The sequence below is a fragment of the Macrobrachium rosenbergii genome, chromosome 57 (genome assembly GCF_040412425.1).
Source record: "Macrobrachium rosenbergii isolate ZJJX-2024 chromosome 57, ASM4041242v1, whole genome shotgun sequence".
Classification (NCBI taxonomy): domain Eukaryota; kingdom Metazoa; phylum Arthropoda; class Malacostraca; order Decapoda; family Palaemonidae; genus Macrobrachium; species Macrobrachium rosenbergii.
In genome coordinates this window covers 14,135,088-14,207,176 of record NC_089797.1, presented here as the reverse complement: position 1 = coordinate 14,207,176, position 72,089 = coordinate 14,135,088, and the positions used below count along the sequence as shown (strand labels likewise).

Sequence of the window (72,089 nt, the reverse complement as noted above, 5' to 3'; positions counted from 1 at the left end):
AAGCAAATGAACCATGGGCTACTTGCAGACTGGTCTGGATCGTTTCATATGTAACTTTTTCAACTATCATTTATTTTTTTCTTATTTTGTTAAGTATCTTATGATGCCTTCCTACCACAGCCTTCATTTTCATGGAAATGCTACAGCAGCCTTATATTTACTCATCACAATAATATAATTTGTTATCCCTTTTGTAAATATATTTTCAATATAATTCACTGCAAGCAGTTTGATAGTTGTATGTAAGGCTGAGACAGCCCTATGATTGGTCTGTGTGTGCCATCAGCTATATGTCCACAAATTTTATTTTTATTCTCTGTGGTATAAGTGGCTTTACATTTACTATGGCCATCAACGCAAGTACACATGTACAGTGTATGCACATGCTTATACATGTACATTTCACATCATGGGTCATATGCATTATAGGCTATATCATGGGGTCTTTGCAATAAGAAACAGACACTATATATACATTGATTAAAATTTGACTTGTAGGCTATGTCCTGTCATCTATATGTTTTATAGAGGGTTTTAAACATCTGACATGCAGGATTATGATGAATTAATAGCTATTTCAATTAGCATAATGGGTCTATGTGGAATCACTGGGACCAACATCAATTTAAAAGAAAAAAGCAAGATGCTTGTCCCCACAAAATAAAAATATGGATAGGTTCAGATATTATATAACTAAACTTGCATAATTCACAATTCCTGGAACTCAAATCTGTGGTGTCATCGTTCATGCACGGAGCTAAACATGACCAAACAGGGTCAAATCTATACTGGCAATCATTTCGACCGTTAACTGGTGTGACGTCATTCCACTTTCGAGAGCTAATCAATCACTGGCATGCAGTGGGCGGGGATTAGCTGCAAAGGGCCATAGTTTCCTCATAATCAAGTCCACCAACAATAGAGCTATCTCTCAGTGGTCTCGGTATAATGCTGTATGAACCACGGCCCGTGAAACTTTAACCACAGGCCAGTGGTGGCCTATCCTATATGACTGCCAGAAGCACAATTATGACTAATTTTAACCTTAAATAAAATGAAAACTACTGAGGCTAGAGGGGTGAAATTTACTATGTTTGATGACTGGAGGGTGGACGATCAACATAACAATTTGCAGCCCTCTAGCCTGAGTAGTTTATAGGACCTGAGAGTAAACAGAAAAAGTGTGGACAGAAAAAAGTGCGGACAGACAGACAAAGCTGGCGCAACATTTTTCTTTTCAGAAAACTAAAAGCTGCCAGTACTTAAAACCAGCAGCGAAATAAGGATTTTTTTTATAGTATTTGAATAACTGTGACTTTGCTTTTGGTCAGAAATACTTTATCTCATTATTCGTCCTACATTTCTAAATGTCTATTTGTAACATGGCAAATTCTCTGTTATAATGTTCTATTATATTCAAGGGGGGCTATCCTAGCATATACTACTACCATATAGGTTATTTCATGGTGCTCTAGGTCTCAACATGCAGGTAGGTAGAATCAAAAATCTTATGATAGATAAAGTTAGGGAAGGTTAGGTTTGGACACATCCTTTTACTTCATTCTATTATTCAAGGCACTCTGAGATTGGGTTGGGTGAGGGGGAGGGCACTTGTCAAGCAAGACCTAATGTCCTAGGTTATGTTGCATTTGGCTGTGCTCATATGATAATCATTTCTACATTTCATTTACTTTCCATTTTTCCCGTAAAAAAAAAAAAGTTTCACACTGAGGTCTCCCAAACAGAACTGGGGAGGGGGAGACAAGTTGGGGAAGTATGGTATTTCCATAAAAATATCAGATAATTTAAGAAACATGGGAAAACCATCAGAAAACCTGATGTCAAGTCTGAATTCAATTATGGGAATAAAACTACTGTATGTATATATTTTTGCACAGCCTATATTGCATATAAGCAATTTTAAATTGGTTTCCCATTTCCTCAGCTAAGCTAAAGGCCAATTCATTTTTAAATAGCAACAAACACTAACAAAAAAAAAAAAAAAAAAAAAAGTTGTCAATAAAACACAGAGTGGCTCATGACTATTTTGATAATCAACATCATTACATTTCCCTGAAACCTTACATACAGTAATCATAAATAAACCCAAAATTCCAAACTGACCTGAGATAGGATCATTAATTGTCCCTGAAATATCTAGTTGAGGTTTCCCTTTGGCGTCCAATGTTAGGCACTTTCCTTACAGCATCCTGTCTGCCACTTACAGGACTTTATCAATGGGCGAACAGAGTGTTCAAATGCTACTCGTACTGTGGGATATTAGTGCACAGCTATGCAGGACTAAGAATGCCGACTGACACTGGCATGAAATATTATCTATACCATACCCTATGGCAGTGGTGTCTAATTTACCATGTCGGAATACTCTGAAGGGAAAAATCAATGTTAAAAAAAGTTCTTACATAACGTAACCTGATAGGCTAACGAGATCCAGAATAGTTCCTGCGGTAATCTATAAGATACCCTACGGCAGTGATGTACACCTTATCCTACAGGAATACTCAGAAGGGAAAAATTAATGTTAAAAACTGTTCTTACATTATATAGCCTGATAAGGAGAGCCAGAATAGTTCGGGCAGTAGGTTAGACCACGGGTTATCTTACAGGTAGCCCAGGAGGCACATGAGCAAGGTAAAGTCACACTCGGCTAAGTCACTGTGTATTTGATACTGAGGTAAGCAGAGGAGGAGAAGAAGGAGGATGAACAGTGTAGACAGTCTAGTCAAGAGGAGGAGGAGGGGTAAGAATACGAGGGAGTAATGGAGGGGGGAGGGGAGAATACGAGGGTGTAATGGACAGGGAGGGGGGTTCCTGAAGAAGCCCTGTGAAGCTAAAAGATCGCCACCACCCCACAATAAAGCCATGTCATAACCCCCCCGTTCACCTCCGCTGTCCTCCTCCCCTACACCTTCTTCGTGTAACCCGAGCCTTGGTGTGTAACGTGAGTCTGAGTGTGTATGTGTGTCAGACACATGCCACACGCTTCACAACCGCATCTACAAGCACGAAACACTCACATGAAACGACTACTTTGCTTTCACAACGGCGTTGGCCTCAACGAGCAACCTTTCACTGCTCACACTGTTTTGCTAGACGACATCGGTCGTGACTGAAGGGACCAAAGAAGAGGTTTGTTTTCCTATAGGCAGGTTTGCCAATCTCATTTCTCCCTTTCAAGGTACACTACACAAGGCTGCCAACACAATGACGCAGTCAACCTTTTTTTTGTCTTTTTTACACCTTTCCCATTCAAGATTTTCCTTCAGCTAAATACTGAATGCGAGTGTTCAATAATTTTTCAATCTTAGACGCTATCAACTCATTAATGATGATAAAGATCCATTCTCAAGATGATGAAACATGATTTGCCTTTTACGGTCTCATGTAAGGTCAACAAAGTATGAAATAAAAGGGGCGTGTCCATTTCATAACGACCGAAATAGGTGATGAACGGTTCATTGTGTTATGTTTAGAATTGTGGTTAATGTACCTCATTTTTTATTTCGTCTGAAATAGTTAATAAATCTATCATTCTCCCTTTACAATAAATATTAAGAAAAACGAAAAATCTTTGAAAGGCACCAAAAAATCAAATAAATAATGCAAAAATGCGGCACACAAACACACGCTATTTGCAAAGCTTTTTCATCCTTACACAGTTACATTAAATTCAAGCTCAATAGAACGTGCACTGAATATCTTTTTCCCAAAATATTTGAAAGATTCAACCACATGCATCCTTTCTCCTTCTAGTTTTGTTCCATACCTTTGTACACTGGTTCGACTCTTCTCCAAGGTAAATGGATTTATCATAAATAATTCTCCCTAGCGTAAGTGAATTCGATATTAATGGGTTATTTGTGGCTTAGAATCTGAAAACATAAATTGACACATTTCTTTATAGGAGTAAAAATACAATAATTCCATTCTTGTAAATAAAGGAAAAAGATAATTCCTGTCCCAGTAGTTCTTTTAAAACCAAACTGCTCATTTTCGGAATCTACAGCCAAATACGGTATTTACAGTATTTCCTTATAATTACAGTCATTTCTAAAATAGTTGACAGATAAAATGTCGCCTATTGAAAAGATATGAACTTGGCAACAAGTAACATGGAACTAATGAAACGAATAAAGGCATTTTGTTTACACTGTAATCTTTCCCATTGTGCTGTAATTCGGGCAGCTATGATTATAACAGGTATTTCCCCTATTGCTCCTTCAATGGCATGAATGTTTAAAAAGCCACACATTTAAAATATGGAGTTGTAGTATGTTAGAAATGTTGAAGAAATATGCTAAAATTAAAATTAAATTATTTAGATGAACCCTATTCATACGGAACAAACCTGCAGGGGCCAATGACTTGAAATTCAAGTTTTCAAAGACTATAGTGTCCATAAATTGAAAGGCAATGCCTAATGTAGCTATTTGCCATACACTGTACACTGCAGAAGAGTACATGAAAAGTTTTAGGGGTAGGTCAGTATCTACAGACCCTCGTCTTCAATAAGACTTCAACAAGGGGACGTACTTTAACGCTGAAAATTTCCCAGCCCGAGGTTGCCAAGAGCGTTGCCTGCGTTCAGCGTACAATAATCGGACGTGACATAACTGCAGAATTTCACGGTCGACTTGCATAAAAGGAAGTCTTACGAAGGTACTCAGTGCCTTTACGCTGCTCTTCGCCACTCTGGGTTTCCTTACGGTCTGCGATGATTGAATAAATGAGATTATTGTTATCTTTGATTGAGTGTTAACAAAGAAATCAGTGGAGGAAAAGACCGGGAAATTATGTGATTCAGTATATTTGCTGCAATATCGAGATTGGTGATACATACCACTTTAGTGCTGCTCTTATTGTTAAAGTATGCATGAATGTACACATATATATATATATATATATATATATATATATATATATATATATATATATATATATATATATATATATATATATATATGTGTGTGTGTGTGTGTGTGTGTGTGTGTGTGTGTGTGTGTGTGTGTGTGTGTGTGTGTGTGTGTGTGTACATTCATGAACAAAGTTACAGCCACGAGAAAGGGTGAAACAATGAGATGCATCTCACTGTTTCACTCTTTCCTTCGTGGCTGTAACTTTGTTCGTATAATTATCACGTTTTTACCTTTCCACGATTTAAAATCAAACATATATACGCTATACACACACATATGTGTGTATGTATGTATGTGTGCGTACATGTGTACGTGTAAAACTACCTCCATGTTCACTTATTTCGAACCCTAAGCACGTATTTGTACGTAAGAAAATTTCAGTGCAATTAGTGAAAATGAAGGCAAAAATACGCGAGTGAATGTATTTACATGTAGAGAATTTTTAATCGGAATGTGAAGAACCACCGGGAGGCAGTAAATCAATGTCTGTCACCCTTTCAGGTAGAGAGACGCATTTCGTTCTACTAAAACAAACCACCTCAGAAAAACTTAAGTAAATATAATATATATATATATATATATATATATATATATATATATATATATATATATATATATATATATATAATATAGTCTAAATCGTTCATAGAAAGTTACAGGAAAAGAACTGACGTTATAAACCCAGGCAAAGAGGCAACAGAAATAATAATGAAAATGCTCAGGAAGCAGGATCCTTCTTTCTAAACGGACTCTCACTTGTTTAGAGAAGGTTCTTGAATTATAAGTGGCAGGAAAAATATACAGAGACACGGAGTATACCAGCAGCCTCGGATTTGTTGGGGCGGGGGCGAGGGCGGGAAGGGGATGGGGTTGGAGGTGGGGGAACAGATGTGTGAAGTGTTTAGGAAGGAAACAGAATTGCCAAAATAGGACATGCTGGGTAATCCTAAAAGTGTAAAGAGGACCGCAGAAGCGAGACCTATATGAAAAGGGGTTTTACTAAAATCTTGGAGGATAGTACTTGGCAGGACGGGTGAGTTCAGTTAAAACATATATAATGATGTCTTTAGGAGTCGGGATTATTATTATTATTATTATTATTATTATTATTATTATTATTATTATTATTATTTTGTTTTCTCAAGGCTGAATTGTGTATGCCATTTTCTTGCGGCTACAGTTTATGAAACATAAATAAGTATTTCAGAGAAATGAAGATATAACAATGGGGAAATATGATCAAGGAATAGAAGACATAAATAGAAGGTAGTCAGAGAAGTATTGAAGAGAACTGGTAGCAGTCAGGCATTTAGTGATAAGGTAAAACCAAATCTCTTATAAGCGATTTAATAGTAAAAAAAAAAATATGATGGATGTATTACTCCTGAAATAGACTGACAACAAAAGTTGGTAATATTTGCATATCACAATTTGGGACGTTACTTCTGTAACTGTTGTCGACCATATAATGATATGGTGGCGATTATGATGATGAAGAAGACGACGAATGTAATGATAATAATGACGTTGATGATATCAACTACTGACTGTGCAGTAGTTTTCATTTTACCTCGTCTATGAATATTTATTCTTTTCCAGTTTATAAGCCTGGAACATCTTTGTACTGTGCTAATAGAATATCATATCAAACTGATGGCTTAGCTCCAGTGGAGAATGCTATTAATATGGTAAAACTTGCATGATATTTTGAAGATCTAGATAATAGATCAATTTAGCATCTTTAGCACGAAGTTATTATCGAAATAATAAGTATTCAACGAGTTAATATATACATTGTAATTACACTTTTAGCAAAGTAAATTGGAACACATTTTAGCAAAACGTAAAAAGAAGTATAGCATACACTGGTAGACTTGAATATTATCTCTGCAAAAATGCTAAAAGGATGTTTAAAGAGGCTTAATGAAGAATGTGCACACAGGAACTCACAAGACTTTTGCACAGGAATAAACATAAGTTTAAGAGCCATTGGTACAGAAATATTTCTTTAGACTTTAAATACAACTAAATCACACGAACAGGATACCTGATAAAGGTCGTTGGGTTAATTCTTATTTACCCAGAAACACGATCAGTTATATCCTATCCTTATCAGAATCCAAGGTTACCCAGTGAGGGTACGGACGAACTAAAACCTGCCTGGGCACGTGTTTTAGTTTACAAAATACTATCAAATGTATGCCTTCACCCAGGACACAAAGTGAGACTAAAGCATTCGAGCTGAGAAGAAACGGACCCAACTGACGGTGAAGTGACGCTTCACCTAATAACTGGGGTCGCTGGGGACTGTCAGCGTCAGGCTTGTCAGCAGCCTTTCGAAGCGTACGTCAAGAGTCAGCAGGAAGGTTCAAGCGCAACATACGAAGGAATACCAGTTTCTAACAAAGAAATCATGTTGTACCTCAGTTGTTTTCACAGTTATTTGTACGCTATACACCGAAAGATATGACATATCACCACAGATAATTAGTAATATTAGGATTCTTGAGGCTTGCTTTTGCACTTTTCGTATTTTGTAACTCCTTAAGGCCTCAAGCTGAAATTTATTTGTATGTTACTGATTTTATCATTGTTATCACTTTTCTTATTATTATTTCAAAATATCATAATTGTCATTACTGTTATTATGAATGATGTTATTACCATTGTTTCAGCAACTGTTTGGGTATAGTCGATTATTATTTTCATCTTTTTTTATTTCATGTATCTAAGTTATGTATTGGATTGTTTCTATTTTGTATAGCCTATTCCCTGTATACGACCCTGTGCTGAAATAAAAAAAAAATTATTATTATTATTGCATCCTTTTGACTGTCGTTACGTAACGCGAGTTACTATCACGGCAACTTTTGTTTCTTGAGGGTACTGTAACGGAAACCTTCTTGCTTCCACTCTTTCTTCCGCTTTTTCTTTCTCTCTAAAATGTTCCATAGGCGTCTCCCAAGCCCTCACTTTGCTTGCTTCGCTATTTTACCAGACAAACAAGTTTTTATTTCCAGTCGCTTGCTTACTCTTTATATCTGCTGAAGTTCATTCTCACTTTATCTGTTTCGTTGAACTCTCTTTTCTCCGAGATTGTGTATGTTGCGTAATTGCAAAATTACGATATGTTTTGAAATTTCGTAAATGATTAAATATCACTTGATATTAAAGTCATACGAACCAAGATATTCAGAGAATTCTACGTCATTTCTTTTTTATTGGGACTCTCGTCTCTGTCCCATCACGTGGTGAAATTATAATAGCGCATGCACCAGTGCAATTACCCCAGTATTTGCTCTGATGTCATCTCTGCAAACTGCGATATACATGCATACAATCATACTCACACGCGCACACAGACACACACATACACGCACACATATATATATGTGTGTATATATACATATATATATACATTTTATATACATAACTAATATACATATATATGTGTATATATATATATATATATATATATATATATATATATATATATATATATATATATATATATATATAGCTGTTATCTAAATCATTCGAACCCTGACCAGAAAATCTTAGCATTTCTTTTCGCTGGCATAAACTGTCAGCTTGCGGATACTCACTAGGGAACTGACTTCCATGCACAATACTACGCTCATTTCTCTCTCTCTCTCTATATATATGTATATATATATATATATATATATATATATATATATATATATATATATATATAGAGAGAGAGAGAGAGAGAGAGAGAGAGAGAGAGAGAGAGAGAGAGAGAGAGGGTATGAGTATAACAGTTGGCTTGGCAGTAGGTTCCCTAGCGAGCACCTGCAAGCTGACAGTTTATGCCAACAAAGAGAATTAATAGTATTTTTTACCTGGAAATCCTGACCAGGTTTCGAACTATTTACATGATAACAGTTAAATCTCTGACGCGCCTCTGTAAAGAGTAATAAACAAAACTGCATGTGGCAGAACACATTTTTGCAACGAATTCCTGTCACATCTTTATTATCAATGCTGATGTAATTTTTCTTAATTGATGTGTCAGATGAGCCTCCATATAGCAATCCATGAGGAGAAAAGAGCAGAGACATTATTTGCAGTAGAAAGGTAAGGTTGAGAAAACACTGAATTGGAATAAAAACAAGTAAAAAATGCGCCGAAGTTTCTACGGCACAATCGAGTTTTCTGTACAGCATATAATTATGTATGAAACTCTCAGCCACGGCCCATGATACTCTCAGCCGCGGCCCATGAAACTTTCAGCTACGACCCGGTGGTGGCCTGCGTTGTTGGCACCTACAGAGATGCCAGACGTACGATCACGGCTAACTTTCACCTTAAATAAAATAAAAGCTAACGAAGCTAGAGAGCTGGAATTTGGTATGCTTGATGATTGGAGGGTGGATGACCAACTTAGCAATTTGCAGCCCTCTAGCCTCGGTAGTTTTTAAGATCTGGGGAGGGACAGAGAAAGTGCGGACAGACAGACAATTAGCCATCTCAATAGTTTTCTTTTACAGAAAACTAAAAAAAAACAAGTAAAACATGCGTAGAAGTTTCTTCAGCACAATCGAGTTTTCTGTACGGCTTATAATGCTGTATGAAACTTTCAACCGTGACCCATGAAACTCAGCAACGGTTCGTTGGTGGCCTGTGTTGTTGGTACGTATAGCGTGCTAGAAGTACGATTATGGCTAACGGTCCGGTGGTGGCCTGCTGTGTTGTCAGTGCCTATTAGTGGTGCCAGAAGTATGACTATGGCTAACTTTAACCTTAAATCAAATAAAAAAGATACTGAGGCTAGAGGACTGCAATTTGGTATGTTTGATGATCAACACACCAATTTGCAGCCCTCTAGCCTCAGTAGTTTTTAAGATCTGAGGGTGGACAGAAAAAGTGTGGACAGACAGACAAAGCTGGCACATTAGTTTTCTTTTACAGAAAACTAAAAGAGGGGGTAGTAGACAGTATGAGGCTGCCTGAGGATGAATCTGGCACTCTTGTATAATCTGAGAAAGAAATCCTGTGATGTAATTCCGGAAACTACACGTCACAATGACTCGCAGTGGTCTGACCTCGATCACGAGTTCTAAAGGAATCAATTCATAAAAAAAAAAACGGCCTGTTGTCTTTGGCACCATAAGATGGTCATTGTAATAATCTACACGATTTCATCCTTGATCCTCAATGAGATGACTGCGAATTTCGAACGCAAGGACGGTGCTTAGTGACAGCCCGTGTCATCGAGGCTTGCAGATGGAAGTTGACATTCGCTTGTCCGCCAGTCTTCGAATTCCATCTTGTCTTCACCTTTGTTCCTTTCTGTGCTGAAGGAGATCATTACAAGGTACTGGCTTTGTAAGGATGAAATCTTCCTTTTCAATATGTGTAATAGTTTAGCTTTGCTTCCCTTAAAATGCAAGTTAAAATTATTTTTGCTCTAGTCATTTTGTTATACTTTGTAATAGCAGCTTGTCATTTTACGTAATTATCGTTTGAAAATTCCTCTCGTTTCTGATATTAATGGGTGTTCGTTAAGTAATGCTCAGTCTTTGGTTTAATCCATAGACAAATTGCCATCTCATCCATTAGTCTTTGCACCGAGAACCTTTTTGTGCCTTTCCTTTTCATAAAATGGCTTACATAATTTCTGAACTTGAAATCTCATTTTCAGTCATCAATGCCTGATATAATTTTTGTGTGGCTGTCAACGCAAATTCGCTCTTAATCAACATTACCTTACGTTTTCATTTCACTCAACCATTCAGATTTTATTCAATCTTAAGTTTCCACATTTCTGTCCACTGAGTCTGTAGATTATTTATCATACTAAAGACATAGACACCTTTGGCTTTAATAGAAGTTGGCCAATGTATTCTTTAGTCGTCATCACGATTTTTGGAATAAGTATGTTGACTTATGGCTTGGAGGCTTCACTAAATTTAGCCCTCTTATAAGATAAGTGGACTTCTTAACTTTTTTAATTGTGTTATTGCTTTAGCATAGTATCTAAACCTGCCAGTTCTTCGTTTTAACATGCTTTTTCCCATTTTTATATGGGGTAAGCGCGATGCCTTCTTTTTGAAGGACTTTGATTTGGCGTTGGGGTAGGCCGTAGCCTCGATCGGCTGCCCTGCCTGACATCGCTTAGACCCAAATAGTATTTTTTTTAGAATTCTTTTAATATCTAACTATTTCTCATATTTACAAATGTTTTGCTGGCAATCTCTTCTACTACATTATCATTTTTAGGGACTTCGCAAGATGTCAAATAATGTGGTGTTACTCATATACATATATATCAATTTTCAAAGGCTTTTGTCAGTTTACGACACAAGGTACTGCGAGCAAAGCGTCCCGGACAAACTTCCTCTTTGATACTTTTTTTTTTTATGCTGCTAACATACTTTCTCGATCAGATTTATATGATACTGATTCTGAGTAGTATCCCTACTCAGGTAATTGAAATGCAATATAGTAAAACGTTTTCATGGCAAATTTTACTAACTTCTGTGTTGAAGGTCCTCCAGATTTTCTTCATCTAACGAGATATCTAAATGAAATTAGTCTTCATCTCCATCATTATACGAGATATTAATTACGTATCAGTATCTCAGAAAGACAAAATTAGTCATAGAAAGCCTGCTTCTGAGAATTTCTCCGTTATATTCTCCTTTTGCACTAATACATTGCAATGTATAGTAGCCTTTCTGAGGCTGTCGCCACTGAAAGTCTTATACGCACCTGAGCTGTGACCTCAGTGCTTGTCTGCTTGAATTGCTTATTCCCTGTTGAAAAGTTGCCTCAGACAATATTTTCCTGTAGTACTCTTTAATATCACCTTCACACAGATGCATTAGTTTCTTTAGTTTGTAAATTTACTCAGAACACCTTCCACCTTTCGTCTTTCTAAGACCAGTAAACAAACGTCTCTCATCGGTCCTGGTCGTTTCGGCCTAAAGTCACTTAGGCCGTAACATCGAAAACAATGTAAGAAGTTATGTTTATGGTATTTACCGTTATGTTTATGGTATTTACCCTTATTATTTTATGTTTTACGTACATCCCCAAGGGGCTGGTACTAAACACGGCGCCCATTTTGCACGTAAACGTGCTTATGGCCTAAATGACTTAACGGCCGAAACGACCCGAATGCTCTCTCATGAAGCGATATGTGTTGACCAAACCAGATATATATTCTAACAAAAACATCTAATTCTAACCTAGCTCAGTCAATGCCTAACCTGACCTGGGAGGCATCGTCACCCCGGGGTCCGCCCTTGACATACATACCCTCTCCTACAAAGTCATGTACCACCACCTACTAATTGCATATGGCGTGGCCAGGTGCTCTTTGTGTGCATTCCGGCCGTTCGCCCCGACCAAGATTGAGGTTTGTACACCCGCCATTCCTTAAAAAAAAAAAGTAATTAAAGTATGCAGTAGTGTTTATATTATTGCCATTTGCTTTTTTAAGGATCCCTATAGTTGGACGTCTTATAAGTCGACTGAAAAGTGAGATAGACTGATAAATGCAGAGAGAGAGAGAGAGAGAGAGAGAGAGAGAGAGAGAGAGAGAGAGAGAGAGAGAGAGAGTCTCTTTAATAAATTAATATCTTCATAGATATTTTATTATCTAAATTTTACTAGCATTAGCAAACTTTGCAGGTGTCTTTATGTGTGTGTGTGTGAGAGAGAGAGAGAGAGAGAGAGAGAGAGAGAGAGAGAGAGAGAGAGAGAGAGAGAGAGAGAGATAACTTCACTGTAAAGTTAATTTCCTTCAGTGCATTACTATTATAATGATTAGTACTGTTGTTGCCTTCGCTTTTAATCAACATTAGGCCAAAACAAATATGTTTACTAGTACCCCTTCACACACCTACTAACGGCTCTAACCCTAATCCAGTCGTCTTAATTAGCACCTAAAAATAAACCACTCCCCCTAGAAACCTCTAATCTACGGCACACGTAGAGGGAGGTTGAAACCAGGTCCCGCAAAAAGAAGAAGTAGTTTCGTATTTCAAAACAAACCAGAGGACTTATGTCACGAGTGTCATAAGGGAGATAAGATTATATTTTTCTCTGACTTTTTATGTAATTTTTCTAGATGTTTCAGCGACAGAATTCTCGTCAAGTTTCACCTTTCTTGAAACATGATATGTATGTTCCGGAGTTGCTTCATATTTATTTATAGCGCTTCTGTAGTTCAAAAGAACGGAATTTATGATTATTTTGAAGAAAGTAATGCCAGCCTACGATTGTAAATCTTTGATGAACAATTTCAGTGCTTAAGTACCAAAATAGAATACCTTTATAATTCCTTGTGCTAAAAGTTATTTCACAAAATGATCCTGCTCAGTACCAAACTTTTATCTATCAAGCGCTGGAATCACCGTTAACACTCAGAATTCGTAGTTTCGCTCTTAGCCTGTGAGGTAATTAATTATCCGGCCATATCAGAACATAATAATGTCAGAATATAATAATATTTTCTTTTAAAGAAAGCAGTAGCACGACCGAAGAATGGGATGTTTTTAAAATTTTTGGAGTTATGAATAAATGGAACATGTAGCTAGCCTACGTATCCACCGTGCAGGCTCGATTATGGACTAAAACGGTTCCGTTACTTTTTGCAGTTTTCTGTTCCGTATTAAGGATTTGAATGTATTGTACAACGAGGTCCGTGAATTTGAAGTGAGTAGTATTATATTTCATCACGAATAATTTAGTTTTGGAAACCATTCAAGATGAAGGTAATCAATTTATTCTTCGCCTATCCAACGTGTGGATTTTGTCGCAATATTTACGTTAATTTGTACACTACAGGCCTACGCATACATAAGGAAAATTTACATAAGCTCACATATGATATGCAGACAATTATCTAATATCTAACAATTTGGTTTAGTGGTTAATAAATGTCACATAACACCAGGATTTAATTCTATCCGCAGGTGAAACGTGATCTTTTATTATAGGACAGGCCACACAGTCTACCACTATACCCTTGCGTATGAGACTTCCCATCTATAAACAAAGTGCATTTGTTCATTTTCTATCTGCGTTGAGGAAGTGGAAAAAAGGAATAGTTTTATCCTCGTTTTTATACTTATTTGCCCGGAGTAGTATATATATATATATATATATATATATATATATATATATATATATATATATGGATATATATATATATATATATATATATATATATATATATATATATATATATATATATATATATATATATTTATATATATATGCGTGTGTTCATAAAGTACTCACTAGTCTAAACGGGAATGTTTCTTGCGGATCAAACAATGGAAGTGTTGAATAAGATTTGAAAATCAAATGAAAATGCATGGGAAAGTAATATCAAATATGGACGTGGCTCATGGTATGATAATGAAACTATATCAAAGAAATATTGGAGCTACATTGGCTTACCTACGCGTCACCTACTCCGAGGTGCAAGTACTAAACATGGCGGAAGCTCCTTGAGACGCCGTGTTTTGTACTAGCCCCTCGGGGATCAAAGTATTATATACACCTATTTCTATATTGTGTGGTCGACAAATTATATTAATAAACAATATCTTCGTGCGTCCTGCATTTACCATACGGTGTTTAGTATTAGCACCTCGGAGTAGGTGACGCGTAGATAACGAGACAAAGCAGCACCGAAATTTTATTGATTTAAGGATAAAAGTTCTAAGAAAATATCATGGGCCATACGGTAAGATAGACAGAGAAACGATACCACAGGGGATATTAATGATAATGATGAAGGGAGACAGGTGACATGAGCATGCTCTTAGCACAATCCCTGGGAGAAAAATACGCAATATACCAGCTAGGCTCCTGTGTACACTAGAAGAGCTGAATTGCTGGAATTTCAAGAGTTCAAACTTGGTGCGAATGCTCTTTTTTCGTGAGCAGGCTCACACGAGTCTCACTTTATAATTAATTTGTTATCTGTTTGTTTGTTTTCAAGTGATCCTGCTTGCTTTTCTTTGTGATTTTTCTTTCATAGTTTATTCTTCTCACTTTCTGGACTGGGCTGCTTTCCCCTTTGAGGCACCTGAACTAGCAACATTCTGCTGTTCCACTGAGTGTTGTGGCTTGGATTGTAATAAAAATAATTCATGCATTTAAATGACTGTTGTGGTGTTCTTTCTTCCAGGATCTACTCGTATTAGGGAGTAAAAGCTTTTTGTGGAAGACAGCACGCATACAGACACCTGCACAGAAACCTAGAAAGTGATAGGCAGATGGAATTGGAGAGTTAGTGGAAGGGAGGAACCTCTGCATCCAGGAACAGATGGATAAATTGGTAGATGGGAAGTCTAGTGGAAGGTGTATGGAAAGCCCGGGGTTGTGAAAGCGTTCTGCACAGAGGGTTCATTCACGAGTAAACATTTTGAGTGTGAATGTGGCCATGCTCGATGTGTTTTCTTTTCTTGATGTCACAGTCTGTTAGGGAAGAGAGCTTTTTGGTGAAAAAATTAACATACACAGTATATATATATATGATGATTATTATCACTTTTGTATGATTCATTTATCACACATTACCACAGGTGAAAAATAAGGGAAGTCTGATTTCAAGCTTGACAAGGACTGACAGAGTGTGAGAGTCACAAATGAGCGTTCTGCGTAGGTGTATGGAAAGCCATTTGGGACTCTCAGTTGCTGATAAACAGTTCTGCCACAGAGGGTTCATTTTGGAAACTCATTAACATTACTACCCTCGTACTGTGTTTAAAATATTTTGAGATATTAAAGGATCAAGTTTATACATATGAATATCAGTCAAGGGATGTATAAACTTGATCCTGCAAAAGAAATCGATGTGTTTGAAAATTTTCTTGATGTCACAGTACGAGGGTAGTAGTCTGTTAGGTGAAGATGAGCTCAGCAATGTCCCCTGAGAGTCTATTGTGAAAAAATGAATTTTTAACACCGGCCTGAGTGGAGATATGGAGCCTCTAACGGTTGTGTATGTTCGTCAGTACTGTTCTTGTAGTATATATATTTGTGACTTCTCACACTCTGTATCAGTCCTTCGTCAATATAAATAAAGTAAACCGGTCAGACCTATATATTTTTCACCTGTATATATATATATATATATATATATATATATATATATATATATATATATATATAACGTTTCACAAAAGTCCTGGTGATACTACCCGAAATGACAGCGTTCTTCCGTTCTCCCTTTGTTTTATTTATATGAACCTTTCCTTCGTTGCCCTTACCTGTTTTACAGTTTTGAACGAAATAATATGTAACATGAAGATAAACTGCGTAAACTAATTGACTCGAAATCGCTTTAAGTAGCGATAGGAAACTTCCAAAGAACGCAAGTGAATAAACGATGACAATCCGCAAACGTGAGATAGAAACAAAATGCTCTTGATGTAAATTACGACAGCGTACGTCCCGTAGCACCTCGTGATTCCATTCCGTGCTTTGCCAGCGAAGAGCGGGTTTACTTGGATTAGCTAATAACGACTCCCCGGTTTCAAAGGCGATGACGTGACAAACCAGAGGTATCCACCGGCACCTCCCACTCGCTCTCAAAAGAACGCTGCGCAGATAACGATTACGGGTTTATTTAATGGATGGGCAAATAGATGTAATTATAAAGGCAAATGTGTTTTGTTAGTCATGCTTTCTGTTTTTGTCAGTGACATTTCAGCTGAAGTTGTTAGCTAGCTTCGCAGTGCGCTCTAATCCAGGATGCTGATGAAGTCGACTCGCTGTTGGAGGGCAAAGTGTACAAAAGATTTACATGAAAGCTATTTTTTTTTATTGTATTACTGATAACAACATTGTTCCATGAATAATTTAAATAAAACATGAAAATAAGGATTCAGATGAACTGAATGACATTATAATGAAAACATAACTTAGAAACATAAGAAAATATAATCATACGACTCCTTTTATAATAATTAAAGAAACAGGTGCCACAATAGGAAACAGACACATCCTGAAATATATTACCAGTGATAAATACATCATACTAGGTATGCGTCTAGATACAGGGGTTCCCAAACTGGGGTACATGTACCCCCAGGGGTACATTTGCACGTTTCAGCGGGTACATTTGGTCTGAAGAAAATAATTACTACTGTACAATACATGGTGCTGTAATCTGCACTCAGATTGCACTTTTCTCAATTTCCTCCTGAATACTAGAGTGCACCATGTTTTTTTTTTCCTGTTTCTGCCTTATCTGCAGGACTGAATGTGTGTTGAATTGATAGTGATCCATTTATGTTGAGTTACTGCGATGCATCAAAATAAGAATACCTGAGTTTTGTTTATTAATGCTTTGGTTAATAATAAAAAGGTATGTATTGTATGTGCTGGATCAAATTATAAATTACCTTAGTAATTGCTTTATTTCTGTTATCACCATTTAAGATACCTATGTAATCTACACATGCAGACTCCATAAATTTAAAATATCAAAATATTAAAATGTTCTTTCTTAATATTAACCTTAATTTTTAGTGTTAGGGGTACATGGGAACCTATAAAAAAGCCCAAGGGGTACGGATGAACAAAAAGTTTGGGAACCTCTGGTCTAGAATAACTAAGTTAAAAACGAGACAATCCTTGAAGTCAACTTTAGTTCTACTCCCAAAGACACTTGGTAAATTAACCTGGAACAAAAACTTGACACTACGCGTGTTTGTAAGTACTGAAGTAGCACGCTTTGATGAATGCACTGCCAGTAATTACACAAGAGCGTACCAAAGCATAACCGTATTATGTTTATAAAATCTATATGCTTATGCAACCTTGACTTCCTGAAGACCATCAAAAGGCACATTAGTCTTCTTGCCACGTGGGGCAAATTGCTGGCTGCCATAATAAGGCATTTTTCTTCTTCAGGAAACAGTCGTATATGGATTTAATAGAGTAGCATATTTAATACTATCTATTTCTCAATATATATACAGTATATATATATATATATATATATATATATATATATATATATATATATATATATATATATATATATATATATATATTATATTGTACGTGTTCAGTTCAAACCCACTCATGTAGTACTGTACACTGGTTAGCTTTGTGTGTATCTGATTAAATTACTGTGTAGCCTACTCGCCATAACTATACCAAAATATACACCTTTTAAAGCTGGCAATAACTGTTTTACACAAAAAACCTTTACGGAAAACATGATGCACATAATATATTATACAATATTAGTCCCCCAACACGCGAGCACACCTTCTGCCTTCTTGTTAAGAAGATCTGAACACCAGAGTTTACACAAAGCAACCATTCGTGTTCTTCATAACGAAGCCAAAGCTCGGCGCCTTTGTTCGCTCTGGAAGAAAACACAGAAGCCTGTCTAATACGTTCCGAACCGACTACAATATAATTCAGATAAACACAAGAGAAGCATGATTAACCAGTACTAGTGCAGTAATATTGTGTAATATATTCTAGGCACGAATTTTCATTTAACGACGTAAAAAGCTTGATTAATAGATTACATCACATAATTAGAGGTAGAACTAAAATAGATCTGATAAAAACAGAAGTAATGGGGACAAAGCGTGCACAAGCGGATGAAATAGCACTCTGTGAAGAAGGGATTGATGATGTTAAATCTTTCAAATGTTTAGGAACAATGATGTCTATGTGAGACTGTTGAGTTGCAATTTAGAAAAGACTAAAATAAGCAAATCAAACAATTGGCAGGCTAAATAAGATTTCAAATAAACTTAAATATCATACGTAGGCAAGATTATGCGCTGGTCTAGTACAATCTTTATTGTTATGCAAACATTAATTGTAGTTTGATAATGAAGCAATGCCTTAAAGGTTTAAGAAGAATATTAAGTCAGATGGTAGGTTGGTTACAAATGTTACCACATGGGAAATTACCGAAGGACGCGCATTTCGCACAAGCCTGGGAAGAAAAGTACATAGTAGTGTTAGCTAGGTTTCTGTGAGCACCAGAGGAGCTGGAAGGTCCAGACCAACTGAGATTGAAAGTATGAGTGGGGGGCGGCGGAGGGAGGAGGGCAGGAGATCAGTGGAGATTTGTAGAAGAGAAACACAAGAAATGTGATTGGCATAATTTCACACGACGTTGGAGATGATGATGGTGATGATGACTCTAGACCTTAATCAGGACGATGTACTTTGTTCTGAAACAGTAATTATTGCCATCGTCAAGAGACTTGGAGCAGTTTTGTATGTACTGCGCAATAATGCCTAGGCTACGTACCAACGGTAAATCGGGCGGTAAATGTAATTTATGACAGAAAGAGGATATGAAAGGAGGTACATAAAATGAATGAAAGGGGATTGCAGTTAGGGGCCGAAAGGATGCTGCAAAGAACCTGAATAATGCCTACAGTGCACCGTGTGTGGTGCACTGAAGTTACTAATTTTCGAGGGAAAGAATTATCCGAATATTTTCACGAACAGGTTGGTAAAGCAAAAGGGAAGCATAAATCGCATCAATTGATAGTAATAATGGGGTGATACGAAAGCAAAAGTGGATGAAGGAAGAACGTTGTAGTACCATATGACTTAAAGGGGAAGACATGAGAGGACACAACTTGACTTAGTGGCATATGGAAAATATGGAAAATGAGTAAATGAGTGCAACGCACAAGATAACGAACTCAATGACTTCAATTTTACTACGTAGGCCTACTTATACTGGTGACTGTGTAAACGTTGATAGTGGGATGACAGAAAATGTGTGGCAGCGTCTTTCATTGTGATAATCCTTACCACAAACAAAACGACCCTCGAAAAGTAAAGGCTAAACCCCATTTCCTTATGTTTTATTTTACGAAGGTAATAATGTCACATACAAACATATTAACTATATTTACACATAAATATATGACATTTGTGAATATTCCATGAGAATGACATCAACATCCACGTGCACTACGAGGAAAGAAAATTAATGACTTGAGCGTCTTAGCAGGAAAAAGCACTCCTAAATACCAAGCCCTTGGTTGAGCCAGCATTCAGTAAGACAACGGAGAGCTACTAATGCTGTAGAGTTATTTTAAAGAGCGATCCATGTCTCGACAATTCATTACAAAAGACAATGACTTTCAGAGATCACACGAACGTTCTGAAGGCTCTGCGGTCATCAAGAACGGCGTTTGGCGCTTTCATTATCCTCGGTACGGTAAGTACCGAACAGGCCTTAGGAGGGGTCACACGTCATATCTTGATAGTGTTCTTACTTTGATCATTATTATAATGATGAATGATTATTGATTGTCTCAAGAGGAGCTACGGCTCGTAGGAGCAGCTAAAATTAAGCTTTTAATATTCCTTCATTTATTCTGTACTTCTTTATGCATTATGCCCCGCTACAAATAGTGTGAACATATTCATGTGACAGAATGTTCATCTGGGAAAAGGAGATGAATAAGGTCAAAAGAGAAACAGTGTAAAATCTATAAGTGAATGAATAAATTGCAGTCAAGATATACGCCATGAACATAAATAACTTTGGAATTCATGTCAAATGTTTTCTGTAAGAAATTAAACATCACTTTTTACCTCCAATTTTCCAGCCTTGATAGAATCTCGCTAATAATTTGCTTTTAACCTCATAAATGTAATTAGGAAATCACACGTTAGAAAGCAACTGATATTTAATTAATGTTTTAATCAAAACTTCTTATAGCCATACTGACAGAACCGTTCGATATGTAATTCAACTTGCGCAAGGAAGTTTCGTATGCACGTTCTGTACATCTAGCTGTAAGGGAAAATTTGGCTAGCGAGTTGGCCAGCCACGCCACCCCTAAGGGAAGCTTCGTCTTGCATAAAAAATATCAGTGTTAAAGTTCTGTAAAAATGTTCCATCCCAAACTTTGAAGTAAGGCCCATCTATGATGCATTCTGCATTTGTATCTCATATTTCCATGTTACTGTATATACTGAATAAACGAAAAGTTAAATGGGGAACTTTTACCGTACATGAGGCAAAGGTACCAGTGCAGCGAGAGGACTTCTATCGGCTAAGATTCTCTAGACAGAATCAGCAAAGAAATTATTATTAAGTAGAAAAAATATCTCCTCGTCGTCAGAAAAGATATCCAGATTAAATGGCCCCAGACCTGTTGTTGAAACAATCAAGTCTTTTAATGGAAGTTTTTTAGGTGTTTTGCTGAACACAATTGCAAGATAAAAGAGATCTAGAAATAAAAGAAGAAAGGATCGAAAAATGAAACTGTGAAGAAACCCACAGTTGCACCAAGAATTAACAGTTATAGAGATTGGGCAACAAGATGGAAGGAAAGGCAGCGACGAAGTATAAGACCATGGTACAAGACTAAGGCCGGGTATTCACGATCAGGTTTACCTGTCAGTTCACCCGCGACCGTTCGACGGATGAGCGTCCACACGTAAAGGGTATAACTGTCAGTCGGACCGTCAACTCGAGGTCATCACCCTCAGTGCTTGCCTAGCCTTCGTCGTGGCAACGCTACATGGCAGCGATGGAAACTTAGCTGACTCATAAGGAGGTGGAGCTACAAAGACTAGCTGCTGCGGCAGTTCACTTAAAAACAGGAAAGAAGCAAAAAGGCGTAACAGAGGATGGTCTAAATATTGCTTATTAAAGAGAGATGTCTATTCTCACACAATATCAATGAATAAGGTCAAATTACACCTGGGGGTTGGTCCAGTAATTTATGAAATGGACCGTGAAGCCTTCTTTTATAATAACACCTTTCATAAAAAGGCAGGACGCTGGCTTAGGCCTATACCAAATTGTTTGTATTACATGGAAATATATATTTTTTTTATCATATGATTTGGACTCTCACAACGCAGGGTCTAACAATGAAAAGAATTAGGCCTATACAAAGTTTATTCATATTCAGGTCCGGGCGGCTGAGATCCTTCCCAGACGAAATCCAGCGGCGAACTGTCACAAAGTCGTTGCTTACCCGTCCACACGTGCGATCATTTGTCAGTCGGTCGGATGAACTTAGGTAATTCCATCAGTTCATCCGTTCTGGCGAGTGGACAGACTCCGCCCACAAACTGCCGTCCACACGTAGGTTTTAACGTTATTTCGATGAACTGACAGGTAAACCTAATCGTGAATACCCGGCCTAACAAGTCACAAATGCGCCGACGTTTCTTTGGCGCAATCGAGTTTTCTGTACCGCGTATAAGCAAGGCCACCGAAAATAGATTTATCTTTCGGCAGGGGCGTCATTTCAGATTTTTGATGGGGGGGGGGCGGCAAGGGCGGTTTGGCGAGCGAAGCTAGCCTAATCACCTGTTTTTTTTTTTTAGATTTTGAGCTATTTTATGGGCTTTTTGAAGCACATAAAATAGATAGATAGATAGAGAGGTATACTCGTAACTTAATTTGATGAAACATTTGAATTTCGGTAGGAATAATGGAAAACCAGCTGTTGTTACTTCTTGGGGTTTGGTGGGGTGAGGGGGCAAGTTGAGGCTTGGGGTGGGCGTCTTTAGTCTGGGGGGGTTCCGTTACCGCCCCCAGCAACCCCTAAATGACGCCCCTGTCTTTCGGTGGTCTCGGTATAATGCTGTATGAGCCACGGCCCATGAAACTTCCAGCCACGGTCCGGTGGTGGCCTGTCCTATAGCGGTGCCAGACGCACTGTCATGGATAAATGTAACCTTCAGGGCTGCACTTTGGTATTTTTGATGATTGGAGGTTGGATGATCAACATACCAATTTGCAGCCCTCTAGCCTCAGTAGTTTTTGAGATCTGAGGGCGGACAGAAAACAGCGGACAGAAATGTGCTGACGGACAGACAAAGCCATCACAATAGTTTTCTTTTACAGACTACTAAAATAAATGGTGCTGCTAGGGGCAGAAGGAACGCTACAAACACGATTTCAGTAATACATACGGTAAAACGCTTCTCGCCTTTTCACCGCCATTTCTTTCAACAGGTAATGGTCGCTACAAGGAGAGAAAAGCTGGATAGCAGCGGTGACTCGACGATGACACTTGACGATGACAACGACCCAGGGTTGTCGAAAACTGAGGCGCGTCTCAAAGGACCTCTAAGGTACGACGACCCACATCTCCTGGAAATCATAAGGAAGAAGTATCTGATTCCTCCTTCAGCCAAATCCTACGATCTGATGATAGATCGAAAAGACTACAAAGCGGGTGTTTACAACTTCTACTTCAAACTGGAGCCGTCATTTGTCACCTTGCGGGACATACTTTTCAAGGTAAAATGCATGAGTGAATAAGTGGACAACGAAAATTTACAGAAAACGTAAAGTTGCACACACACACACACACACACATATATACATATATATATATATATATATATATATATATATATATATATATATATATATATATGTACTGTATATTATTGCTTAAACATCCATGTATAGACATTCGTTATTCAGTCATAAGGCAGAGAAAGATTTGATTTAAACACTGTCAAGAAAGATGAACTGTAGAATTCGAGTACCAGTTTTCAATTCGCTACTGCTGAAGGTGGGTGGTAAACGTCGCTTCCCACAAGAAAAGAAGTGAACGGAAAAATAAGCCTAGGGAGGGAGCCAGCGTAATAAAAAATGAAATTACCTCATTTCAGGAACGATACTGTAAGTGTGTAAAAGAGTGAGAGAGATTATGTACGAGGTATGCATGTATGCTGATTATTACGCTTATATCCACTATCTATAGAATTTCCTTTTGATACAAAGACACTTTTAGAGATGTAGGTATTGGCTGTCATTGTAGGCCTATGCTTAACTGAAATATTCATTAGCAACAAAAGGGCATCCTACCTATGACCTGTGATTAAACTCTACTGATTCTTATCCCACGCAGATATTAAAGAGTGTAAGGGATGGATTCTTCGTAGAGGCAGGAGCTGTGGATGGAGAATTCCTTTCAAATTCTCTGATGATAGAACGCCGTCTGAAGTGGAAAGGTCTTTTAGTGGAGGCCGATGGTGACATGTTCAAAAAGCTGCTGAGCCGAAATCGAAAAGCATGGGCGAGTCACTCCTGCTTAGCCCTGCATCCTTACCCTCACCGGGAGGTCTTCATCAAATACAGCGCCAAAGTAGACCTCATCCCAGGGTCTTCTATGTTTTCAAGAGGCCATGGCGTCCTTGCACCAGTGGAGCACCTGTCTCCAATGAGGAAGATTGGTGCAAATCCTGAGAATTCAGATCCACTCTACGATTTTGTTCAGTGCTTTCCATTAGCTTCCCTTCTATTGGCCCTGAATGTTACTCATGTCCACTTCATTTCTCTTGACGTTGAGGGTGCTGAACCAGCCATCTTGGATTCATTTCCCTGGGATGTCATCACTGTTGATGCTTGGTTGGTGGAACACGTCAGTGAAAAAGAACACCCCGGAATCTATCAACACCTTCCAAAAGATATTAAGAGGAATGTAGCTTTTGCTGACGACTTCGTTCAAGCTTTCATGTCTAGAGGGTACACCTTGTACCCAACCAGCAAAGAGCGTCTAAAAGATAACTACATTTTCATCAGAAAGCACTCTGAAATTTACGAGAACCTAAATATGTTATAACTGTCTCTTCGAGGGCTAAAATTCATAAAACAACGGGAGCTAGTTTTATAACTGTATTTCTTTTCTGATGAACTACACACAATAATCCATGTACAACATACCTTGCAGAGAGGTCTTACCACATTCTATATCACCTATTTTCCGTAATGTAAGTCACTTGAATCGTGACGAGAAATTTATAATTACGAACATTTTTAATGTATTGCTTCCCTGCTTGCATTCAACATGCATCTCCAAGAACCTTTTTTTTTTTTTTTTACTATTATAATAAAGTGATTTTGTAGGTTTATAAGGTTTGCATGACGTTGGTTGTGCGAGACCTTTTTCATCAGATAAAATACACATTGTATACTTTCTAGTCAAAAATGTTTACTTCCGTTCTCGATGAGTTTTGTCGGCGTTACGTTGGCGATAAACCAGTCAGTCATTCTTCGAATTATATTATTCATGAATTATAATAGAATATTTACGCTGGGAGAAATTAGTCCAAATACGTACTGAGGGCACAAGAGGAAGTAATGTGCAGTTGCAACCTGATTTCTGGAACAATGATCAATGAACAACGCATTAAAAGTTTAAATTAAAACTGATAATTTACACAGATTCCGTACAATATATCAAGAAGCCTCTCCTTGAATTTGGAACTGTTTAATTAAAGAATTATGATTTTAATCATTTCTTCCCAAAATAGAGAAGGAAAAATAATCTGCTGCACTAATGATCTTGGCCAGTATGCTAAAAAGCGCTGAAATATTTTTTTTTATCATAGTGAGCAGGCTGAAAAAAATATAATAATGAAATTACCTTCACTCTGAACATGGCGTTAATAACCCTGACAGTTTGATGGCAAATGGCTCTCAGTCTCTTTCCTGTAACCTCTGATCACACAAATATTGCAGATTTTGTCAATTGCCTTTACACTTACAAACCAAGATTTCACTGAAGAGAAAGCAGCTATACGCGAGAAGATCGAATAATGAAAGCATGACATGAAAAGACGTAATTGCCTTTCTATGTGATATATATATATATATATATATATATATATATATATATATATATATATATATATATATATATATATATATATATATATATATATATATATATATATATATATATATATATATATATAGCTTAATGATAAATAATATTGCCAAGAGTTCTTTATATTGTACAAACTTTCGAGGTATAAACCTCATCATCAGGCTGAAAAAACAGGAGAAATTACAGCAGGCAACGAAGTTCAGTAAAAACCAAACGAAAATAAACTAAAGTTTCAAACGTTTATTAACGCATCGTCTGGGCATCAAATAGACGTGAAACTGCGCTTGGCAGAAAAGGGGTTTGGAAAGGGAAACTTTCTGAAAGACCTGTCATTTCTGAGCCATGGGAATTCCCACGTATCGCAGACCACACTGCGAACAAGTGAACAAGTAAACTGAAGTCACTGGCAGAGTAGGCGTGATCTTACAGAAACAAACCGGAAACTGACTGTGATTTTTTGTAAACCATATAGCTATATACCAAGGTAAGGCAATTTAATATACATCTTTACTATACTGTATCTGGGACAAAACTTTTCATTTAAAAATTTTTCAGAACTTTGTAAAATAAAAATGGGATATGAGTTTTCATATATATCTTGATGAAATAAATTAAAATCACAACAAACATTGTAGGCTCTATTAATCAAAGTGCGTATTGATTCATCTTATAAACTTTGACAAAAAACTGTCAATTAGTAAAAGTATATAAACAGAGGTCACCTATCATCTAAAAATGACAACTAATTTGAAGTATTGTTTCCCTCAAATCAACACTTCTGTAATCCTTTACAATAAGATCACTTTGAGAGAGAAGCTCTCTCTGGACCTCCTGTGTCTTTAAGGTGTTGTCTAGTTCCCGGGCATTGAACACAGAGGTTTCTTCTGGCCATTCTTCCCATCTTGCCATTGTACCTGTAATTTTCGGTAGTTAAATTTCCTTTTAATTTCACAAACTTGATGAATTTTAATATATTTATTTATTTATTTAGGTATTTTATTTTATGGTGACTTTATAAAATTTTTCGTTATTTTCAGTATAATAAGTTTGTTATTTTAATATATTTCTTTAGTTTTTTGCTGAAGATTTATTATGCTCATTTTATTGTAATTTATTGATTCTCATCCTTGTCGGTTTTTTCAGCAGACTGATGATGAATGGTCTTGGCAATATTATTTATCATTAAGGATTGCAAGTAGCCGAAACGTTTCTAAATAAAGAACTTTGAAGACTTCTTGTCTTATGGATCTCCTGATTAGCAGGCAGAAGTTTCAGTACCAAGCGCTTTCACGTTTATTAACGCATCGTCTGAATTTTCTGCCTGTCATTTTCCTGTGACTGTTACACTGAAGTCACGTATCTACTGTGATTTTTTAAACACACACACACACACACACACACACATATATATATATATATATATATATATATATATATATATATATATATATATATATATATATATATATATATAGTATGGAAAAGCATTTAACAATGTCTATTTATATCACTTGCCTCCGCCCTCCGTGGGCGACGGAAGTGCTATACTATGCTCCCCCAGGATTTAAACCCTGTGAGGAGGGCCTGTCGACAAAGTGTAACCTTCAGGAAGGACCCCTAAATGACCACTGGGTTGCCGCCCAGAGGTAGAATCTACCTCATCAAAAGCGGGGCTGATTTTCCGATGCACGGTGTCCCAGAATTCCCCCGGGGTCCCCCGGAGGAGGACCTCGACCAAACCAGAGGCAATGAACGTAGATTTAAACTGGATACCTAACAAAATTTATAATTTGGAAAATATGGTTAGCAAAGTATTATGCAAATTTAAGAACATTGTGCAAATATTTTAGAAAATTGATAATGTATATCTTATCAATACATTGATTTTTTAAAAATTTTCTTGATAACTGTAGTCGTTAAAAACATTTGAAATAGTTATTTCTTACACAGATTATCGTTCTCGTATGAAGGATTCGAAGAACTCGGAAGTTCTTCAGGACGCTCGGCTGGCGTCACCTATCATTCCCATTCCAGGGTTCGTATAAAGGACATTCCCCGTGTTGAAACTAGAGATCTGAATAAGGTTGAAAATGAAGCGCACAATTCATCATGTTGTAATAAATATGCAGTTCTTAAAATCAACAAGTAAAAAATGCGCCGAAGTTTCTTCGGCGCGATCGAGTTTTCTGTACAGCCGCTACAACGTATAATCAAGGCCACCCAAAATAGATCTATCTTTCGGTGGTCTCGGTATAAAGCTGTATGAGCCGATACCCATGAAACTTTAACCACAGCCCGGTGGTGGCCTATCCTATATGGTTGACAGAAGCACGAATACGGCTAAATTTAACCTTAAATAAAATAAGAACTGCTGAGGCTAGAGGGCTGCAATTTGGTATGTTTGATGATTGGAGGGTGGATGATCAACATGCAATTTGCAGCTCTCTAGCTTCAGTAGTTTGTAAGATCTGAGGGTGGAGAGGAAAAGTGCGGACGGACAGACAAAGCCGGCACAATAGTTTTCTTTTACAGAAAACTAAAAAGATATTTCTACACAAGATTTATAGACAGTGAATCAGATGGAATTATCATTATTATTATTCTCATCCTTGGGCTGCGGGTGGGGGGAGTCATTTAGAAGTAATTTGCCCGGGTCTCTGAATGGGGAATGAGGGGATTTTAATATTTACCTGTGACCTTCGCAACAGTTTAGGAGTTTTGATTTAAATGAAATGCTCTTGGAAATACGATGCTTTTTAGTACTGTCGTATCTTTATCGAAGTATTATATATTTTACAAAAATGATATATACGCGACCTAAGGCTATTAAGCACATGCAATGAAAACAGTCTCATTCGTCATCTGTGTTTATAATCTATAACTGCGACGCAAAAAGGTGTGAAAATCTATCGGTCTTATCAGTAAATGTCTTGAAATTTTCATTAATGAAAAAGACTGTACACACACACACACACACACACACACACACACACACACACACACACACACACACATATATATATATATATATATATATATATATATATATATATATATATAGATAGATATATATAGAGAGAGAGAGAGAGAGAGAGAGAGAGAGAGAGAGAGAGAGAGAGAGAGAGAGAATAATCATCATACCTTACTATTCTCAATGAATCCTTCTATTTGTTAACACCGACCTGTAAAAGAAAATGTTACTATATAAAACTTTTTCAAAATAATTTTAGTCTTAACTGTATACAATCACTCGTTAATACAATTCATTCTATTTTATGGAATCAAGCGTTTGTAGACTTGTGTGCCTCTCGCTACAAAAGTGAAGAATATAGAAATTATTTTACGATTTCATATTACTGAAAATAAATAAAAAATATTATGCAGTTTCCTGGTCAAGATTGTGTGACAGTCGAACGTAAAGTTCATTACCCGTAGATTTTCTGTTACAGGAGAGAGACAAACATGACTACATACAGTATACATTGCGGTTTATATACTTTCGTGAAATTATTTTTAATTTTAAACTAATCCTTTAAAACAATTTTCTCTTCTTTTGTAGCATGTGAAAGCTTCCTTTCCCTTCTTCTTCATCCATCTGAACAAGTCCTCAATAATAATAATAATAATAATAATAATAATAATAATAATAATAATAATAATAATTATTATTATTATTATTATTATTATTATTATTATTATTATTATTATTATTATTATTATTATTCATGCCGTCGCTGCACGGTGAGGTCATGCAACAGACAGAGGTCGAAATAGACCAAACCAAGTGGCTGAGATAAAACGAAGGGGTCTGAATCGTAACGCCACATCTCACTTCTTGGATGAGGAAGTTAGTCTTTTCTGGTTGTAAGCATCACGCCTGTTTGTCATTTTCTTAGCAAGGAAAGGCGTTTGCTTTTATTAAAGATAACGATAAAAAGCATTTACCGCAAGACTTCGGATCATTAAAATCAGAAAGATTCTATTTTGAGAAAAAGTTTACATTTTTAATGCATACTGTCAAGAATGATCAGATAAAAAACGTCACCTGACTAGGAACGCGCATATCTGTCCAGGACTGTAAACTTTCCTCGCGTGATTGCGTAACAAGAAACACGTGCAATTTAAAGCCCATTTAAATGCCCTACCTATCGTAGTATCAACAAATCACTTCGCTATTTCGCCCCATACTAATTGTTTAGACCTGCAAACATTATCTTTTCATATTCCAAAAATACCTGAGTTTCTGTATCAGGAGATTTTGACTGAGTTCTCATTTTTCTTATCCTGTGCCAAAATGCTTGCTTGTGTATTGAAAATTCCCCAAAATTACATATACAGCAATGGTCCATTCATGCAATAACAGGATACGAAATAGCGTTATTCACAACACGCCACTGTGTGAACAAAGCAAATAATATTAGTAGACAAAACTAAATCATTCTTTGAATCATAACTACATTATATTAAATATTAGACGATAATGGAAACAATAAATGCAAAATTAGAACATTTATTCTATTATAAACCTTAAATTCAGCGTATTTAGGATAAATAATGTTTTAATAGGAAATCATAATCATATTATGACAAAAGATTTTAGATGTGTCTGCTGAGAACTATGTGCTAGGTTATAGGAAGCCACAACAACAAATGTTGTATTGAGCAGGATACAAGAAAAAACATGCTAAGACGAAACTTTGAGTGATATTATTGTGTTGACGCTTGGTAAGTGTTGGTTTTAGTATGTCTACCTTGTGTAATTGTCAAAATTTTTTGATGCGTAAGCAAATATATTTATCCCGACAAATACTATTCTGTGTGTAGCTTAGCTTTGCCTATCCTGGGCAGAAGGACGCTGGTTCGCCAAGAACTTTGAGTGGACTCCTTAATTGACACCAGCCCCCCGGCCAGGTAAGGCCACGTCGCCTTAAGTTATGTTAGGTAGATAAGATCTGTTTAGGTCAGGCCATGGCATTATAGGAAAGGTTATGTCTTTTAATGTATGAATAACCATGCCCCAGGCCGCGCAACTAAAGTAAAGTCTTACCCAATTTTAGCCATGAGACATTTTGCAGTTTTGGCCCAGGACAATGAATACACATATGGCAGGCAAGAGCCAGACAACATAAAAAAGGGCAAACTGATGAAATGCTATGGATTGGCCTTACAAAAACTGTAATTTTGTGAGCACTGCCACTCTTGCTCGGTATTCGTGTGGACGACCGAGGGACATGCCTATAGCTCATTAACAATAAGTCTTAAATGAAAAATATCATAGAATAAATGCGTGCCCGATTCGGTAGAACTATGTAGTAGCTCCGCGGCAGCGACAGCCTACTAACCTGACTTTTTCTACTGTGTTTGTGTTGCTAATTATGGAGTTACCTGTAATATTTGTTGGACAAATGTAATTAACCTGTAATTAACCCCTAAAATTGATCCAACAAGGTAGGGGACCAGATGGGAAGGCGGGGTTATGGGTGGGGTATACCCTGGGGACAGGTGATCTGCCCCCTCTAAACCAACAAGCTAGGGGACCCGATGGGAATGCGGGGTTATGGTTGGGGTATCCCCCCGGGACAGTGTTATTTGGGTATGTAACGGCTCACCCGCTTGTTTCTACCCTACAATTTAGGGACCCCCAGGAAAGTGGGGTTATGGTTGGGGTAGACAACGAGGCATGAGAAACTGGCCAAAATTACTTTTTTACGGCACCACAGACATGAGAAACTACTAAATAAACAGAGAACAAACAAGAACAACAAATGAGCCGACACAAAGGCAACCCCTCCCATTACTACTGTCTCTCGAACATTTATTGGGGAGCCATTGGTTCATCCCTCACTCCTTACTGAGAAAACTCGGAGATTGGGAGGCTAACCCCCCAGACTCTTATGTAACCAACCACATTGTGCTGTTATCCCCCGTTGAGGAAAACCCCTAAACGTTAACTCCCAAAGTGTAACACAGTTTCGGGGGTTCAGTTTCATTCACATCGTGTCCTGCACATGACAGAGCACGGGTACGCCTGTTTTGAATGGTTCACATCCCGTCCAGCAAGTGCAATAACTTGTTAATCTGTTATCCCTGTGCATGAAACTAACATACCCTGCATGCAACCCTCCCAAACTATAAGTTAACACAGCAAAGAAGAAAACATATACGTTTTTGAGTTTATTCTTGAGAGTTTCAACGCTCTTGGTTGCACTTACTCGCATTTGTTGCAACACAGGTACACCCCCGGACGACCAGTACTGAACGCAACGCAGGGAGATTATATCCCCTTAGCCTACTACTAAACACGGCAAAATGCATTTACCCCGCCAGCCCAGTACTAAACTTGGCAAAAGTGTATCTGTACCCCAAAAAAATGCATTTAACCCGCCAACCCGGTACTAAACACGGTGAAAACGTATCTGTACCCCAGAAAAAACATTTTGCCCAGCCACATTTTTCTCACCCAGTTTTGTTTTCTTTGCTATTCTGTCATAACCAACACAAAGTTTTTTCAACAAAACCATTCCTGTTACCGCCGTGTAAGTTTCCCCCTTCCCCCCCAAGTAAACCCTTTCCCGTAAACCTTTTCCCCCAACACCCAATTGTGCCAAAACCCCACATACCACCCCCTCTTGACCCACCACAACCCTTATCTGCTACCCAGGCCTACGCCTTAAAACATACACGTTTTGCGCTTTCTTGTTCAGTACAGTGGCTGAATCCCTTCCGTCCTTGTCGCGTTCGTCTGAGCCGATAACCCGGCACTCTCTCCCAGTGTCTTGCACTAACTATTATCTCATTTACTGCAACTTTTCTGCCTACTACTTAGGCAATTATGAATGGTTAATCAGGCTTTGCCAAGATCACAGCCTGCTAAAAACACTGTTTTGTCCGCACTGCGGGATGGAGTACCGCCACAACCTGCAGAAGAGGGCATTTAGGTGCGACAGGACCTACGGTGCAGCGCAGAAGAAGGGCGGAAGAGGCCGGAAATCCTGGTTTTCTCACGCCTTTTTGAAAGCAGCGGCTGATCTCTACCCTCCCGGTCCCTAAGGTAAGGCCAGTTATTTCTGTTGGTGTCAACTTTTTGTTTGTCTGGAAATTATTTTTTCCTGCCTGGTTGCTCCTTCCAGCCAGTGCTAAGTGCCTTCCTGCTCTTGTTTTTACCTTGGAAACTGGATTTTTCTTCACTTTTATGGCTTCTGGTAAAGTTGGTGAAGTTTGTTTTTTGTTGGCCATATTCTGTTCCCCATCCCGTTACTGGGCAGTGTTCCGTCCCTCCCCCCACCCCCAGTGTTGTGCCTCTACCTGCACTTGTTCCCGACGCGTTTCCTGCTTGCGCAACTTACCTCCCACCCCTTCTTGCCCTGCTCCCAACTTAGCCCCGCTTTTGGGGTACGGGAGGAAATTTCTTCCTCCTTGCCTTGTTACCCCCCACCCTTTCAGCTGCTCCCTCCCTTTTGCATATGGCTCCTCTCGTTTTCCCCTCCAGCCAGCACCCCCGCAACGTAAACATGTCCGCTCCACTTCTCTGTTTTCCCCCACCCAGAACCCCGGATTCCCACAGTCCCCCTTTACTTTTGAGTAGAGTTAGGGGGCAAATGACACTTGGCTACCAACAAACAAACTCAACTCACCTCCGTTATCAGAAGCTGTAAAAGTGGAGAAAAAACCAGTTTCCAAGGTAAAAACAGGCGCAGAGCTAATACTTAGAATTACTCCCGATTCTACCCTAAAAGTAACTTACTTGACCAATTTGCTTGATTTTCCCGAATGACAATTTTTTCAGTGGAGTGTAACTTTTTCTAAATACCAAGTTGACGTGAACGGTGTCACGCAGCACCGCTCTTACGTTGTCAAAACTTCCACAAGAGAGACTTTACTTTTCCACAAGTTGTGGTATAGTTTTAATTATTCTCTTTAAATTTACGTAAAGTGGAAATGCGTATTATGGCAGGGGTGCACAACCTTTTGAGCTACTCGGGCCACATCATCAAACATATATCTAGTCGAGGGCCACTAGACTAGATTTTACATGAAATGATAAATAGTTTGTAGAATGTTTAAAGATAAAAAAAAACACAGTTGCTCACCTGTTTTGTTTTAATGAGATTTTTGACACTGAGATTCATGTACAAGTTTTTTTATGTTAGGATGGAAATTTGTGGTTGCCAGTCTTAAAGCGGAGTGCAGATTTTGATCACTTAGCCTGCTACGAATATTTGACTTGGTCTGGTTGAGCAGACTAAATGTTTGTTCACATATGTAGGTAGAGCCAAAATAAGCTTGCATAAATAGCAGCTTTGTTTCTCAAATAAGGAACTGATCTTTGGCCAAGCAATTATAAAAGTTGAGCAAGTCCCCTTCATTATACTTGGTACGAAGGCTGTTATTATTCTGAAGATCAATCAGTTCGATTTGTGCTTCGAATTCTACTTCATCAGGAGATACAGAAAAGGGGTTGCTGAACAACTTCAAATCATTGACTTCTTTCTTTAGGTCCTCAAATCGGCTCTCAAAGGCCTCCAACAGTTTTCCTAATTTTGCTGCATAATATTCATGTCTATTGCATACTTTGTGTTTCTCACACATAAGTTTGTAATTTGGGAAGTGTCCTAACTCTCCTTTAACTATCTGTAACTGAAACAATTTTAGTTTTTGTTCAAAGCTGTCACATAATTGGCTAGCTGAGAATAAGTTGGTTATTCCCCTGAAGTTTATGATTCAAGTTATTTAAATGACTTGTGAGATCTACAAGAAATGACAAATCACAAAGCCAGTCAGCATTTGTAAGTTCTGGTACCATCTTATTCTTTTCATTAAGAAATATCTCAATTTCATCCAGAAGACTGATAAATCTTTTTCAGCGTATTTCCCCTGCTTAACCACCTTACTTGGTGAAAAACACTAAATCACCATATTCTGCTTCAATTTCATCAAGAAATTGCTTGAATTACCAGTGATGCAAAGCTGAGCGTGACTTGATAAAATTGACTGTAGAAACTACAACTTTCATTACATGATCAAAGTCCAGTTCTTTTCCACACAAATTTTGTTGATGTATTATGCAATGAAATTGTTTCAGTTCATATTTTCGCTCTCAAGGTGTTTAATCAATAGCTGCACCAATCCATTCTGCTTGCCTATCATTGCAGGAGCCCCATCAGTTGATATTCCTACTAACTTGTCCAAATCTAACTCAATTACTGAAATTTGTTCTAAAAGTCCATTAAGTAAATCACTACCAGTTGTCTGCCCCTTCAATGAACTGAGCCCTACGAGGTTCCTCATGAATAGAAAAGTCCTCTGTCACACCACGTACAAATACAAGTAGCTGAGCCGTAGATGTAACATCAGTAGATTCATCAGTGGCTGGGAGAAGTACACAAATTGTTTACTTTTTCTCCTTCAACTGGTCTACTATATCACCCGACAAATCAACAAAACGACGTTGCACTGTCATACGATTCAAACTGATATTCTCAAACTTTTTCAAAACATCTGGAGAAAGTTTTGAGCAGCAAGTAGAATACACTTTTAATGAAATCCCCTCTGAAAATGCCTTGGAATGTTTAGCAATCAGGTTTGCAATTTCATAACTCACTTCTGTTACGTCCTGTGCCTCTTTATTTTTCTGAATAAACATATTTTTCTGCACATGAAAACCTTGCATTAGTGATTTAATTTTCTGCTTTCTTAGTTCACCAACAAATTTTTCATAAGGCTTGTGCTTTGTCAGATAATGCCTTTGCAAATTGTATTCCTTACAAACGGCCACACTATTCTGGCATATCAAGCAAATGATTTTTTTTTCACTGTTTTCCACAAAGAAATATTTATCTGTCCATATTTCTTGAAATTTTCTATGTTCATTTTCAAGCTTTCTTTTTTTCGACTTGAGTTTTTGTCCACAGAAGTACCAGAAGCCATAGTAGCTAAGCAAAATTAATCTGAAAACACTACAATGATAAATGCCTGGCCTTGTAGCAATATCTCTATTTTAGACTGCAAAGAAACTATCGGACCTCAGACAAATTGGCTAACTTGGAAGGTTGCCAAATAATCATTTTACAAACTTTTAAACTGGAATTTAGATGTATTAGGAAACCATAATTATGAATGTAAAATACAATAAAAAAGAAAAACAAGAAAAACAAAACAGGTTTCGCATCTGTTTAAAAAGAGAATAGTATTCAAAATTATGATAAATATTAATTTAGATATAACTTCAGGTGGTTACCTTCCCTTCACAACAACGAGGTTACTCCCGTCTGACAACGGTCTACACGAGGTGAACGCGTATGGCTGTCTACAAGCCATACACGTTCACCTCTTGTCTCACTGCTTTCGTGTTCGAGGATGGTGATGAAATTATGAATTTAGTGAATGAACTGATTATAGATAACGAGATAATTCAACAATAACAAGAAAACACAAAAGAATAATACATATATATATATATATATATATATATATATATATATATATATATATATATATATATATATATATATATATATATATATATATATATATATATATATATATATATATATATATATATATATATATATATATATATATATATATATATATATATATATATATATATATATATATATATATATATATATATATATATATATATATATATATATATATATATATATATATATATATATATATATATATATATATATATATATATATATATATATATGTATGTATGTCTATGTATGTACATATATATATATATATATATATATATATATATATATATATATATATATATATATATATATATATATATATATATATATATATATATATATATATATATGTATGTATGTCTATGTATGTACATATATATATATATATATATATATATATATATATATATATATATATATATATATATATATATATATATATATATATATATATATATATATATATATATGTTTATATATGCACAGACACATATACATACATACATACATATGTATGTGTGTGTGTGTATATAGTACATTTTACTATTTGTAATTATATCATAAGACGGAGTAATATGTTTATATTTATTATTTTCTTTTACTGTACAGAGAGTGATATATTGTGTTTTCTATGATAACTTCGAGGGTCACATGTGCTTCACTGGGGGCCGATGCGACCAGCGGCCAGTTGTGCACCATTGATGTAGAAGAAGGATATTATGGTTCGTTGTTGTTTGTATTTAGTAGTGAAAAATGTTGTCTTATCTGTTTCGTGTGTTTAATTGTAAGTATACTTGTAAATTTGCTTAACTACCAGTATTGGTTTGGTTTCGGTCAGAGATGGCCGTGAACTCAGTCGCTTCATAGCTTTTAACGTAGAGTGGTTCAAGCTGGTGGGGGACTCAAGAATGCAGCCATAATTGTTGGTGTTTATAAATCCATTTAAGTATTCCCATTCATTTTAAAGTACATTTAGGGAAACTTTCTTTGGAAGATATGCATATCGAAATGTAAGGAGAATTTCTTGAGGTGTACTTTAGATGAGGGTAGTTAAATAGAGGCTGTGCTTACGCCAGTCAACTGTACATCGAGCTAGGAACAATTGAATACGCCAATAGTAAGTTCATAATGTTAGTTTAGTTAATATACACAACGTAATCTATTAAGATAATCACAATTTAAACTAACTTAAGAGTGAAGTAACCTGGGTGTCATAGCATAAGACTTAGGCTATGATTTGGGTCAGTATGTTTCAGATCATTTAGGCTATACGACAACATTGACGATTTGCAATGCTGTACTTATTCTGAATGAGTCAGAATACCCATAGTTCTTAAGATGGCCGAAGTGCGGCGCTCCTCTCACCCCGTAGTTCCTAAGGCTGCCGCCACACGTCGCCCGGACCTGACCATGGGAAATTTAATTTTGTCCAATCGTATCCCAGGCTGACCCAGGTCACCCCTAGGGCTTACGGATTAATTGCTCTGAACCAGTCACAAAGTGTTTTATCCATATGATTCATAGACCCAGGCCAACACCAGAATCGCGCGTTCTTTCTTCTCAAACTGGCACGATGGAAAGCCACGACTTGATTTTGTTCCCGAAAGTCAACACTGGAAGATTTCATTTGTACACGGACTTGTACATTCCCACGGTCTTCGAGTTCCTACGGAACACTGGGGAATTCACTAGGGACTGCTAGGCAACTTTTCCAGGTGGTGTAGTGAATGCAAAGCAGGAAACCGCCTTTTCGTTAAAGATGGTGTCCACCCAGCCAGTGGACACCCAGTGTACATGTGGCGATGCGTGAACCGTCGGTGCAGAAAGAAGGTATCAGTACAGCACGGGTCCTTCTTTGAAAATTGTAAAATGTCTCTGCAGACAATAACTGTGCTCGTGTTTTGTTTTTCTAAGAAACTGCCACAATACGTGTTTCGATCCTTCGTTGTGCCGCTATCGTCACACACGACTATTGATTTGTACAACTTCGGCAGAGACATTTGCTGTGAAATACTGCTGGCGCTGATAAGAAAATTGTTGGTCCTGGTCATGTTGTTGAGATTGACGAAAGTAAATTTGGTAAACGTAAGCACAACTGTGGCCGTAAGGTTGATGGAGCTTGGGTGTTAGGTGGCATTGACTGACAGATGCGTGAAACGTTTTTCCAGGTGGTTCTGGACCACTCAGCTGAAACTCTGCTCCCGTTGCTGCTGGACAACATACTTCCAGAAACCACAATCATATCTGATTGCTGGAAGGTATACAGCAACGTCCAGGATCATTATTTCACACACAGCACGTGAACCACAGTGTCAACTTCGTTAGTCCTGATGACCCAAGTGTATACACGAACACTATAGAGTCGCAGTGGCGCGTTCTCGAATGGAGCGCATTACCGAGACACAGTACGAAGAAACCACTCTACCAAAGTTACTTTTCTACGTACTGCGTCCAGAAGTGATATCTAGAGGGTGCACCGTGTCCAATTTGGGCGTTTCTGGATTTAGTTAAGCATGTCTATCCGCTTTCCCGACTGTCTACAATAAGACCCAGACCGAGTAATTCTCACTCACCTGTTCAGCAGCCAGCAGTTGCAAAGAAGCCCAGGATAGTAGGACCTATGAAGCCGATACTATTACCTACATGGTTGGACTTTGAATGAGGTAAGCAGAGCATTTACCTGCCTTTTTACATTTGTTTTGTTGCTAGGTTAGGTTATGTTTTGGAACAGACCCTAGTATGCAGTTTGTCGTTTTTTGTAACCCCTGTGGCTACACTGAATACAGATATTACCTCTTGCCAGAAGATACGAGCTTGCCAAGAATCTTTCAAAATGCGGATAAGGCGTGAAGCGCCGTTCCCCCACTCCAAACTGAAAGCAGAAATGTTAAAAAATCACCATTACAAAATTAACACCTGTTCTAATATAGGTAAGGAGGTAGGGAATAGCTTAACCGAACCCACTCACCTGTTCAGCAGCCAGCAGTTGCAAAGAAGCCCAGGATAGTAGGACCTATGAAGCCGATACTATTACCTACATGGTCGGACTTTGAATTAGGTATGCAGAGCATTTACCTGCCTTTTTACATTTGTTTTGTTGCTAGGTTAGGTTATGTTTTGGAACAGACCCTAGTATGCAGTTTGTCGTTTTTTGTAACCCCTGTGGCTACACTGAATACAGATATTACCTCTTGCCAGAAGATACAAGCTGGCCAAGAATCTTTCAAAATGAGGATAAGGCGTGAAGCGCCGTTCCCCCACTCCAAACTGAAAGCAGATATATTAAAAAAATCACTATTACAAAATTAACGCCTGTTCTAATGTAGGTAAGGAGGTACGGAATAGCTTAACCGATGTTTCTTATATAGGCTACAAGTAGCCTAGGCTAGCGGTTTCTGTCCGCTCTAATGTAGGAAGGAAATAGCCTAACCATGGTTCTTATAGGCTACAAGTACCCTAGGCTAGCAGTTTCCATAGGTGCATCAGGGCCTGCTGTAAGGAGAGTGGCGGGACAACATTTTGTGTGCAGAGTACCGGGTCAGCCTCACGTATGTAGTGTAGCGGGTCAGCCTCCCGTATGTAGTTTAGCAGCTCAGCACAGCATCACATATGTAGTTTAGCGGGTCAGCCTTACATATGTAGCAGGACAACCTTTTGTATGCAGACTAGCGGGTCAGAAACTAGCGAATATTGTACGTTACGGGCGGCAGGGAACCCGACTCTTGCTTTCCCCACCCAGAACCCTGGTTCCCAACAGTGTCCCCCTTACCGTTTAGTAGTTTTCCAGTTGCTTTTTCTTTTGGCAACACCGACAGAAGCACGGTTTTTATTACCATTATGAAGCGCAGAGGGAGCAGTTTTTTCATTGCGTTTTCTATAGCGAATTTTTGGCGCCAAAAAGGGGGTCCCGTGGTCATTCACAGGCTCCTCCTTGACTACAGAGATGAATAGAAATTGGCAGAACTAAGTCTCCTTTCGGACACGTAGTCTGGCACTGGCTATGACCTAATCAGAACAACCTAAGCCTAACTTTTCCTAGAGCATTGTGCCCTGACCTAACCAGAATTTACCTTCCTAACCTGACTAGGCTAAAATGCCCTGATCTGGCTGGGGTTGCTCCAGCCAGCTCCACCCCAAACCCTGCCCATAACACCAGACCTTGAACATGTGGACTGGCCTAGAGTACTCTTTTGTGGTAGTAGGTCCAGAACCTAAGTTTTCACCATACTAAATTATCTAAAATGACAAATGAACTGCTAACCTTAGTCAGAATGTTTTTTTTAGCCTGCAAGTGGAAGTGTTGGAACTTGGTCATATTGTGTTTGGTCAGGACGATAACATATATTTGGGAGGCAGTGTTTGATGGCTCTGGAACAGATATACATGTTTGATTATTTCAAGAAATGACAAAAAATTTATGCGAAACTCTGTTCACACACAATTTTCAAACTACAGTCAACCCCCGGTATTCATGGGGATAGGGACCACAACACCCGTTAATAGCTAAAATCCACGTATACTTGACATTCCCCTCTAAAAATGCTTATAACTGGCTATTTAAATAATTAAAAAACCAGACCCCCCCCTTCTAAAAATGTTTATAGCTGGTTATTTTAATAGTTCAAGCACCAAATGTTTACTTTAAACTATCATCCTACGCATAATATACTGTAAACTGACATCTAAAACACCTTAATATCATTTCAAGGTCATGTTACAACATTATCCATAAAAATGTATGGCTTACAGCTTCAATTTACTCCTATTTTCAAGTACATCCATTTTCTCGCGTACCTTAAACTATCATCCAACACAGAATATACCTTAAACTATTATGTAAAACACTTTGGCACTGAATAATCATGATGGGTTCTGGCACATGGTCTTCAAGACCTAAATTTCATAATCTGTCAATCAATCTAAAATGCTTTAATATCATTTCAAAGTCATCTTAAAACATTACCCTTAAAAATATATATCTTACAGCTAAGTGTGAAAACTATTCAAGTTGCCCTATTTTCAAGTATATTCATTTTCTCTCATACTGTAAACTATCATCATACACAGAATATACCTTAAACTATTATCTAAAGTACTTTAGTATTATTTCAAAGTCTTCTTAAAACATTACCCTTAAAAATATATGGCTTTCAGTGAAACTATTCAAGTTGTCCCTATTTTCAAGTACTGTCCATCCATTTTCTCTCTTACAGTATTGAAGCAGTCGGTTTTATTTGCACGGTACATGGAGAAACACTGGGAAGTTGGTGCTGTATACAGTACCTTAATATTTAATATGCAGTGAAAAATAAATACATTTTATTGATAGTTTGCTGTGTTTAATATTAATATTTGAAAATTAGTAAGTCACTAGCTGACCAACCCGTCGCTGCCTGGAAAAACTCTGAATGACATTTGATATCTCTCTCTCTCTGTCTCTCTCTCTGTCAAGCTTTGTCCTCCCTAACACCCCCAAGTTTACCTCTCATTTTTTCTGTCAGCTCATTTGAACTGCCGTTAAAACTTACATGTAGACAACAGTTTGTGGGCGGACAATTTTGTGCAGTTTGCCACTGTATTTCATCTGGGAAGCATCTCAGACACACTGATCAGAATATGAATAAATTATGTATATGTATATTCATTTCATGTTAGACCCTTCAACGCTATTTGTAGGCCATTACAAATCATACAATAAAAACCTAAAACTATATTTCCATGCGATACAGGCAATTTGTTATAGGCCTAGGCCAATGATGTCTTTTTATTATGTGTCACTATAATGAAAGTAAACTTCACTGTCCAATTCATAAAAAAACTGAATCAACCCCTCAGTTGTAATTTAAACTTGTTCATTAATATTATATGAGAATTGACGTCTTTTTTAATAAGAAATATTTAGTTTATACACGTACTCTGTTACGCCTTTTTACTTCTTTCCTATTATTAAGTGAATTGCTGCAAGAGTTAGTCTTCCATCCCCTCATCATATTAAGAAAAAAAGTGATTAAGAAAAAAAGTGACAAAACACTTTCCTACATGGCTAACTTCACCTCGTGATACGTATTTTTTAATATTGGTTTTAGGGACATTTTTAACATAACATAATACGATAAATTACAACTCATTATCTCTGACATCAAATTCCTCAACGTAGAATTGTGTATAAAGTTACAAGAACAGCACCTGTAAACTTCGTCAGTTCGTATGATAACGTAATCATGAATTAAACAAAACTTTTTCCCTTCTTGGAGTAATATTAGGCAATTGGTATTTATTGTTTTGAATAAATACACGTTGATAAAAGATAGAAATGAATACATATCATTTTAAAGGTAAAAATGAAGAAGAAACTAACAAATTAATGAGGAAATTCGCATTTGAAGGAATCAAAAAAGGAAATATTGTACTGTATATGTTGATGTACGCTGGCTTTATAAATGTTGAGTAATTATCACAGTTGTAATTTTAGACACAGTAAAAAGAGCTGCAACTGTTTTTGACTTCCTGTACCTTTTAACAAAAGCGTTTCAGTTTCCTTTGATGTTTCTGAGGGAAAGTGTAGGCCAAAGTCTGAATGGTCTAATATTATTAGACCATTTGACAAATGGTGATTTTTTTGTGGAGTAAGTGCTTAGACAAGATGGTGGTAATACCGCAAGGTACTTAAGAATTTGTATTTTATTGGCAAGGTATAATAAAATACATTTGGCTTAAGATGAACATTGGAAAAAATGTGGTATTTTTGTTGTGAGTAATTTTTTATTGGGGGGATAGTTTTGTCACAGAAGCATTTAGTCTGTTAATATGCATTTGCGGTTGGTGATGGATTTGTTTCGTCTCGATGAATTATTTCTTGACCTTCAAAGTTGTGCCCATAACTACAGATTTTTTTTTTTGTGGAGTAATTAATTAGATATGATGATAGTAATACCATAGGGTACTTAAGAATTTGTATTTTATTGGTAAGGTGTGATTAAAATACATTTAGCTTAAAATGAACACTGATAAAAAAGGTAGTAATTTTGTCGTGAATCATTTTTTAATGAGGGGGTATGTCTTATGAAAGAAGCATTTGGTCTGTTACTTTTTACTGTGGCGAGGATTGTAACCACATTTAAACTGATATAGGTTTTCAGTGTTGATTTTATTGAGGTAGTAAACAATTATGTTAATAATTCTCATAAATTATGATAAAATTTCAGGTAAATTCTGCTAAAAAAATTGATGTTATAGGGGAAAAAAGTTCGGGTGTCACATGAAAAATGAGAATAAACCCCAACAACTGAAGGAAAAGGTGAAGTAAAAACAAATATTTCATTTGTTTTGTCTGTGTTGTATGTCTGTCACAGGGTAGGGGTTTGATTTTGAGTTAAAAACCTTTTGAGGTGACATAGAAGCTGTGTGCAAAATTTTTTTCTGGGTTTGTCAAGCGATTTGGATTTCTGTAGAAGCCAAAGTAATATACTGTACAAATATTCACTTTTATATATACAGTATATATATAGATTTTTATCATATAAAATGTATTTATTCATGAAAATACAGTAATTAGTGAATGTTTCTTGATGAAAAAAGACGTAAATTACCGAATTTTTGCGAATAATTTGGTGATAAGTCCCACAGAAAAATCTGCGAATAGGTGAAGCCGCGAATCCTGAACTATGAACAGGCGGGGGTCGACTGTACACTGAGTTTCAACAGTGTTGAATTTGTCTCATGTCATAACACATTGACATTCATGTCACATTTCCATTTTGGGAGCTGGAACAGGAAAGAATGGCTGCATCTGGATCAGAGCGCAGGCTTATGAATCTACTGATCTGATTCTTTCTGATTGGTGGGATTTTAAAAAATCAATAGGCCTAGGGCATGATGTAGGTCAACTGGGCATATGGTTGGTTAGGTGTAAATTACCTGTGACTGGGTAATGTAGGATTGAAGCACCACAGTAGAACCGTCTAAAGAACTATGGGAGCCGAGGTGCTGCATGACAGGGTTCACATCTACTCTAGACTTTGGAAAATTTACTTTTCCACTGTAAAATCAGCGGTCAACAATTTTTAAAAAATCAGCTGGGTGAGTGATTTTTTGGGAGAGTTTAATTTTGTATTTGGAGGTAGTGTTAAGGAAATTTAGCCCAGGTCTGTAGTTCTGCGAACTACCCCTAGTTTCTAAAAAGGACTTTGTTTATACCTATATATTATAGATATTTAAGAGCATAAGTAACTCTTGCATTGACAGAAAATAAATTACTGTTGGATTACAAACCATTGCCTGTAAGCTAATTTAGGAATATTCCTCAGTGGCAAGCTAGAATTGGTTGTTGAACATTTGCAACAAGGTAGCTAATCAGTGGTAGGAGGGTGAATGTCAGCAACATTAATAGGCTTAGAATAACTATTAATTATGCCATGCTGGGCCTCATAATTCCTCGTTTGGTCAGGATTTTGATGGCCTAAAGTGTAGAGAAGCTGATCTATTCCTCTGTTAGCATCTTTCTATAAGGATGAGCGCCTGCTTTTTAATAATAATTATGTAGATGGAGGGCGCAGGGCTACAAGTCCTCATTGGATGGGTGGGTTCCATTCTCACTCGCACTGCTGGCCCTGCGTTCGATTCTCCGACCGGCCAATGAAGAATTAGAGGAATTTATTTCTGGTGATAGAAATTCATTTCTTGCTATAATGTGGTTCTGATTCCACAATAAGCTGTAGGTTCCGTTGCTAGGTAACCAGTTGGTTCTCAGCCACGTAAAATAAATCTAATCCTTTCGGCCAGGCCTAGGAGAGCTGTTAATGAGCTCAGTGGTTTGGTTAAACTTAGGTATACTTAACTTTTTTACAAGTACAGTATAAAATCTGACCAAGAAAATGCCAAAAATGTAGGTTTTTCCCATTGCCAAAGATGATGGAACATGTTTACATTTTACGATTTCAGGGAGCACACTGGGAAAGTTGGGCTTTTGGGAGGGAGATAAAAGGTGAAACTGTGACAAGGCCGTATTCTAACATTTCAATAACAGACCGTAAGGCTTAAGAAGGAATGTATATCATGGCGATCAAACTAAAGAAACATAGCAAAACACAAACTTATAGTACCCCCAAGTAAGTGTGAACATCAGCACATTCGAGTACATGGCCTGGCCCAGCTGTAGTAGGCATTTCAGAGGCAGTACAACCAACCAGACTTACCTCTACATAACCTTAACTAGGAAGTACACGTAGTGCCATGATGTGGCTTAGGGGGGACATTGCCCCCTCCCCCCCAGAATACCATACTATATCAACACACAGCATAATGTTGAGTGAGAAGTTTTCATTTGAACATATGACCTGCACTAGGCTAGTACTGTACTTAAGGGTAAAAGGTCAGAATTGCCACTTGAAAATTGATGGAAATTGACTAGGTAAGTTGGTTCTAGGGTGGTTTAGAGCATGTAGAATAACTTTTGTTTTATGGAAGTTTTCATTAGGTGGCAAACTAATAGAAATATAGCTGTGACCCCTCTGTCTGCAAACTACCCAATACAGTACTGTTTTCTTAGGGATTCTGTTTTCTTATGGATTTGCAATACCATAAAAGGGATTGACATTACCATAAAGGGCATTTATTTGCACCCCCAGTATGCTTAATACCCTATGAGACTGTTTCAGAATACAGTCGACCCCGGTACTTGAGTGGATGCGTACCACTACCCCCAGAAATACTTAAAACCCCCCTAAAAATGTCTATAACTGTTTATTTTGATAGTTCAAAGCATCAAAAAAACCCTCTAAAAATGCTTATTAGTTTTATCACAAAAAGTGCATTCTGTCATGAAAACGGTATGAAAATACAGTAATTTGTGAATATTTCTCAATGAAAAATACCACAAATAGGCGAATTTTCTGCGAATAATTATGTATATATGTTCCATAGAGAAATCTGTGAATCCAGAATCACGAATAGGCTGGGGTCAACTGTACATAAATTCCATGGTATTCACAATAAGACTTGACTAGAAATACAAAGGCCTGGTGCAATATGCACTGGGTTCCAAAATTGATAACACTATCTTCCTAACAAATGATAAATGTGAGCTTCAGATCTCCATAAAAGTGAGAGATCCATTTGATCTCCCATTTCTTCTTGTTCTCAGATCCTTGAGACCAGCTGTCATGGTAGGAGCTAAGCCTCCCTCAGTTGATGTAAGACTCAGGAATGACAGCTGGTACTGTATCTTCTAAGTTAAGACTTCTTGTTGCGCTCTGACTGACTTTAGTTGAAACTTTATTTTTTATTGTGTTTACAGTATTTGGTTTTTTGTTCAACATGGATTTGAACAAGGAATGGTATTATTGTAACCAGTTGTGGGGTTCAGCATTGGAAGGTCCTGTGAGCAGCAGTGGAAAGCTAAAAGATGTTTGCCACTGAATCTCTTTAGCTCCTCTCTTACAGTCTGTGCTCTCTCTCTCTCTCCTCCCCCTAGTATCTGCTTGTTCTCCTCTGGCACTTAAGGGTAGGTAGCCAGCCTGTGCTCTCTGACAGTGCTGACCTTTACAAGACAGTGATGCGTGTTCATGGTTCACTCCCCACCTACAAATGATTTTTTGATAACTGTACTGGAGCACCACACCTGTGTCCAGTACTGTATTATGTGGGCTCATACTACCTTGAAACTATGACAAAGAACTTAAGTTTCTTCTTCTTTGCAAAAGGGCCAGGAGTCTTTCCAGCCCTCTTGGCACATCCCCTCCAGCTCCAATTGTTGCTGGTGGAGGCAAGGGGGAGAAGAAGAGAATGGAGACAAAGATAGACTGTTCCCTTCTTTAGCTGCCTTGAGCAGGGATAGTCTGTGTCCTTTGGGACAGTCACAGACTATCCCTACTCAAGGCATCTAAAGAAGGGAACAGTCTATCTTTTCAAGGACTTTGCCGTGCTCCAGTTTCAAGCTTTACTAACAATTCCTTTGGGCTTCGCCTATGAGAGTCTAGTGTAAGACATCAGAATGATGATGAGAAAGAATGATGATGAGAATCTTTAGTTTATGGTTGTCATAGCTTTTGGTAAGGCAGTTTAGATGTTTATAATACTGGTCAGTATATTATGAAAAATTCTGATTTATTTGTAAGAGTTATAGATACCTTTTGAGTGTTACCCATCTTATAACAATTTTCTATAAATGAACGTCCACATGGAAGAATATAGTGTAGAATTATTTTAGATTACAAGGAAACATTAATGTTTTTCTTTTGAATTTCAGGTTTCGTATGTATTCCATAATGAAGACTTGAAAATACATACATCTTTTTTATTGTGTAATTCTGATTTTAATGAGCTAGTTTAAATGATTTTAAACTTATGTAACTTTTAACTTTGTGACCAGTAACTCTGGAAAATTTTTGCTTTTAATTATGGTCAAAAGCTAAAAAATCCTAATAAAAGGTAGATTTTAGAGTAAAAGTTAAAAAAAAACTGTTCATGAAGAGACAATGGATCCAATTCCTCAAAGTACCATAGTGAAAACCAGCACTGACAACTCCGCAGTCAGACAGGAACCCGAATGCTCTACAGCTAAACAAACTTGTACAAGCCATCATGTCCAACAAATTGACAGTGGTGAGTATATTTAAGTTATTGAGTAGATATATTATGATACTACTGCAGACTTTATTGTATATGATATGCAAGTCTGTTTTTGCACATGCAATAATGGGTAAAACAATTCAAGTGTTGTATTGCAGCTCCATTTGACCCCCTTAAAGAAGCTCATTATGAATTGATGATCTGTAGTATGCATCTGATAAATATGTAAAGATGTGTCATGCACTCTTTTGTAATGCAAATAAATCCTTTTATGTTTGACGTCAGAATGTTTAGTCCTTGGTGCAATTCAGTGAGTAGTGGTTACGCTTTTAATTACTGAGACAACGGTGCACATGTCCATGGTGTGCTCGCTTTTTTTAAATGTGGAATTTTATATAAAACAAGAAAGCTAGAAAAGTTTTACAATTTTATACAGTATAATTTCATAGCTTTCTTATTTGCTAAAGTAAAATCTTACACTTCAGGGACAAATGCTTGTGGGCCTTTTTTGGGAAATGTAGAACAAACTTATTTTGTTATTTAGACTGGTACTTTATCAGCTTTTGAATTTTTGATTTACAGTGATGATGTTTGGAGGTGATGGGTGACCATTACAGTAGTGATCACTACCCAGTTATCATTGGTATCAATAGCTCACCAGAGCCCACCTTTCCAGAGACTACCAAATTGAATTTAGAAATAAAAACTGACATACATACACTGTATTAAAAAAAAGTACCATTGATGCTGTTACTGAGGGTTTCCCCAGTACAGTAATTGGTGATGCTGGTAAATAAATTATTTGCAGCAGGTTTACAGCTATGTACTCCCAAGAACTATTAATAGGAGACATAATTGCCAACACTAGAGTTGAGTAATGAAAAGTAAGAACAAAATTTAGGCTAAAGGGAATAAATTTTAGTTTCATCAATATAAGTAAAACTGTCATTTTGGTATGGAAAACAATTAGAAAAATAACCAGAAAATATGTACCTTGTAAACCTCTAGTGTGCAAAACAGTAATGTAAAAGTTGCTGATTCCCAGAAGGTTGCATTAAATACTTGCAAACAACCATTTTACTGATATGTCAGAGAAGTCAGAAAGTAAACCTCATGCAGACTATAGTCAAACTCAGCCTTTTAGTCCGCTAAGGCGTTGGCCTTTGTTTACCCTGGATTTTTCGCACCGTTGCCACGTCTCCCCAGGTAGGTACTTCCGCCACACCTATCTCTCTCTCTCTCTCTCTCTCTCTCTCTCTCGTGACTTTGTAGAGTGTAGGGATTTCATTTCTTTCGTAAAATTCCAGTACAGTTCTTCTCAGGACACACTTACCAAGTCATCAAAATTCATAACTGTTGTAGGCTGAGTTTTTGTCGGTGAATGGAAGATAGGTTTCTTGTGTTCAGCCACTGACCACCATTCTTGATTTGCTTTGGAGCAAATCCTTCTAACTGTCCTTTCGCTTACTTTGGTGGCTTTGGCTGTCCGAGCAAGGGCTTGAGTGGTTGGTAACAAAGGTGCGCCGTTGGCCTTTTCATCTAAAAAGTACCGATTGACATTGTAGATTATTTCCTTCGCTTGACTGTGCAGGCGGGGGCAGCGAGAAGTAGATGTTTACATGGTGGGTTAGTGACACGGAATGACCTTGTCTGGCTGAGGTGGCAATGGCGCACTGACCCAGCACAGCGGTGTTGTCAAATCTCAGGAAAACATTTTTAATAATTTTAATTTCCCCAGCAAAAACTTAGTCATTCTTAAACATATGGAGTTTTATTATAAAACAGAGTAATTACCTTATATTTAGTTAGTATAAAAATATCAAGAGACATTTCGTCATCACTGTTTAGAGAATTGTGGCATTTGTACGGAAATTCTCGGCTTAACGCGGCCACCGCCTTAGTGGCCAAAAAGGCTGAGTTTGACTATAGTGGCAAAGAAAAGAGGGGAAAAAAGCAATTGTTGTTCCTACAGGAATACAAACCATTACCTTTTTATGTCAGTGTATTCCTCAGCAGCAGCAGACTGCTACGTGTCTCATCCTCATTTTTAGTTGTAGCTGGAGAGTAAAACTCAAGGTTGGAGTAAGGTGAAGAAATACAAGCATGCATCTTCTCCCCCTCCTCATCCTCATTGAATCCCTCCTCTTTCTCCTTTTCTTCTTATGGCCTTCCTCCCTTTTTCCAGTAAGAAGAGGTCTCTTCAGACTTTGAGCGAGTAGCTATTCAGTTGTGATGTTTGCAATAGTTGGGGTTGATACTAGTCGCTCTGATTGTTCTCATGAGCCAGCATCTTCCTATTCCTTCTGAGACAGGATAACTGCCCTGAACTCTTCTCCAGATCTTACTTAGCTAAAGTATGTGGAGAGTAATTGGTGCTGCCCTTTATTTTTGGTGTGTGCACAGTCATAGGTGGATCATACAGAACAGGCCAATGCTGTATGATACGTTCTTGAGTGTTGTGGTGAGCGGCGTGTGCTTGATCATGCCAATACTCAGGATGTTCCTGACTTGTCTAGGGCTCTCAGTGACTCCACAATTAATGCTCGATAGTTTTCACCTAGCCTTTACTAGTTTGACATTGGTCGATCATTGGGAGTCCTGTGAAAGGGTTGGTCATGGATCAGAATATGTTTGTTCCATTAACAAGTCAACTTGAGTTCATGGGGTGACAGTTGGTACCACCCACCCACTGGTTCACGTCCATGATCCCAGGGTAGACTGGTGTGTTTGCCTCTCTTTCCAAAGAGGATACAATTTATGATCTAAGGATCTGTTATGACAATGAGAGTCCATCTCCTTTAGAGCCCTTTTCAGTACATCAGAAGGAGAAATCTTCACTTTAGTCCTTTCCTTTCACTGGATCAAATTCATTTAGTGTATTAACTACCTCACTCTTGTTTATGTGACAGATATCCTTAAGACCATCATTAATCTTTGAAGGGAGACCATAACCTCCCATTTTATGTCCAACAGAGGCAAACAATGTAGATGAGAGACTTAACAGGGAAATCATAAAAATTCTATTTGCCATTCTGGGTTGGGAATTTGGTACTGTCGAGGTCCGTCCCCAAAAGATCTCTTTCCTCAAACTATATTCATCAGTGGTGCAAATTATAATTCTTTCAAAAGTTACTGAACACCTAATAAGAGGTGTAACGTTATCTGTAAGAACAAAAATTGCGTATATCACCTTGAACAGTAGCAGTCATACCACTGATGAATCTCTTATGTAGGTGAATAAACATTAACTCCTTACTGTTCACATTTTTTTGCAAATGTGTAAAAAAAAAAAAAAATTTTTTTAATTTTAGATGTTCTATATATTTAGGGTAGTATGCAGTCCATAGTTTTTGTGGAATAATTATCAGTGCATTGAAAGTTGTAAACTTTGAAATATAACATATTTTTACACTCCTGAATTGATCCAGAAAGGCATAGAAAAATGGGAAAAATTAAACAGATTACTTTAGTTGATAATGTTTTTGAAATGTGATGTTTTCTTATTAATGCAACATTATGAAGTTTAATGAGAGAGAGAGAGAGAGAGAGAGAGAGAGAGAGAGAGAGAGAGAGAGAGAGAGAGAGAGAGAGAGAGAGCCACCTCTGCATTATGAATGGTACACAATATTGACACATCTTTTTTTTTTTTTGTCTTTTCATTGCTGTAAACTCTTAACTTTTTCTTGGAATCTAAAGAAAAATTTGCAGTTATTTTAATCTTGTAAATCCATTAAGTCTTCATAATTATCACTGCTAATTTCTTCATCATTTATCTCGATGATTGTGGAAGTTATGAGATGGCAAATATAAAAATGTTTTCAGCAGATGTTCTGGCGTATAACCTGAAGCTGTCATAAAAGTACAGTACTCAAGAATCATTGCCATTTAATGAAAAAAATGCACACTAAATGCTTGTTTTAGGAGGGGAAGGATAGCAAGTGGGAGACAGCTTTGTGTCATTTGAGGACTGGCTATACTTATTTGACACCAAGTTTCTTAACCCTTAAACGCCAAGCCTCTATTTACAAAAACGTCTCCGTATGCCGGCGGCGTTCGGTGAGTTAGCGCCAAAGCGGAAAAAAAGTTTTTTTTAAAAAAATCACAGCACGCTAAGTTTTTAAGATTAAGAGTTCATTTTTGGCTCATTTTTTTGTCATTGTCTGAAGTTTAGTTTGCAACCATCAGAAATGGGAAAAAATATCATTATCATATATAAATATTGAAATATATGACAGCGCAAAAAAAATTTTTCATATATAATTTTATACAAATCGCGCTGTGAGCAAAACGGTTAAAGCTAACGGGTTATTTTGTTTTTATTTGTATTGTACACTAAATTGCGATGATTTTGGTATATAACAAATTGTAAAACGATCAAAGCAACTCAGAGAAAATATTATCACAAAATGATGCATGAATTAAGTAACGCATGGACGTAAAAAAATGTTTTTTTCAAAAATTCACCATAAATCAAAATATTGTGCTAGAGACTTCCCGTTTGTTGAATAATGAAGCTAATTGATTGAATATTACTAGACTGTAAGTGTTTTAGCTTACAATTGCAGTTTTTGACCATTTCGGTCGAGTTAAAGTTGACCGAAAGTCGAATTTATTCTATTTATCGTGATTTATATGAAAATATTTCAAAACTGATAAAAGCTACAACCATGAGTTATTTTCTGTTGTATTGTACATGAAATTGCACACATTTTCATATATAAAACTTTTTGTAACGACTAATATAAAACTGTGCAAATATTACAACAACGTGACGAAAGAATTTCTGAGATGTTCGGCCGAGTTACTGCGCAGATGTAAGGAAAATGTTCTTTTCAAAAATTCACCATAAATCGAAATGTTGTGCTAGAGACTTCAAATTTACTGCAAAATGAAGGTAAACGATTGAATATTACTAGAATGTAAGAGTTTTAGCTTACAATTGCGTTTTTTTACCATTTCGGTCGAGTTAAAGTTGACCGAAGGTTGAAATTTTGGCAGTTATCGTGATTTATGTGAAAATATTTCAAAACTCATAAAGGCTACAACCATGAGCTATTTTCTGTTGTATTCTACATGAAATTGCGCACATTTTCATATATAAAAGTTTATGTAACGACTAATGTAAAACGATGCAAACATTACGACAAAGTGACGAAAGAATTTCTGAGATGTTCGGCCGAGTTACCGCGCAGACGTAAGGGAAAATTTTTTTTTCAGAAATTCACCATAAATCGAAATATTGTGCTAGAGACTTCCAGTTTGTTGCAAAATGAAGGTACATGATTGAATATTACTAGAATGTAAGAGTTTTAGCTTATAATTGCGTTTTTAACCATTTTGGTTGAGTTAAATTTGACCGAAGGTTGAAATTTTGGCAGTTATCGTGATTTATATGAAAATATTTCAAAACTGATAAAGCTACAACCATGAGTTATTTTCTGTTGTATTCTACATGAAATTGCACACATTTCCATATATAAAACTTTATGTAATGACTAATATAAAATGGCGCAAACATTACGACAACGTGATGAAAGAATTTCTGGCGCGGACATAAGGAATAAGTTTTTTTTAAAAATTCACCATAAATCGAAATATTATGCTAGAGACTTCCAATTGGTTGCAAAATGAAGGTAAATGATTGAATATTACTAGAATGTAAGAGTTTTAGCTTACAATTGCATTTTTTACCATTTCGATTCGAGTCAAAGTTGACCAAAGGTTGAAATTTTGGCAGTTATCGTGGTTTATATGAAAATATTTCAAAACTGATAAAAGCTACAACCATGGGTTGTATTTTGCTGTATTTTACATGAAATTGCGCACATTTTCATATATAAAACTTTATGTTACGGCTAATATAGAACAGTGCAAAAATTACGACAAAATGACAAAAGAATTTCTGAAATTTTCGGCCGAGTTACCGCGTGGGCATAAGAAAAAAGTTTTTTTCAAAAATTCACTATAAATTTGTTGCAAAATGAAGGTACGTGATTGAATATTACTAGAATGTAAGAGTTTTAGCTTACAATTGCGTTTTTCGACCATTTCAGTCGAGTCAAAGTTGACCGAAGGTTGAAATTTTTTGTAGTCGACGTACAGTACGTCCACTTGGCACCCAACAGACAATTTTAGTCGACGTATGATACGTCCAGTAGGCGTTTAAGGGTTAATGGCAGGGCAGGCCCAGTCATTTTATGAAGACTGCTTAACTGTTCAACACTCGTTGGGTGAATCTCCCCATCTTGGGAGCCTGAGAAGTTGTTTTCTCCTTTAAGTATCAGGATGGTGATGGCAGGTACTGTACTGTAATCTTCAAGAGAGTTTGACTGCTTCACAAAATATATTTTTAATAGCGGCTTGCAAATTATGTATACTGTATTATCCAAAGAGTTTTCATTATTATAGTTTTATTTTATAACAAACTTTATGTTTAATTCCCTTTCAAAGATTTTATGAAATGTTAATTTTTGATAGTGGGTGCATGTGTGTGTGTATGTGAAAGTGCATGAAAAATTTAAATGATATATGAACATAAATGATTTATGTTGATAACCTTTCTGGTTGTTATAACAGATAATTTATTTGAATCAGTCACTCAGATGGGTTATCAGAGCCTCCAGTGCTGAACTGCTTATGTCAAAAATATAGAGTGAGTCTTTTCTTTTTTGGTCAGTCCACCACCTTTCAGATCAGACCTACTATACTATAACCAATTTATGAGCGGACTCCGAGCCCATTTGCAACGTTGCCAGATCCTTCTGACCATTTTAATCCACACCTGGTTTGACCTCTTTAATCTATGGGCAGACTACGATAAAGAGAAAGGGTAGTTTAAATCGCTCGTTAAAGCAGATTTGAATGGTCAAAGTATATAATCCTTTAATTTCATGCAGCACTTTGCGAAATGATTCCTTGCAGCCACCAAACCCAATATTTTCCTTCACTTGTTGTAAAACTTTGTCTATCGTTGGAATTTCTTTCCTTGCATAAAAAGCCAATACAGTTCGCCGTATAACGCATCGATCGAAATCGTCCACTTTTGTTACGGTTTTTGATCTTTTCCTTTTCTTTTCCCTAAAAACCAGCTCTCCAAATTCTTCTTCCGTTTCTTTAGCTTCCTTACAAATCTGATGCAAAGTAGTTTTTGATATCTTCGTTGCATCTGCGGCACGTTTGACTGCTTGATTGATGCCAAACTGTGAAATTCCATTTTCTTTTTCCCATTTAAAAAACTAGTACACATTGTATGCCATTTCGTGTTCTTCAGGACGAAGGACACAGCGTGGGGAACTCTCCATGGTGTTTAAGGAAGCTTGCTGTGCGAGACAATGAATACGGAAGATTATCTCGACCCATTTTATACGATTTGACTAAGGGTCTCAGTGATCTGACCCAAGTGAAGAAGTGGCAGCAAGTTTGCCAGATTGCCAAGTTTCATTTTTCTTCCCTTCTCTTAGTGAAGCAAAGGCAGCCGGATTTTAAGGAGAATTGGCAGCGCTGGAATTGGTCTTGGAGTCCGCTCATAAAATGGTTTGACTTTAAGCTGTTGAGTCTGAATGTTTGTGCACCCTTGAGTGAGATGATAGCATGGTCATTTTAGGGAAAGTATCTCTCTGCTTAGTGATGTCATTCCATCAGAGAGTGGTTTTCTGCAATGGTTCCTCTCCTGCCCAAGTAAATATGGTATTTGGCTGTGTGAGGTAATGATTTGTTTGTATTATGAATGTTTTGAAAGCCAATATCATATTTTTGAAAATAACAATCCATTGCTTTTCACTGAGGTCCCCTTTCTTCCCCACATATTAGCTGCAGGTGCATTAAATCAAGAGCAAAGTTACATAAACTGAATATGGAACATGAGATGTGGAATTCTTACTAGTAACAAGATCATCTGTTTCTAATTATGGATTTAGTCTCATTTCAAACTGATGTGTTAAGCTTAGATAATGGTTTGTATTTTTAAATAAGAATTGTTAAAAATTTAATACCATATACAGTCCAACCTATTTAAACTGGCTCCCTTGGGACCAGGCCATAGTTGGACCACAGAAAATCCCAGATGACAGAAATCCCCTCAAAAAACCCTTACAATGACAAATTCTTGCCAGTTCATTCCACATACATATTGCTGTGTTATCAAAAGTAGAACAAAGCTTATGAATAATCACTGTCATTTGTTAGGTTTAGTTCCTTATGTGAAATCTGGGCTGTTCCATAAATATCTTCCCAGAAATGCTTACACCTTTGGTTTGCCGGAGCTTAAACCACTTTCAATGTGCATTATCGAGCTCTGATCTCCTGGCACCTTTCGATGTTTTTCGGCATTGGAAACTCTTCTGCCTTCTGTTCTCAACAAAAACCTAAAAATCTGCTGCTTTTGTTTCTTTTAACCTGCAATGAGAGAGAGAGAGAGAGAGAGAGAGAGAGAGAGAGAGAGAGAGAGAGAGAGAGAGAGAGAGAGAGAGAGAGAGACTCTTGACCTTGCAAAGGTTGTTACACCAAAAGGTATCCATTTGCAGAATTCAAATAACAGTTATATTAAGAATGATCATTTTAATAAAACTTGTTTTACATATACAGTACTCTATACTGTTGTATTCCATGCATTATTGTCATGTTGTATTGTAATTTATGAACATACCGTTCAGGCGCCATTTGCATTCTAATTATGTTTACATTTTTAAATTCATCAGCTGATTGCAAATTACCATCATCATCATAGCCATTAGTTGTTAAATTAAACGCATTTCGTAGATTGTTTTTTTTTCTGTAAATTCTGTAAATTATCACTGCTGAGTTTAAAAATGCAACTTACTATACTTTATTTATTAATGCAGGAAGTTAAATGATGTAAAGGTGTGATTTTGCCAGTACAGTATTTGATTTTGTGTTTGCCTCTTCCAAAACGTTTTGTGGCTTGCACATTACAGTGTTCAGTATTTGTTTCTTCAGCCACAGGTACAGCTGTTAATTTAGTGGCAAACTTTCTTAACACTTTCCTTTCCATTGAGTGAAGGATGAATAAAGAATTATTTTATTCTTATGTATGGAATTCACTGTTGAAAATTAGCAGATTTTTAACAAGTTGACAACTGACTGCAACCCTTATTAAACGTGTGTTATTTAGGGTAAATGCCATTGGCAAACAGCTGTTTCTCGATGCAGTTGTTTATGTCAGTACTTGCTGTTGTTTATGCCAGTGTCTTGCAAGCAGTAGTAAGTGGTTGTTAATTATAAGAAATAGCGATGAATTCTGAGACAAGTCATAATGTTGGTAAGCCTGATTTAATGTACAGGCAGTCCCCGGTTAATGGTGGGGGTTCCGTTCCTGGCCGAGCGCCGATAACTGGAAATCATTGATAACTGGATCGTCACAGTAATTATGGTAATAAACAGCTTTTATAATGCTGTAAGTGCCGATTGGCACCAATAAACTGCTTACCGACGCTGAAAATTGCTTACCAACGCTGATAAACCACGTACTGAGCTGATAAACCACCTACTGGAGCTGAAAATATGGTTAATGATGTCGTTAGCCAAGCGCTGTAAAACCGAAACGTCGTTAACCAATGCTGCCGATAAGCATTTAACCTAATGAACTTTGGCTTCTAGCCTATTTATTAGTTAAAAGTTAACTTGGATGTAATATGCATTATCAGTGAGGCTTACCGAAACTGAGACAGGCGTAGAAAGCCTAGCATATTGTAATCTACTGAAAATACATCGCTCTGAAAATACATCGCGCACTATACACAATGGAATCTAGTTTTTGGACAAAATTTTAATGATTGCTTGATACACAAGATCGGAAGATACACAGATGTATACACAAATTACAGTTCGTTTGGATGCTGTATATTTTTTAGGGAAATACACTGAGCTTGTGTATTTAGGGAGCAAGCTTCAGTTCTAAAATCTTAAAAAATCCAAAAACTGAAACGTGTGGCATTGCCCTTGTAGCTGCTCAAGAACTAGTGGTAGCTGATTCAAAATCATCACAGACCACAGCTGAATTTTCGAGGTCGGACTCTATTGCATTTTTGTTGACTTGAATGATAAAAAATTTATTTATTATACTATATAAAATGTTGGGAAATATCTTTCCCGTACATATTATTACATATAGTGATCAGTTCTTGGTGAAGGTTGACTAACTAAACACCAGCATTCTCTCTCTCTCTCTCTCTCTTTTGCACATTAATTTGCATGTATTGCTTTGAATTACAGTATGTAATTAATATAGCAAGGAAATATATATTTGAGATTAAAAGCTGTAGCTTAATATAGCAAGGAAATATATATTTGAGATTAAAAGTTGTAGCTCTTGTAAAAGAAACTTCAAGTGCAGTATTGAATAGGCAGTATGTGCAATAGCTTTCCCTATGAATTCCATGTTATTGTTCCTTTGTCAAAATACATTTATGAAATTGTTGGATTTGGGAAGGTTTCTGATAGCTATTTTGATTAACATTGTGTAATGAGTGTAGTGTATTTTTTGTAACTGTAGTCACTATGTTTTTAAAGTCAGTGTTTTGTATTTTGTGATTATATTAGTTTGTTTCACACAGTTCCATTAGTCATATACATGCTTCATTTCCATGATGCGGAAATCCCAGTTTCACACAATTCCATTAGTCATATACATGCTTTATTTCCATGATGCAGAAATCCCAGTATCACCTTACTCATATTAGTAAGGATCCAGAACAATCCACTCTGCATGCCCTGTTCTGCTTACTAACATCATCTGCCCTCCTTTCTTAATTTTTTTTTTAAGACACCAATTTCCAGGATTTGCATAACCAGCAGCAGTGCTTCGGTTCATATTATCATTTCATTGTCATCTTTTTCATATTTCACCTTTTAATATTTTTATTTTGCAATGTGTCAGTATTGGGTTGTTGTCTTGGATTCCTCCCTCTTGCTGTTTACCTAAGTAGAGTTTGTTATTTTCTTCAGCTTTCAGGAATGGGTTCTGGGTGGTGTTAGGTCTCATATGTCAGATAGAACTCAGGTGCTAGATATACCTGCCAATGTCTAGTGGATTTTTCTCTTGGGATGTACCTTGATCCTACTTAACTACTAGGTGCTATGCTTGCTGATGACTTGATGAAAAAGAAGAAACAAACATGTGTGGTATCAAGTATCTTGTGGACCTTTGGGAGCTTTGAGTCACCAGCCTCTTGAACCCCTTCGTCTTCCCAGAGTCTATTGGTCTGGGAGTTGAAGGACAAACTCATCTCCTTAGTTATACAGGCAGCCATCTTGAGTATAGGAATGTTGGCAGTTCTTTAGCCTTATGCCCTAAGACTCTATCAGCCAGGTGCCTAAACAGCTCATCAGAGATGTTCCTTTCAGCTTCTGTAAAGCAGATAATTCCAAAGCAGACCTCACTTTCCCTTCTTCATTTTTAAATAACATAAAATTAATACTACCACTAGAATGACTCTTTGCTGCCTCTTGTCTAAGGAATTATATAATGTCCTAACTAGAATTTTTCTTTTCAGAAGACCATATGTCTTCTGATGTTAAGTTATTATATTATGGTTTTCTGACTAACTAAACTTGACTTGAAGCTGGATTCATGAAATTCATGTCTTTATTAAATAATTTGGTCTCTTTTTGATCAACATGGCATGGACTTGATTAAGAAATTTGTGAAATCTGTACCCAGACATCCATTCAGACCTCTTGAGCTGGGAAGCTCCTTGCGAGAAGTGTCTCAAGTTTACTTGATGCAGAAGACTGTTTCTTCTGGTTCTGATTTCTTCGAGATGGGGGTCAACTAAATTGGTGACCTTGACACTTTTCATGAATGATCATCTGTGGCCTTCTCCCCAACCTAAATAGCATACAAACCCATAATGCAAATTTTTCCTTGCAAACCCATTAATCGTTTAGTGAGTGTCCTCATCACTACCCTCAAGCTTGTCTTGTTCTGCTTGACCAATATAATCTTAATGAGACTGGGGTTTCCACATTATGGAAATATGCATGGTTAATGGTTTTATATGAAAACATTTATTTTGAATTAAAAAGACAGTGTTTTACATTTTTTTTCATTATGTTATGCTCTACAGTAATAGGTTCTAACAATTAATCTAGTTTAGTGGGTGAATATACAAGTACCATCCTACTTATGACCAAGCTTGGTTCCAACCAGCCGGTCATAAGTCAAATTGGATTAAGTCGAACCTTACAAAGTGGCCGACATACTGGGTAGGACATAATATCAAACCTTTGCTATATAAAGTACCTACATAGTACAATCATTACAGTATTTCAATCTTTTTACCATAATGTACTTCTATTGGTATATTGTAATCATTTATGTAATGTATATTATGTACAGGTAGGCATCGATTTGCAATGGGTTAGGTTCTTGCATGCATGTCGGAAGTTGATTTAACTTAAATCGGTTTGAGGTTCAGTCTACAGTAAAGTTAATACTGTATGATGCGGCTGATAGGCAAGGTAACTCAAACTGATGCTGCCTGAGTGTTGAGAGAGCTCTCCTAGATGGCGCATTGCATAAGTCAGTGGTCAGCTGTCTTACGGCGTGCACTCTTATGCTTCAGCCCACCCAGACCCACTGCCAGAAGTATGGTTGTAAGTATGAGTGGTCGTATGTTGAGCAGGTTGTAAAACGGGTGGTACTTGTATATTGTAAAAGGCATTATATTGACTAACTTTAATGATGAGTAAAGGCAAAGAAAGACCTTTCCTACTGATTTTTCTTTTTCACAGAAGAAACCAATACTAGCACAACAACAGCCAACCATGAGCTCAGCAAGATACAGACGTTTGTTTTCTTTGACTTGGAAACAACAGGTGCTATTGGAATGGACTGCAGAATACTGGAACTTACTATGGTTGCAGTCTCACGGGAGGACCTCCTTAAAATGAAGGTAAACCAGGGTATTATGGTTAACAATACGCCATCATCAAAAAGGAGTAGTGAAAGTGTATCCCCATTACCTAAGCTACCTCGCGTCATCCACAAATACACACGACTGTATTATCCAAGAAAGTTAATACTCCCTGTCATTGAAGACTTAACTGGACTTAACAATGAGCTGCTCCATCGCTTACCAGGTTTTAGTTGTGCAAGCGCAGAAGCACTGAACCTTTTCTTGGATCTTCCCAAACCAGTAGCACTTGTTGCTCATAATGGGAATCGCTATGATTATCCTTTGTTAATGGCAGAAATGAATAATGTTCTTGATAATATATATACCTTGAAGAGTGTCTGTACTCTTCTCTGTGTTGATTCCTTGTTAGCATTTAGAGCCATTGATTCTGACTTAAAAATAGAAGAGGAAGTTAAAGAAATTTCAGAAATAACATCGCTAGCTGCATCCTTTTCATTAGATGACATGAGTAATGATGATGAGGATGAGGAGTTGGATTTTGAACCTGAAAGAAAAAAGGTTCGATGTAAAGGCGATGGGGATGATTCCCGAAGAGCAATTACCCCACCTTCTCCTCTGGATGAAGGCCAACTGGAAATTTCAGCAGAATTGCCTGTAACCCCTCTGAAAGATCAGTGCATTATAGTTAATGCCCCTAAAACTCCTATGAAAGCTAAGATTATGCCTAAATCTCCTGTCACTCCAGAACCCAATGCACATGTAAGTAAGGTGAATGGTACTAGTAGCGTCCGTCGTAGCTTAACGTATGGAGTTAGGAAACGAAAGTGGGATGGAACACAACCTTACAAACAAGTTAATATTTACAAACGTTTGTTTGGAAGTCAGTATGATGCTCATAAATCAGAAGCAGATTGTATTGCACTCCTTGAGATATGTGGGTTTTACAGTGACAGGTTTGTTAATTGGGCAGATAATAATAATTCTGAATTCACAAAGGTAAAACCCATGTGGGAAAAAAGAAAAACCTTCAAAATTATGTGATATTTTTGGAGCTGATGGGGTCCATAAATATTGCCTTTATTCTGTTTAATAATCTCTTAAATATTTTGCCATGTTGACAAATGATTGATTGACATCCAGCAAGTTTGGCTGGTGCTTAATTTTATGTCTGAAGAAGTTTTATTTAATTTAAGGATAGATGGCAACTGCCATAGTTTTTGCCAGGGGAACTAATGGAAGGGAAAGATTTAGAATTAAGTGGCAAATTTATAGTTGTCAAGAGGCCATACTATTTATTACCGTATTTAAATGCATATTGAGTTTTTAAAAGAAAATTTAGTGGTTTTTAATCCTGATTTGCCTGTATTTTGAGATAGTAATGCAAAATACAGCTTTTATGTTTTTTAAACAAAAATTCTAGTTTTTTATTATAATATTATAGCTAATTAATTTGTCAACAATGTTTGGTAAATGTGCAGTAGCATCGTGCAACTTCTGTCTTGATGTTCATAGTCGATCTGCACTGTAACATTTCAGATAAGTGCTCATTTACAAAACATCAGTTTAGAAAATAAAAATAATTAAAAGTTAAACCTTTATAGCTCTAGTTTCTTTGTTTTATGTTAATTGACATGAAATCATGCTTGTATTGTTCAAAAATTATGATGTTATGCTATTTATGAATCAAATTGATTTATGTATTTTTATTGTAGTGAATTTAGAATTTTTATCTATTTCTGTGTGAATCCTGTTATATGCACATTAATGTAACTGTTCTACATACATTAGGTATTTGTGAAGTCACTGTATTTAGTATGATAAGATGTGCAGTATTGAAATTCAGTGTGGTTTTGTTCATCAAGAATATAGATGGCCAGTAGCAGATGGACTTCAGTTGGTTATATCCTATATTTTAAAGTTGAAAAAGGGATTGTAGTTAATTTGTAATTACATAACTTATTGATCACTCCTAATAGAGTAGTTGAACTTTTTATGGCTCAAAATCAAGGTCACAAATACAGTGTGTCAGTTTTAATTGATCACTCCTAATAGAGTAGTTGAACTTTTTATGGCTCAAAATCAAGGTCACAAATACAGTGTGTCCCAAAACTGAATTCCACTGGGACTTAAAACTAGAAGGGGAAATAGATTGTCAGCCTTCACAGGTAAGGAATGTACTGCATGAAGAGTATATCTCCTTATTATATGTTATTTAATTTTCAAAAGTTATTAATTTTATTATATACTGCAGAGCTGCTAGATTGTATTAAAGTACAGTGATTGGCAACTTTGATTTTACTGAAGAAATACTGTAAACATTTGTAGCTATGAACTTTTTGTTCTTGTAATGTTATTCATTATTCCTTTAGGATGAATTGAAGAGATTCAGGTTTCAAGGTAGTGTATATCAGGAGAATTGGTTACATTTGCTCATATCTAAATTTTTTTTTTTTTGCTCAATTTGTTAGGATGAGAATATGAGTATTTTTAATACAGTACAAAATTTATTATGCTGTTACCAAACTTCTTAGTCGTATAACTTATACAGTGTCATTTTTAAATTCTTGTTGGTAATCATAATTATTATACAGTTAACCTCCTACCTCTGCAAGGTCATTTTTGCAAGAAAGGGAATGTATGACATGGAAGGGAATAAATTTATTTGAAGAACAAACCATTGACTGACTGCTCATTCATAAGGAAGGCCAAGCCAGTCAGTTTGACAAGTTGAGCTCTCTCGCCAGTGGGGATTTTTTTGTGAAATCTTAAAGTAATAATCTGGCAACTGTAATTCATTGTACCTTAGTTGAAGGCCTATGTTTTACACATCATTTGCTTTTTCCAAAGCATAGTATGAACTCTCCTGTGAGATTGAACAAAATTATAAAAATAATAGTTTTATATAAGTAACTTACCCAGTAATTACATAGCTATTAGAGTCTTTCAACCGGCAGCTCAAAATTTTGAAATTGCGGGTCTGCTAGTTTGTTATGGTTATGGCGGCATGCCCCACCCACTTTTGGGTTTAAGAGAAGGTACAACATAGCAAAGAGCTTCAATTTGTTTCTGCCGGCTATGGTTGAAGGACTGTGGTTAGCAGCAGCTCGAATTTTGGAATTTATATTTTGCTGGTTGTTTGACTTATCTTCAATTGGTGAGGTATTTAATTTCGTAGCCTCTCGGCATAATTAACATAGTGTTAGGCGAATTTTGATCATTGATTGATGACTCTTTGCCCATTTTTTGGACTTGTATTAGACTTTCCTAGGATGTCTGACACTAGTAGTGGTAGCATTAGGTGTTGCAGCCTTTGCAGCAAAGGCTGCAATACTAGACTAACTAAAGAATCTTACGACTTATCTTACGACTTGCACACTATTTGTATTCCACTTAGGGGACAAACATGTTCAGTAAATTTACATTGTGGGGAGTGTAATGACTGGGATATTAAGAAGTGGAAGACTTTAGATGCACATATCAAGAGCTCTTTTGGGATTAAAAGAAGTGTCAGGAACCTGGTCCCAGGAACAGCAAAACTGGCACATTAATGTGAAGGAACTACTGGCCACGTCTCAGGCCAAGCAGTAGCTGTTCACGCCGACAACTCGACGGCTCTAGCCTTCATCCGGAAACAGGGAGGTACCCATTCCTTCGCCCTGTTCAAAGCTGCGAGGGACCTTCTTCTGTGGGCGGACAGCAACAGGGTGGCCCTGTTCCCTCGGTTTGTGCAGGGAAAACTGAACGTCCGGGCGGACCAACTCAGCCGTCGGAACCAGACTCTCCCTACGGAGTGGACCCTGCACCCGCAAGTGTGCCTAGATCTGTGGAATCTGTGGGGCACTCCCATAATAGATCTCTTCGCTACCTCCAAGAACCATCATCTCCCAGTGTTCTGCTCACCAGTTCCAGACCCACTGACTCACTTGGTGGACGCCATGCTCCTAGACTGGACGAACCTGTTTGCCTATGCCTTCCCTCCTTTCGGGCTCATCAGGCAAGTGATAAACAAAGTGAAATTCCATCAGCAGGTCGAGCTGATCCTCGTTACCCCGTTCTGGCCAAGGAAGGAGTGGTTCTGCAGAGGCTGTTGCGGGGTGCAGAAGGGATTCCTTGAGCAAATTATACCAATCCAAGTGGACAGTCTTCAGGAACTGGTGTAGAAAAAATAGTATCTCCTCTTCTTCGACGTCTATAACTCAACTTGCCGATTTTTTCATTTACTTGAGGGATTCAAGAAAATTGATGCCATCAACCATCAAGGGCTACAGAGCTATGCTGTCCTCCGTCTTCTACCATAGGGGGTTAGACCTATCAAATACCCGAGACTTGTCAGACCTCCTCAAGTCCTTAGACACAGCTAAGGCCCCAAAACCTGCCCTTGCCTGGAATTTAGATGTAGTTTTGAGGTGGTTAATGTCTCCAAGGTACGAACCTTTAGAAGGTCTTCCTCTTAGAGACCTCACTAAGAAATCCCTTTTTTGGTTACTTTAGCAACGGCAAAGAGGGTTAGTGAAATACAAGCCATTGACAAGGAAGTGGGTTTTTCACAAGGTAATGCTGTTTGCTCGTTCACCTTGAATTTTCTGGCCAAGAACGAGTCTCCTTCCAACCCGTGGCCTCGGTCCTTTACCATTCAGAACCTCTCCGAAGTGGCTGGCCCTCAAGAATTGGAGGCTTCTTTGTGCCCCGTCAGAGCTATCAAAACTTACTGGGCCAGAACGGCCAGCATCAGAGGACGTTCCTCTAACCTGTGGTGTTCAGTGAAAGATCCAACCAGACCTTTATCCAAGAATGCCCTGGCTTTCTTCGTCAAGGAACTCATCTTAGAGGCACATCAACGAAGAGGACGCATGCCTAGTCAAGTCTCACATTCACGAAGTGCGCTCAATAGCAACTTCAGTGGCCTTTCGTCATAATAAGTCACTTTCGCAGATCACACAGAGCACCTTCTGGAGGTAGAAGTCAGTGTTTGCGTCTCACTACCTTAGGGAGGTTGAAGTTGCGTATCAGGACCTGTTTGCGTTAGGTCCCGTATCGGTAGCAGGCTTGGTTTTAGGGGGAACACACTAGGGGGGTAGGTTCCTTATCTTTCCTTCCCCCTGTGGTTTTATGGTTGCTGAGTTAATGGGAAGCCGGGGGTGCTCAGTTCACCTGGAGTACCCTCCATTCTAGTTGAGCTGCCGAGGGTATAGGGAAGGGGGATGTATTTAACTATTTTTAGGTTAGGCGGTGAGACCCGTTTTTCAGTCTGGTTGCTTTCCAATTGCTCAGGGCAAGAGCAAAAGGAAGTCACCCCTTGTCTCAGTCAGCGGTGTACTTCCCTGACTGCTTGGGTTGTTATGGAGCAGAGTGGCTAGCAGTGCTTACGCCCAAGGCCTCTGCAGGTAATGGAGCTTCAACCAGCAGCAGTACCTCCCTGCAAAAGCCCATCTACCAGGTAAGGTGACTCCTGCCCTTTTGTTGGTATGGATCCTTAAGATACCCATGGTTAGAATTTGTTCCTTTTTTTTTTTTTTTTTTTTTTTGTGTGTGTGTGTGTGTAACCTTTCAATAACTGGTACCTCATCCCCTGCCCTTCCACCTTAAATGTGGAATCAGCTTTTACAGTGTTTTGGTAAGTCATTATAATGAAAATGACATTTTTATGATAAAATGATGTTTCATTATACTTACCAAAACACTGTAACGTAAAGGCCTCCTCCTCCCCGCAGGGGGAGACGTTATCTCAGGTTTTCACTAATTGTGTATACCGAGAATGAAACTGACCTGGGTTTATGGGTATGTCTCCTGCCACGCTACCCCCACTGGCATCCGGTGGGGTTGGGTCTCCCGCCAATTGTATCAGCGTTCCAAACAAAGTTTGAAAATTTATATCTCGGACGTGTCGATTTTAAAGAGATAAAAGCTTTTACAGTGTTTTGGTAAGTATAATGAAACATCATTTTATCATAAAAATGTCATTTTCTGGGCCTACAGTGCTTTGCTTCAGAAATACAGGGGAGGACAGTAGCAGTGCATTCAGACAACACGACGGCACTGGTGTACATCAAGAAACAAGGAGGAACCCACTCTTTCTCCCTGTATGAAGTGACAAGGGACCATCACCAACTTCCTCTCTTCTGCTCACCAGTTCCAGATCCCTTGGCATGGGTGACTGATGCAATGTTGCAGGATTGGTCCAACAAAAATCTGTATGCCTTTCCCCCATTCGGGTTAGTGAGGCAAGTCATCAACAAATTCTGGTCTCATCAAAACCTATCCATGATCTTGATAGCCCCGTTCTGGCCAACAAAAGAGTGGTTCCCGGATCTTCTGGAACTTCTTGCAGACTTCCCGAGACTGCTGCCACAGAAGCAACAACTTCTCAGGCAACCTCACTTCTGACGGTTCCACCAAAACCTGTCTTCTCTGGCCTTAACAGGGTTCAAACTGTTAGGCGACTGGTCCGAAAGAAGGGCTTTTCAAGAGCGGCTTCAGATGCAGTTCCGTAGTGTAGAAGACGGTCTTCAGTTAATGTCTACCAGGCAAAATGGTCCATCTTCAGGTCCTGGTGCTGACAAAATAACGTTTCCTCTTCTGAAACCTCTGTAGCAGAGATAGCGGACTTTCATCTGCTCCTGCGCTCCGCAAAAGGACTTTCCACCTCTACCATTAAAGGATACAGAGCTATGCTTAGCTCAGTTTTCCGCCATAAAGGAATGGATGTATCATCGAACCAGGATTTGTCGGACCTTATTAAGTCCTTTGGCACCACAAAGCCTAAAGGAAAACCTTTGCTGCCCGGGAACTTGGACGTGGTCCGTGATTGGCTTTCCAGTTCACGTTTTGAGCCCATGCAATCTATCTCTTTAAGGGATCTAACCACGAAAACTCTTTTACTGATTGCCTTGGCCACTGCTAAGAGGTCCAGTGAAATCCATGCTTTAGACAGAAACACAGGATTTTCTCAGGGGAATGCAGTTTGCTCCCTTTCCCTAGACTTTCTGGCTAAGAACGAATCACCATCGAATCCATGGTCTCATTCTTTTATGATCAAGAACTTATCCGAGATAATGGATCTGTCTGAAGAAGAAAGAACTCTCTGTCCAGTAAGGACCCTTAAGTTTTATCTTCACAGAACAAAGGATATTCGTGGTACTTCAAGAAACCTTTGGTGTTCTATGAAGTATCCCTCTAGGCTCCTGTCTAAGAATGTCCTGGCATTTTCCTGAGGGATCTGATTTCCAAAGCACATTCCATGGTGAACAAAGACTCACTCTCATCTTTAAAGGTAAAATCCCACGAGATAAGAGCAGTTGCTACGTCTTTGGTGTTGAAGCGCAATCTATCCCTTACGTCAATTGTACAAGTGACGTCTTGGAAGTGCAAGTCGGTGTTTGCATCGCATTATTTAAGGGATATTGAGACGACTTACGATCACTGCAGTACCTTGGGTCCATTTTACATGGCTGGAGTGGTGTTGGGGAAGGAAACGTAGAAAGCGATGTCCTTTCTTTAAGCTCTTCACCTGTGTACTTGGAGTACCTTCCAGTCTTTTGGTTATGGTTGGGTATTGGTGTTTTTAAGTGGTTATGGTGACTATTTACTCTGGTTATTTTGTGTGGTACTGCACCTTGGGCAGGGCCATCTTGTTGTACTTTGCTAGCCCTCGGAATTTAGTCCATCGCTACAAAGCACCCACTGTAGTAGTAAGCCCTCAAGGCTTTACCACCTCGCATCTACTGGATAAGATGAGCACCAACCAGAGGCAGTATCTACCTGTATCAAGTAAGGTTCAATAACATTGATTCAATGTAAGGAGATTTCTATTCTCAAACTCATTACTATTAATAATATTTTGGGGTAGATATGTCCAACATTCCCACCTCCATTCAATTACTATTAATAATATTTTGGGGTAGATATGTACAACATTCCCACCTCCATTCAATGTGGGTCCCACCTCCATTCAATGTGGGAATCAGCTATGTAATTACTGGGTAAGTTACTTATATAGAAATGACATTTTTATAATAAAATAAAGTTTTATATATACTTACCCAGTAATTACATAATCGGAGCCCACCCGCCTCCCCTCAGTTGGACATAAAGGGCATAAACAAATTGAAGCTCTTTGCTATGTTGTACCTTCTCTTACACCCGAAAGTGGGCGGGCATGTCGCCATAACCATAACAAACTAGCAGACCCGCAATTTCAAAATTTTGAGGTGCCGGTTAAAAGAAACTAATAGCTATGTAATTACTGGGTAAGTATATATAAAACCTTATTTTATTATAAAAAATGTCATATTTGAAATTGCTTTATATCAACTCTTACAATAATTTGGAAAATGAACTGCTATTTACCATAAAATCTGAATTTTAAAAAAATTGTGTAATAAATATAATACTATTGAATATTGAGCTCGCATGATTTTTAAAAAATATATATTTTGAGTGCCTTAGCATAAGTTAAAACTATAAAGTGTCCAGAGATGGGTGTGTCTCAACACAAGGTACTTTACAAACTTCTGCATATTTTTTTATGCTTTTTTATGCCATACTGTGATGAATGGTGTGTTGTTAGCTGAGATAGTCATCAAAGGTGAAAGAAGTCTAAAGCCTTCCACTCAGGTGAATACCCCTCGTTACCTGGCTGCCTTTCCTGCTCTTGCTTGTCTCTTCTCTGATTACTATGATGAATAGCAAAGGGATCAGTGCTGATTCTTGTTTGGCATCAACATTGATCTCAGGTTTTTGGGTACACCTGCAACTATTTTCATTCTAGATACAGTGTATGGTGGAGTAACATCACCAGCTGACTGAGTCTTTCTGGTGTCCTCTGTTTTTATAGATCCATTTGATAATATAATTGATATTACTGGCATTCCTTTTACAAGAACAAACACATTGGCCCAGCCCAGTAAGTGCCAATATTTTTAGCTTAGCATTCTGATTAAATTTATTTTTTTTTTAAATCGACTAACTAGGAACCTGAAGATCACTAATTATGCAAACATGTCGCAACACAATTACCAGTGTCCTGTGTTAAATGAGTAGTTCATGATTTGACAGTTGAGCAGGTCATCTTAATAGTATTGAATCCAGAGGCATTGTACACCAAGGAAAGTGACTGAAGAAGAGAAGCAACAGGGGGTCGCATTTAAGGCTCCAAAGACATTTGAGAAATTCAGTTCTCTGAAGCTATTTTTATCATAGCAGTTCTTGCAATGCATAAGGATCTCTAGACAAAATGAACTGTATCTGATTATCACCTGTTTGGGGAAAATATTAAAAAAATTTTGCTTCTTCATTGTCATTCTCTTTCCCTTGTCTGAATGAATCCTGAACCCTTTTCTCCATAACCACAGCTACAGGAATCTTTGAGTAGAGTAGCAGAAAATTATGGAATCTTGTGACCCTGAGGAGAAACGTATGAGGTTGGCAATGAAGATTCTCTGGGTGAACTAGTTGATATATGAAAAATTGGCAGTAAAGCCAGGAACTAGAGCACTTTCAGCTCTACCAGATCCCTTGTGGCCTATGGCAGGGTTACCTGATTTCTGAGCAACCTTTTGTTTTGTGAGATTTTAATGTTGGGTATTTTATTTTATTAAAACTTTTTAGTGGAAATATACCAGTAAGTAACAATAGCAGCAATATTTAATGATATAAATTGCATATGTTTCATCTGCAAAATGGAAGATGATTTCCTGTGGATACTTGGAATTTACAAACTTATGGAACCAGCAGGTCCTGAAGGCTTCAAATAATTGGTTATTCATGTACAAATACTGTACATGATAACATGTTTATTGCAATTTCTCTGCTCACTAAATCTAAAATGACTGATCGTTGATTGTGTGTCCTAAGCATTTACCATGTTTAGGTATTAGTACTGTTGCAAATGTTTCCTTATGTTTGTTTTATATATTAGAAATTTGCAGTTTATTTGGTGTTTGTATATTTATTTAATTGCATGCAGTTATGCAAGAGAATATTGCAGATTATTTTTGGGGATCTCTTTTCTTTTTACTTATGTTGGGAACATATCTGAAGTGGGTTCCTATAATCAAGGCAAATTCAGTGCCTCAACACAGTTTTACCAAGTTCTGCCTCCCAATTCTTCAGTTATTTTTTTATGAAAATGTAATTGAACCTCTTATTTCAGTCAGTATTGTGTTCAGATTGCAATAGACTCTTATTACAAGGACTTAAATGTCTAATAACTAAACATGCTATTAAAATGTGGTGCATTGTTTAGATACTGAAAGTTATTTTCTTATTGGAGTTTATGATGGCCCTGTTCATCCTAGTTAGGATGCTTCATCTTGTTTAATTCCTTTAGTCAAGTTGAATGCAAAGCAGTTCTTTTAATCAATGACCATGCTCTTACCTCATCCCTAGAGCCTCTCTCACAACTGCAAGTCACTGTTCTGTTTTACTCAAGATGAAAGTTTCGCCTCCTGTCAACTGTGTCGTGTTTACTATGGAAAATGTTTGGCATTCTGTTCTTGCTTGTGTTTCCTGTCTTTTGTTTACTGCCATTGTGGCTAAGCTCTACTCTTCTTCATTCCTTTTTCTTTTTTTTGTTTTCTTCAGGCTTGTATAGAGAAGACATTCTTTGGTTTCCTGTCTTATTAACTCTAAACTTACAGAATCTAATCAGTAATCCTAATTTCTCTGCAGTTGCATTTTCCCATTTTCTTATTTAGAGGGAGTGCTTGAGAATTTATCTTATATCAGTTGGTTTGCAGAGATTGTAGTGTATTTTTGTGCATGCAAGTCAGTGGGTCAGTGGGTTTAATAGTTGTGAGTGGTTAATGTCACTGAGATCAAATTCCTACCATTAATGAGGGATGTTCAAAAGAAGACTTGAGGCTCTCTCATTTATTGATGATTCTTTACTTTCTCAACAATGTCCTTTTCTAGGCTGGAGGCAGTCTAGCATATGCAAAGGAAGTTTGTATTTTTTATATACTATAGGAATAATTTAAAATGTTTTACACTGATGGGATTACAGTACTGTACATTGATTTGTATTTGGGTATAATTACTGTTGAAATAAGGTTTACAGTATATATTTTTATAGGTAACTTCAATGCCTTTTTATTTGATAAATAAAGTACATTGATATCCTATCTTTGCTTACTAACCCAAGTCAGGCATTTTTATATGGCATACCTTCAGGCTCCTAGCATGGAGATATGGGCAGACGGTTCATAGATTAAGCCTTAATATTTTCCCCTGAACAAAGGTAAGTCTTTTTATTATCCCTTGCTGTCAATTTTAAATGTACTTTTTTAGGTATAAAATTAACTCAAAATAGGCCATGTCCATAGACAGATAATGCCATTGTTTACACAAAATACCAGATTCTAAAGTAATTTGTAATTTTCCTAGCATGTGAACCTACACTTTCATAGATGGAGTAACTCGTACTTGGCTCACTTCAGCTACCACTTAATCATCTTGGAAAAACAAAATCCTGTTGAGCAGGCCTACAGTCGCCTGTGACCTGAGCCACCCTTACTCTTTTGTGCTTTCAGCCATGTCCTCTTTAGCATGTTCATTGAGTTATCCCGTTTTTATTGTACGATGTCT

At 37.4% G+C, this 72,089-nt stretch overlaps 2 protein-coding genes across 13 annotated transcripts in view; one reads left to right on the top strand and one right to left on the bottom strand.

Annotated features, from left to right (window-relative positions):
• Window positions 1–3,183, bottom strand: part of mv (lysosomal-trafficking regulator mauve) — a 284,471-nt gene extending 281,288 nt beyond the window's left edge. For 9 of the 10 annotated variants that reach the window (XM_067101421.1, XM_067101424.1, XM_067101413.1 and 6 more), the window contains exon 1: window positions 3,039–3,183. The gene's annotated coding sequence lies outside the window, so the exon portion shown is untranslated. Of the gene's footprint in view, window positions 1–2,559; window positions 2,695–3,038 lie in introns of those variants that run through there. The other variant, XM_067101414.1, reaches the window with a different exon arrangement.
• A 27,013-nt stretch (window positions 3,184–30,196) lies between these two features.
• LOC136836928 (uncharacterized) lies at window positions 30,197–63,387 on the top strand. 3 transcript variants are annotated; one of them, XM_067101426.1, is made up of 3 exons: window positions 30,197–30,301; window positions 47,309–47,664; window positions 60,382–63,387. In XM_067101426.1, the coding sequence occupies exons 2-3, from the start codon at window positions 47,538–47,540 to the stop codon at window positions 61,545–61,547; spliced, it is 1,293 nt and encodes a 430-aa protein (XP_066957527.1). In that variant the 5' UTR covers window positions 30,197–30,301; window positions 47,309–47,537; the 3' UTR covers window positions 61,548–63,387. The 3 variants fall into 3 exon arrangements, with proteins under 3 accessions (XP_066957527.1, XP_066957528.1, XP_066957529.1); XM_067101427.1 differs by having other exon boundaries at window positions 30,217–30,301; window positions 46,205–47,664; window positions 60,382–63,180; XM_067101428.1 differs by lacking the exon at window positions 30,197–30,301 and adding an exon at window positions 43,268–43,360 and having other exon boundaries at window positions 60,382–63,180.
• The last annotated feature ends 8,702 nt before the right edge of the window (window positions 63,388–72,089 follow it).

Bases quoted from the DNA above. Each gene is read 5' to 3' on its own strand.
- LOC136836928 (XM_067101426.1), top strand. From the start codon at position 47,538: ATGGATCCAATTCCTCAAAGTACCATAGTGAAAACCAGCACTGACAAC. The intron at 47,665-60,381 runs GTGAGTATATTT...TCTTTTTCACAG, and splicing joins TGTCCAACAAATTGACAGTG to AAGAAACCAATACTAGCACA.